This window comes from Cryptomeria japonica, chromosome 10 (genome assembly GCF_030272615.1).
Source record: "Cryptomeria japonica chromosome 10, Sugi_1.0, whole genome shotgun sequence".
NCBI classification, from domain to species: Eukaryota; Viridiplantae; Streptophyta; class Pinopsida; order Cupressales; family Cupressaceae; genus Cryptomeria; species Cryptomeria japonica.
This window is the reverse complement of record NC_081414.1, coordinates 321,942,248-322,014,336: the sequence shown is the minus strand read 5'-3', so window position 1 is coordinate 322,014,336 and position 72,089 is coordinate 321,942,248. Positions and strand designations below refer to the sequence as shown.

Sequence of the window (72,089 nt, the reverse complement as noted above, 5' to 3'; positions counted from 1 at the left end):
TGAAGAAGTGAAGGAACCTGATAATCTGAATAATTAGAAGACTCTGAGGTATGTAAGACTGAATCATTCTGAAAATTAGATTATTGGTGATAAGAATAAAGGTGTAATGACTAGAAGAAGGTTAGTTGTTGAAGAAGTATGCTTGATTTCTAAAGTTGAACCTAAAGATGTTGTTGAAAGATGAAAATTGGATAAGAGCTATGGAAGAAGAACTAGATCAGATTGAAAAGAATAATACTAGGGAACTTGTGCCTAGACCTAAGGATAAGAATGTTACTGGTACTAAATTGGTATTCAAGTACAAATTGAATGAATTCAGTGAAGTTGTCAAAAATAAAGATAGATTGGTTTGCAAAGGATATTCTCAGAAAGAAGGAGTTGATTATGAGGAGAATTTTGCTCCGATGGCCAGACTTGAAGTTGTAAGACTATTGTTTGCTTATGTTGCTTATAAATATTTAAAGGTATATCAGATGGATGTCAAATCTATCTTTTTGAATGGTGATCTTGAAGAATAAGTCTACATTGAGCAACCTAATGGATTCCTAGATGATGGAGACATGGTATGTGGAATGAAGAAAGTTATTTATGGATTGAAGAAAGCCCCTAGAGCTTGGTATGCTAGACTAGATACATATTTATTAGAGTTGGGATTTAGTAAAGGTGTTGCTGACATTAATATGTGCTTTAAGATAGAAAATAATAACATCTTGATTGTTGAAGCCTTTGTTCATGATATTATCTTTGGAGGTGATAATGACTTGAGTATGAAGTTTGTCGGTGATATGCAGAAAGAATTTGAGATGTCTATGATAGGTGAGAGGAAATTCTTCTTAGGTTTGTAGATTCCATAGACTAGAAAAGGTATATTCATATCTCAAACTAAGTATGTCAAGGAACTACTGAAGAAGTTTGGGTTAGATGACTCCAAACCTGTTGGAACTCCTATGGTGCTTTGTTGTAAATTGTCTAAGAATGATGAACCTCTGAAAGCCAATCAGAGTTTGTACAAATCTATGGTTGGTGGACTGCTATATCTTACTCAGACTAGGTCAGACATTATGCATGTTGTGTGCATGGCTTCTAGATATCAAGTTGATCTGAAAGAGAGTCATATCAATGTTGTGAAGATGATATTCAGATACTTGAAAGGAACTATGAATTATGGTTTATGGTATCTGAGGAATGATAATTTCATGTTGTGTCTCTACGCTAATGTAGATTGGGATGGTGATGTTGATGATCAGAAGAGAACTACCGATGGAGCATTCTTTTTAGGTAACAAGTTGGTTTCATGGGATAGTAAGAAACAAGAAATAGTGTCCTTATCTACTGTTGAAGTTGAGTACATTGTTGTTGCTAGTAATTGCACTTAGGTAGTTTGGATGAAGAAAATGTTGAAAGATATCATAGTTATTTATGATGAGCCTATTGTTACATATTGTGATAATTCCAATGCTATTAACATGTCAAAGAATCTGGTGAAACATTCAAAGACTAATCATGTGTCAATCAAATATCATTACTTGAGAGAGCAAGTCAGTGAAGAGAAGGTGAAGCTGGAGTATGTATCTACAAAGGAACAAATAGCTGATATTTTCACTAAGCCTTTGCCAGTAGATATATTTTTCTATTTGAGAGACAAATTAGGGGCATCCACCCCTCTTGATGATAACTAGATGCATTGAATTTCATCAATCTGGTGGACTTCATAGTCTTATCCTCTTATCCAAGTTGGTGAGTTGGTGTTGCTCTGTTGGAGTAGTCTATTTTTTGAAGAGAGAGATTCATGTTTCATATACTAAGGGGGAGAGTAAGTTTGGTTTTCTATTTTGAGATATTTGGTATTTCTATCAAAGGGGGAGAGAGATCATGGAAAAATCACTTTATATTTCCTTATCTTAGGGGGGAGTTTGTTGGTGATATCTTCTTTCTTTGCATTGATAGTTTTTCACATTCACATGTTGCCATCAATGAGAAAGGGGGAGATTGTTGGAGATTGTTGGTCATTGTTGTTGTTAGAGTATGTTGTTGTCATTTATGTCAACATATTCCTATGTATTTCTCTGGTGATTGCAGATTGGGAAGATCTTATGATCCAGTTTGTAGTGTTGTTTTGATTACCACTGTTTTGTAGAATTTGGTATCTTCTCCGACATATTCCAGTGTGATAAGATCTTGTGTTGATATTTTGGGATATTTCTTGGGATGGCCTTATGTATCTTCATTTCAGATGGATCATGATTTGGTGCTCCACAAGTTATCTTTCTTCATGACAGTTGCTAATTGGCTGTGTTCTTGAGATTTCAGTCATTCACAGATGAAGATTTGATAGCTGGTGTTGGTGCAGTTATTCTCGATGATTCTAACATGCTTGCTAGTGTTTCCTAGTTGTGTGATATCTATTTTAATAATCCACATTGATCATTGTGCAAGTTTTTGGTGGTTTCTATCAACTGGTGATGATTTTCATGTTATGCGGTTTTCCTGGTGGTGTAGCGTGTTGCCGTTGATCTTGGCGTGATTTCTGATGGAGTTGATAATTTGGGAATTTGATTTAGGACCATGTTATGCTATGTAAACCATTATATTGGTTTGGTGGTCGATCTTTGTATCATGTGATGTAATTTTATAATTGAGGGTTGAGGGTTTAGCCGACCTTGCTGTCAAGGTTGATGAATTGTATATATAGGTGACATGTTCATGTAATTTAGGTGTCGATGTTATGTCTTCATTATCGAAGAGAGGTTTATGTATGAAAAATTGATTCATCCTTTGATGTTATGATTGAGGAGAGATTAGCATTGCAGAGAAGAGACATATGCTTAACCAGAACTGTAATCAGGCATTAGGAGATGCTATTCTTTCAGTTCATTTCTTCCGGATTGTAGTTTGAATCTTATTGTAAGTCAGTGTGACTTTCCAGAGGGTTTTAGCCTTCCAGGCCATTATATTTTGAGCAATTAGCTCTAGGAAGTGTGCCTGAATGCATGTCCATTCCCCATTGTAATATTTTCACATACTACTGCAAAGTATCATCTTACTATGGGTAGGTTCCCACCATGGTTTTCCCCTTAACCGAGTTTTCCACATCATAATCTTGGTGTTGTGTGTTATGATTTCAATTTTCTTATCTTTGTTATTATTGCAATTCATCAGATCTATGTTTTGTGATTAAGTTTAATATTTTGGTGAAGACTGATTCACCCCTCCCCCCCTCCTCTTAGTCTTCCTTCTAGGTTGTTCCTAACATGTGCTATATTAAACCTTGAGTGTCCCTATGCACTTTGGACTAGACATTGCAAGATGTATGGAGATCATCATATTTCTCTATTCCTAGAGGATCTTAGAGTATATAATCTTAATCCATAAGAATGTGCTAAATTTATGCCCTTTGAAAATGACACTTTAGAGCATATTGAGTATATCAGAGGTTTTGAATGTTTTGATGGATCAAAGGTTTGTCTTCATGTTCATAGTCTTCACATTAAGATCACATCTCAATTATCTTCATCTTCTATTTGTTATGATGACTTTGGTATCATCACATGCATGGCCCCCATTGATTCAATGTAGTAGGACATTATTCTTCCAAATATGTCTACTTGTGGTTCATATCTTATAGACCTATCATCATTATTTGTGGAGTCTCATATTATATATCAAGAAGATTGTATTGAAAAAATTGTCTCCTCTTTCTTGACATGATCATCGGTGTTGTCAACCCATCTTTGTAGCCCATAGAGCTTGATCTTCATCAATTTTTGCAAAGTTTTGATTTGTCACCAACTACATTGATTGGGCATGCACTTGACTAGTTTGTGGCATCCTCATGTATCATGGATATAGTGATATATGAGAAGTTTCTAGAGGCACTCATAATTTAGATTTGGATTTCTACATCTTCTTGATTATTAGAGTGCCCTTTTCATATCTTTTTTATATTTGTTTCTTCCTAAGGGGAGAAATGTTGTTTATAGGTAGTGGATCGTGTTATATATTTAGGCTTTCATCATTGGCATATGAGATACTTCTTTATTGGGGGATTCCTATCCTCATTTTATCTCTCTTATGGGGGAACATTCATTGGAATATTGTGATAGAAGAAATCTTTGGGGGTCTCTTTGAGTCATCCTCCTTTCTTCATTTTTTGACTAGTGAACTTGTTGCATTTTCTCTCTTTTATAGAAGAGTTTTATCCTCTTGGTTTTATCTCATTTTCTCTATTTGTGAGGGTTGCAAGTTGTTTTGTATTGGTTTGTACATAGGTATCTATTTAGGGATTTTTTGTTGGGACTCATCCATGCATGCGTTAATTTTATCTTTTTAGCTACTCCCTAAGTTGATCTTAAGGGTGGGTATTGGATTAATTAGGACACTTTATCTAATTATTTAATTAATTAGTTTATTTAATTACTTTATTCACTTAAACTAAACTTGGCTTCATTTTCTTTTTATTTAATTGGGTGAATAATATCTTGTGTTGTCTCATTCATAATGATTGTGACACCTAGCACTAGCTAATTTAATCTTGCATTAGGTTTTTCCCTCTAGGATTTCATTATCCTTTAATAAGGATTCATTGATTCATTTGTAACATATTCATTTTTTTTATATCAATATAAAAAATTCTTAGGTTGTTGAGCATATTGATCTCTCTTAATATCTCTTGTGTGATAGGATAAGGTGTTTTTCTTATAGATGATTCTTGGCTCCTATTGTTGTATCATCAACTTTGATATGGTATCAAAGCCCAATCTTTTCTCCTACACCTATGAGAATTTAATAACCTATTTTTCATTTTTCATTTATGTAATTTCATATGTATTCATTTTAATAAAATAATCTTCATGTTTCCATGTAAGAAATTTGTGTTTTGCATGTTGTGTGATTTTCCCGTTCATCAGTACTTTTATAATTTTTTAAAGCTTTTGTGTCATTATTTTATATATAGTTTAATTTATAATAAAAATTTTTATCTACATTTAATGTTGTAAATATAGAAATAGGAATTCTCTAAAGTAGAAATATTTATATTTCTTACATTGGAATTCTAGTCCATAAATTTTCTATTTGAATTCTTCTTTATCTCAAATAGTTTATCCTAAAACTATGTGGCTCTTTATTTTCTCATGTCTATTCTATTTCCATTGTCTTATGTTTTTAATGTTATTGAAGGAAATTTAGAGGCTAGAAATTTATCCTTGGGAACCAAATTAGCTTGGAAGATGTACAACAATCCTATAGCTAAATGGTGTAGAATAATGTGAGGTAAGTATCTAGACTCTGACTCCCCCTCCCAAATATTTTTAATAGCTAATCCTCCTGAAGGCTTTTCCATGTGGAACTTCATTATATCCTATAGAGAGGTGTTACTACCATACCTTACTTGGGAAGTGAATGATGGGTCATAGGCACTATTCTAGGAAGAATTATGGAATGAATATACACCTTTAAAAAATATCCCCAAACATCAAAAGGCTAAAGACAATCTATCTTCTAATTTGGGTTTGACGGTTAGAGACTACATAGAATTTCCTAAATCGAACCAATCTATATCCAAATGGAAGGATATTAGTGTTAGGTCCCGGAGACAACTGAGAGGGGGGGGGTGGTGGGGGTGAATCAGTTGTCAAACAAATTCAAACTAAAAACCATTAAACCAACTTAATGCTTAATATCGGTAAACTAGTCTAATATGTCGGTAGACAGTTTTAATAGTTAATTGCAATACTGGTAAGGATTAATGCATGAAACAAAAGGACAAAGTCATCCACAACACATAACACCAATATTTGTACGTGGAAACCCTGTAAGGGAAAAAACCATGGTGGGAAACCTTACCCACAATCAGATGATACTACTACAGATAGTAAGTGTATACAAATGGGGTCTGCACATGTAGAAAGGCCAAGCACCTAGAGCTCACTGCTCAATCAAAAAAATAGGAGTCACACTGACTACAATTAAATGGTTAAATCCAATAAGAATGTACTGCTCAAAATAGCATCTTCATATGCTCAATTCAGTACCAGTGTAGTTCTGATTGTCTTCACAAAAACCCTCCTTCAATCGTTAAATGATGTCTGCATGTATAGCTCTACTTATTCTTGCATATACCTTCACACAATCCTTTTTCGCATTCCACACTTGATCTTACAAATAAGATCTTACATTTATACCATAACCTAGGACCAATTTTAGTAGGTCGGCCCTACAAGATATTATAATAAAATTAATTTACAAATTAATTAATACCTGATGCAATAACTGATTCACCATGTCATCTTGATGCATTTAAAACAATAATAAATCATCTTCATAGCATGCCATGCTGATCTGGAAAAGATAAACCTGTCGATGTAACCTAGACCTATTTGTCGGTAACAACAAAAATGTAAATACGAATATACCAATAAACAAAACTCCAAGACAGGGTGTCCATACAATGTCTTCGACATAACCAAGTGTTTTCCATATCATTCCAAGTGTCGGTGATCATTTTATCCTATCGGTGTACTAGATACCGGTGACTGTGCATAAGTCGCTTGCCCATGAATGTTGCTGATACTCCAAAGTGCTAGAGTTGATAAGTGTTTATTAGGTGTTGACATCAATGACAAAACCATACCAAAATACCAACAATATCCCCCTTTGGCATTGATGGCAACACAAGATGGAAAAACCATCAAAGTACCAAAACAAAAATGCCAAATACCAAAAACCAAAAATCTCCCAAAAAGAGATCATAACTAGAAATCAAAATACAGATAAAGAAAGTAATAATCTCTCTCAAATAACAATCTCTCCCCCTAGGAGAAACATGTGTTTTCCTTGTGTTTTTCCATACCAATCTATCCCCCTTTGACATCAAGTGGCAAAGTTATTACCAAGCCAAGTTCATATACAAAATACCAACCAATTTAGTGTACCAACAACTCCCCTAGAGAAGTAGCTTCCTCATGAAAGTCAGAGTAAAAGATTTCTTTGTTAATTATGTCTGTTGATGACAAACATCAACTTCCTAAGTCTCTACTGATGGGGGTATGACCCCAAGTTGGTCTCTGAGATATTCAAAAGTCTCCTTAGGCAGAGGTTTAGTGAAGATATCTGCAATTTGCTCTTTAGTATTCACATAAACCAGTTTTATTTCCTTTGCTTCAACATTTTCCCTTAGAAAATTTAGTTTGATAGAAACATGTTTGGTTTTAGAATGTAATACCAGATTCTTAGATATATCAATTGTTGTAGTGTTACCACAATAGATAGTAATAGGTTCCTTGCATTTTACCTTTATGTCTTTCAACATTTGCTTAAGCCATAGTACCTATGTACAATTAGTTGTTGCTACAACATATTCTGATTCTGCTATTGATAAAGATGTACAACTTTGTTTCTTACTCAACCAAGAAACTAGTTTGTTTCCAAGAAAGAATGCTCCGTCGGTGGTGCTTTTTCTATCATCCACATCTCCTACCCAATTTCCATCTATGTATGCACATAATTCAAAGTTTTCATCTCTAGGATACCATAATCCAAGATTTATAGTGCCTTGTATGTATCAGAAAATCTTTTTTACTGTTGATTCATGATTTTCTCTAGGATTACTCTGAAATATTGAAACAATACATACTGCATTCATAATATTAGGTCTAGTTTGTGTCAAATACAGTAAACCTCCTATCATAGATTTGTATCTAGTAGGATTTACAGGTGTAGATTCATCCCTTAGGGATAGTTTGTCATTTGTAGTCATAGGTGTGTTTACTGGTTTAGAGTTCTCCATCCCAAATTTCTTTAGTAACTCTTTTAAGTACTTGGATTGACTCAAGAATATACCTTTATCAATCTGTGAAATCTGGAATCCTAAAAAGAATTTTATTTCTCAAATCATAGACATTTAGAATTCTTGTTGCATTTTAATAGAAAATTCTTTACATAATCCATCTTCTCCTCCAAAGATTATATCATCAACAAAAACTTCTATAACCAAGATGTCATCATTAGTCACTTTATAGTATAAGTTGTTGTCAACATTACCTTTAAAAAAACCAATCTTTAAAAGATACTTATCCAATCTTGCATACCAAGCTCTTGGAGCTTGCTTGAATCCATACAAAGCTTTCCTTAATCTGTAGACCATATCTTTGTCATCTGTCAAAGAAAATCCATCAAGTTGTTCAATGTAAACTTCCACTTCAAGATCTCCATTCAAAAATGCACATTTAATATCCATTTGATATACTTTGTAGTTCTTATGTGCTGCAAAAGCCAAAAACAATCTAACTGTCTCAATTCTAGCTACCGGTGCAAAGGTTTCATTGTAATCAATTCCTTATTTCTAAGAATATCCCTTACATACTAGTCTTGCTTTATTTCTGATAACATTACCATCTTCATTAAGTTTTTTTCTGAATATCCATTTGGTTCCAATTACATTTTTATCTTTAGGTCGGGGAACTAATGTCCAAGTGTTATTCTTCTCAATTTGTTCCAATTCTTCTTCCATAGCTTTAATCCAATATTTATCTTCGCGTGCCTCATTAATTGATGATGGTTCAATTTGAGAAATAAGACATACCTCTTCATTTGCCAATCTTCCTCTTGTCATAACTTCTTTATACTTATTTCCAATTATCTAATCTTTAGAATGATTCAGTCTTACATACCGGGGTGTCTTTGTTTGCTATTGTTCCTCAGTTACTATGCAATTTTTAGATGATACAGGTGTAACTGGATCTTCATTCTGTACTAGTGGATTCAGCATAGGTTCATTTGTCAAAATTTCTATTGCTGGTTCAGAGTCTATATACCTTGAAGTTCCTTTGAATTGTTCATGAATCTTTACATTTGTACTTTCAATAATTTTCTGCAATCTTTTGTTAAAACATCTATATGCCTTGCTCTTAGATGACTAACCAAGAAATATTCCTTCATCATTTCTAGGATCAAATTTTCCAATATACTCATCTCTTCTAATATAGCATTTACTTCAAAAAATTTTGAAATATTTATGAGTAGGAGTAATACCAAACCATAGTTCATGAGGGGTCTTACCAGTTTCACCTTTGATGTGAACTTTGTTGAATGTATAGACCGTTGTACTGACTGCCTCTCTCCAATATACATGTGGTAGGTTTCCTTCTGATAACATACTTCTTGCTGCATCCAAGATAGTTTTGTTTTTCCTTTCAACAACTTCATTCTGCTGTGGTGTCTGAGGTGCTGATAGTTGTCTTCTTATTCCATTTACTTCACAAAATGTATTAAATTCCTTAGATATAAATTCTCCTCCTTGATCTGATCTTAAACATTTGATTTTATTACCGGTTTTATTTTCTACCATAGCTTTGAACAGTTTGAACTTTCCAAGTGCTTCTGATTTTTCTTTGAGAAAAGTAACCCAACACATTCTAGAATAGTCATCAATGATTAGCATGAAATATCTATCACCTTGTAAGCTTTTAGTTCTAGCTGGACCACATAAATAAGTATGAATTAAATCAAGAGTATTATTGGATTTTTCTGGAATACTTTTGAAACTAGCTCTAACTTGTTTTCCAAATTGACATTCCTTACACAATGTATTGTGAGGTTTGACAATTTTAGGTAAATCAATAATTGCCTTAGTAGTATTGATTTTCACCATGCAATCAAAGTTTACATGATAGAGTCTCTTATGCCATAGCCAACTTTCATCAATATGTTCAATTAAGCATGTCTTTTCACTGTTATTCAAATGAAAGATATTGCCTCTAGTTTGATTACCGATTGCAATTTCCAAACTAGTTCTATTCATGATTTTGCATTTTCCATTTTTGAATTGTAACTAAAATCTTTCCTCAACTAATTGACCAACACTCAAAAGATTATGCTTTAATCCTTCAACATTGTAAACATTGTCAGTGTTATGCTTACCATTAAGAGATATTGTACCCTTACCTTTGATCAAATAAGCTTTATCATCTCCAAATCTTACTAAGCCTCCATTGTATTCTTGCAAGTTCAAGATTTTACCTTTATCTCATGTCATATGATGTGAGCATCCTGAATCAATGATCCACTCATCCTTTACTTCAACTTTAGCTACCAAGGCCTGTTCTACTAGTTGAGCAGTAGGTGTCGGTTGATCTTTTGTTATAGCAACAAAAACCCATCCATTGTCTTTCGGATCCTCATCAGAATCATCGGTCACTCCTTCATCATAAATGTAACAAGATTTATTTGTATTCTTCTAAAATCTGTATCTTTGATATTCAAGGTTAGGCTTGTATGTTCTTCTAGCTTCTTCTCTTAGTCTAGCATGTCTATTAGGGAATCTTGAAGCCATATGACCAATCTTATTGCAATTAAAACATTTAAAGGGTGCTTTACCTTCATACTTACTTCCAACTAGACCTTTAGGCATTTTCCTTGCAAATAGTGCTTCAAGTTCTTCAAGTTCTTCATTTTCTTTCTTGGTTTCTCCAAGTTCTCTTGTATAAAAGGCTTTCAAATCTGATTTATCAAAGGATGGTGCAGATGATGTTGATTATTTAAAGGCTAAATCTATCTTTTTAGTAGCAACAGGACCAAATTCTTCAATTTCAAAAGCTGAAAGTTTTCCAATCAATGTATCCCTAGTTACTAATGTATTAGGCATTATTCTTAACTCATTTATAGCAGTGACTTTCATTTTATATGTCGGTGGCAATCCTCTTAAAACTTTTGAAACAATTTTATCCCCACTTAAGGTTCCTCCACAACATTTAATACCCAAAACAATCTCATTTACTCTTTCCATAAAAGTAGAAATTCTTTCATCTTCTTCCATTTTCAGATTTTCATACCTGACTTGGAAGCTTTCAAGTTTTGCTATTTTGAGTATGGAATATCCTTCATTAAGTGTTTCCAAATGATCCCAAATAGATATAGTAGTAGACCTATCTGATAATCCCATGGTTTGTTGATCTGATAATGCACTCAAAAGTGCTTCTCTTGCTTTGCAATCATTTTCTTCATCCTTTCTCAAGGTTGACCAGGAGTAGGAGTAGTATAACCATTCTTGATAACATCCCAAATATCCTTTCCAATGCAATTTAAATGTGTATCCATTCTGATCTTCCATATGCCATAGTTGGTTCCATCAAGTTTAGGATTATCCTTCTTGAAATAGCTAGTAGACATTGGATCTCCTCAAGTTGTTAAACTTCTGCAAAAGAGGACTAGGCTCTGATACCAATTGTTAGGTCTCGAAGACAACTGAGAGGGGGGGGGGGGGTGAATCAGTTGTCAAACAAATTCAAACTAAAAACCATTAAACCAGCTTAATGCTTAATACCGGTAAACCAATTTAATAATCCGATAGACAATTTTAACAGTTAATTGCAATATCGGTAAGGATTAATGCATGAAACAAAATGATAAAGTCATCCACAGCACATAACACCAATATTTGTACGTGGAAACCCTATGAGGGAAAAAACCATGGTGGGAAACCTTACCCACAATTAGATGATACTACTATAGATAGTAAGTGTTTACAAATGGGGTCTACACATGCAAAAAGGCCAAGTGCCTAGAGCTCACTGCTCAATCACAAAATAGGATTCACACTGACTACAATTCGATGGTTAAATCCAATAAGAATGTATTGCTCAAAATAGCATCTTTGTATGTTGGATTCAGTACCAGTGTAGTTCTGATTGTCTTCACAAAAACCCCTCCTTCAATCTTCAAATGATGTTTGCATGTATAGCTCTTCTTATTCTCGCATATACCTTCACACAATCCTTTTTGGCATTCCACACTTGATCTTACAAATAAGATCTTACATTTATACCATAACCTAGGACCAATTTTAGTAGGTCAGCTCTACAAGATATTACAATAAAATTAATATAAAAATTAATTAATACCCGATGCAATAAATAATTCACCATGTCGTCTTGATGCATTTACAACAATAATAAATCATCTTCATAACGTGCCATGCTGATCTGGAAAAGATAAACCTGCCGGTGTAACTTGGACCTATTTGCTAGTAACAACAAATATGTAAATACAAATATACCAATAAACAAAACTCCAAGATAGGGTGTCCATACGATGTCTTCGACATAACCAAGTGTTTTCCATATCATTCCAAGTGTCAATGATCATTTTATCCTGCCAATGTACCAGATACCAGTGGCTATGCATAAGTCACTTGCTTGCTAGTGAATGTTGCTGATACTCCAAAGTGCTAGAGTTGATAAGTGTTTATTAGGTGTTGACATCAATCACAAAACCATACTAAAATACCAACAATCTCCCCCTTTGGTATTGATGGCAACACAAGATGGAAAAACCATCAAAGTGCCAAAACAGAAATGCCAAATACCAAAAACCAGAAATCTCCCAAAAAGAGATCATAACTGGAAATCAAAATACAGATACAGAGAGTAATAATCTCTCCTAAATAACAATCTCTCCCCCTAGGAGCAACATGTGTTTTCCTTGTGTTTTTCCATACCAATCTCTCCCCCTTTGACATCAAGTGCCAAAGTTACAACAAAGCCAAGTTCATATACCAAATACCAACCAATTTAGTGTACCAACTACTCCCCCTGAGAAGTAGCTTCCTCATTAAAGCTAGAGTAAAATATTTCTCTATTAATTCTTTCGGTTGATGACAAACATCAGCTTCCTAAGTCCCTATTGGTGGGGGTATGACCCCAAGCTGGTCTCTGAGATATTCAAAAGTCTCCTTAGGCAGAGGTTTAGTGAAGATATCTGCAATTTGCTCTTTAGATTTCACATAAACCAGTTTTATTTCCTTTGCTTCAACATTTTCCCTTAGAAAATTTAGTTTGATAGAAACATGTTTGGTTTTAGAATGTAATACTGAATTCTTAGATATATCAATTGTTGCAGTATTATCACAATAGATAGTAATAGGTTCCTTGCATTTTACCATTATGTCTTTCAACATTTGCTTAAACCATAGTACCTGTGTACAGTTAGTTGCTGCTGCAACATATTCTGATTCTGTTGTTGATAAAGATGTACAACTTTGTTTCTTAGTCAACCAAGAAACTAGTCTATTTCCAAGAAAGAATGCTCCGCTGGTGGTGCTTTTTCTATCATCCACATCTCTTGCCCAATTTGCATCTGTGTATGCACATAATTCAAAGTTTTCATCTCTAGGATACCATAATCCAAGATTTATAGTGCCTTGTAAGTACCAGAAAATCCTTTTTATTGTTGATTCATGATTTTCTCTAGGATTACTTTGAAATCTTGAAACAATACATACTGCATTCATAATATCAGGTCTGGTTTGTGTCAAATACAGTAAACCTCCTATCATAGATTTGTATCTAGTTGGATTTATAGGTGTAGATTCATCCCTCAGTGATAGTTTGTCATTTGTAGTCATAGGTGTGCTTACCGGTTTAGAGTTCTCCATCCCAAATTTCTTTAGTAACTCTTTTAAGTACTTGGATTGACTCAAGAATATACCTTTATCAGTTTGTGAAATTTGCAATCCTAAAAAGAATTTTATTTCTCCAATCATAGACATTTCAAATTCTTGCTACATTTTAATAGAAAATTCTTTACATAATCCATCTTCTCCTCCAAAGATTATATCATCAACAAAAACTTCTATAACCAAGATGTCATCATTAGTCACTTTATAGTATAAGTTGCTATTAGCATTATCTTTAAAAAAACCAATCTTTAAAAGATACTTATCCAATCTTGCATACCAAGCTCTTGGAGCTTGCTTCAATCCATACAAAGCTTTCCTTAACCTGCAGTCCATATCTTTGTCATCTGTCAAAGAAAATCCACCAGGTTGTTCAATGTAAACTTCCTCTTCAAGATCTCCATTCAAAAATGCACATTTAATATCCATTTGATATACTTTGTAGTTCTTATGTGCTGCAAAAGCCAAAAACAATCTAACTCAATTCTAGCTATCGGTGCAAAGGTTTCATTGTAATCAATTCCTTCTTTCTGAGAATATCCCTTACACACTAGTCTTGCTTTATTTCTGATAACCTTACCATCTTCATTAAGTTTGTTTCTGAATACCCATTTGGTTCCAATTACATTTTTATCTTTAGGTTGGGGAACTAATGTCCAAGTGTTATTCTTCTCAATTTGTTCCAATTCTTCTTCCATAGCTTTAATCCAATATTTATCTTCATGTGCCTCATTAACTGATGATGGTTCAATTTCAGAAATAAGACATACCTCTTCATTTTCCAATCTTCCTCTTGTCATAACTCGTTTATACTTGTTTCCAATTATCTGATCTTCAGAATGATTCAGTCTTACATACCGAGGTGTCTTTGTTTGTTGTTGTTCCTCAGTTACTGTGGAATTTTCAGATGATACTGGTGTAATTGGATCTTCATTCTGTACTAGTGGATTCAGCGTAGGTTTATTTGTCAAAATTTTTGTTGCCGGTTCAGAGTCTATATACCTTGAAGTTCCTCTGAATTGTTCATCAATCTTTACATTTGTACTTTCAAAAATTTTCTTTAATCTGTTGTTAAAATTTCTATATGCCTTGCTCTTAGATGAATAACCAAGAAATATTCCTTCATCACTTCTAGGATCAAATTTTCCAATATACTCATCTCTTCTGATATAGCATTTACTTCCAAAAATTCTGAAATATTTAAGAGTAGGAGTAATATTAAACCATAGTTCATGAGGGGTCATACCAGTTTCACCTTTGATGTGAACTTTGTTAAATGTATAGACCAATGTACTAACTGCCTCTTTCTAATATACATGTTGTAGGTTTTCTTCTAATAACATACTTCTTGTTGCATCCAAGATAGTTTTTTTTTCCTTTCAACAACTCCATTCTGTTGTGGTGTCCGAGGTGCTGATAGCTATCTTATGATTCCATTTACTTCATAGAATGTATTAAATTCCTTAGATGTAAATTCTCCTCCTTGATCTGATCTTAAACATTTGATTTTCTTATCGGTTTCATTTTCTACCATAGCTTTGAACAGTTTGAACTTTCCAAGTGCTTTTGATTTTTCTCTGAGAAAAGTAACCCAACACATTCTAGAATAGTCATCAATGATTAGCATGAAATATCTATCATCTTGTAAGCTTTTAGTTCTAGCTAGACCACATAAATTAGTATGAATTAAATCAAGAGCATTATTGGATTTTTCTGGAATACTTTTGAAACTAGCTCTAACTTGTTATCCAAATTGACATTCCTTACATACTGTATTGTGAGGTTTGACAATTTTAGGTAAATCTCTAACTGCCTTAGTAGTACTGATTTTGACCATGCAATCAAAGTTTACATGATAGAGTCTCTTACGCCATAGCCAACTTTCATCAATATGTGCAATTAAGCATGTCTTTTCACTATTATTCAAATGAAAGATATTGCCTCTAGTCTAAATACCGGTTGTGATTTCCAAACTAGTTCTATTCATGATTTTGCATTTTATATTTTCCATTTTTAAATTGTAACTAAAATCCTTTCTCAACTAATTGACCAACACTCAAAAGATTGTGCTTTAATCCTTCAACATAGTAAACATTGTCAGTGTTATGCTTACCATTAAGAGATATTGTACCCTTACCTTTGATCAAACAAGCTTTATCATCTCCAAATCTTACTAAACCTCCATTATATTCTTGAAAGTTCAAGAATTTACATTTATCTCATGTCATATGATGTGAGCATCCTGGATCAATGATCCACTCATCCTTTACTTCAACTTTAGCTACCAAGGCCTGTTCTACTGGTTGAGAAGGAGGTGCCGGTTGATCTTCTGTTATAGCAACAAAAACCCATCCATTGTTTGTTGAATCCTCATTAGAATCATTAGTCACTCCTTCATCAACAATGTAACAAGATTTGTCTTTATTCTTCTTAAATATGTATCTTTGATATTTAGGGTTAGGCTTGTATGTTCTTCTAGCTTCTTCTCTTAGTCTAGCATGTCTATCAGGGCATCTTGAAGCCATATGACCAATCTTATTGCAGATAAAACATTTAAAGGGTGCTTTACCTTCATACTTACTTCCAACTAGACCTTTACGCATTTTCCTTGCAAATAGTGCTTCAAGTTCTTCAAGTTCTTCATTTTTTTTCTTGCTTTCTTCAAGTTCTCTTGCATAAAAGGCTTTCCAATCTCATTTATCAAATGATGGTGCAGATCATGTTGATACTTTAAAGGCTAAATCTATCTTTATAGTAACAACGAGACCAAATTCTTCAATTTCAAAAGCTGAAAGTTTTCCAATCAATGTATCCCTAGTTACTAATGTATTAGGCATTGTTCTTAACTCATTTATAGCAGTGACTTTCATTTTATATGTCAGTGTTAATCCTCTTAAAACTTTTGAAACAATTTTATCCCCACTTAAGGTTCCTCCACAACATTTAATACCCAAAACAATCTCATTTACTCTTTCCATAAAAGCAGAAATCCTTTCATCTTCTTCCATTTTTAGATGTTCATACCTGACCCGAAAGCTTTCAAGTTTTGCAATTTTGACTATGGAATCTCCTTCATTCAGTGTTTCCAAATGATCCCAAATATCTTTAACAGTAGACCTATCTGATAATCCCATGATTTGTTGATCCGATAATGCACTCAAAAGTGCTTCTCTTGCTTTGCAATCATTTTCTTCATCCTTTCCCAAGGTAGGTGGATTAGGTTGACCAGGAGTAGGAGCAGTATAACCATTCTTTGTAACATCCCAGATATCCTTTCCAAAGCAATTTACATGTGTCTCCATTCTAATCTTCCATATGCCATAGTTGGTTCCATCAAGTTTAGGACTATCCTTCCTGAAAGAGTTAGTAGACATCGGATCTCCTCAAGCTGTTAAACATCTGCAAAAGAGCACTAGGCTCTGATACCAATTGTTAGGTCCTAGACACAATTGAGAGGGGGGGGGGTGTCAATCAGTTGTCAAACAAATTCAAACTAAAAACCATTAAACTAACTTAATGCTTAATACCAGTAAACTAGTCTAATATGCTAGTAGACAGTTTTAACAGTTAATTGCAATACCGATAAGGATTAATGCATGAAACAAAAGGACAAAGTTTTCCACAACACATAACACCAATATTTGTACGTGGAAACCCTTTAAGGGGAAAAACCACAGTGGGAAACCTTACCCACAATCAGATGATACTACTGCAGATAGTAAGTGTATACAAATGGGGTCTACACATGTAGAAGGGCCAAGCACCTAGAGCCCACTGCTCAATCACAAAATAGGAGTCACACTAATCCAATAAGAATGTATTGCTCAAAATAGCATCTTCAAATGTTGGATTCAGTATCGATGTAGTTCTGATTGTCTTCCCAAAAACCCTCCTTCAATCTTCAAATGATGTCTGCATGTATAGCTTTGCTTATTCTCACATATACCTTCACACAATCCTTTTTGGCATTCCACACTTGATCTTACAAATAAGATCTTACATTTATACCATAACCTAGGACCAATTTTAGTAGGTCGGCTCTATAAGATATTACAATAAAATTAATTTACAAATTAATTAATACCCGATGCAATAACGGATTCACCATGCTGGCTTGATGCATTTACAACTATAATAAATCATCTTCATAGCGTGCCATGCTGATCTGGAAAAGATAAACCTGCCGGTGTAACCTGGACCTATTTGCCGGTAATAGCAAATATGTAAATACGAATATACCAATAAACAAAACTCTAAGACAAGGTGTCCATACATTATCTTCGACATAACCAAGTGTTTTCCATATCATTCCAGGTGTCGGTGAAAATTTTATCATGCCGGTGTACCAGATACCGATGACTGTGCATAAGTCACTTGCTTGCCAGTGAATGTTGCTGATACTCCAAAGTGCCAGGGTTGATAAGTGTTTAGTAGGTGTTGACATCAATGACAAAACCATACCAAAATACCAACAATTAGCTCATAGGCACTTGAGTCTCATAAAAAATATCTCCTCAACAACTTCTTAGCATCCAAAATAATCACTTTGTTTTCTTAGAAAGACAAAATTTATTAAGCCCCTTAAAAATCTGATAAATATTATGTCAAGCAAGGGTATCAATCTCTGATGTCTTAGGGACAATGGACATGACAACAAAGGTCTTATGAAAATTTTTTTGGAATGAAATTATTCTAGCAAAGATAGGGTGTTTCTCTTGGTTGGTATTAAAAAATAGAGTTCTCACAAGTTCATGGTTATCTAAAATGGGAATTACAGAACCATTCACATGTGTTCTATGTGAAGAAAGTTTGGAAGATGTGGATCATTTATTTGTCAACTGTCACTTTATCTAATTAGGTTATTCTACAATTATGATGAAATTAGGATGGTATTCTCTACTAGCTGACAACATCTAGGACCTATTTACTAGTTAGCCAACCTTGTATTTATCATCATTTTTTCCTTACCTTTAGATATTAGCCCCACCAATGATTTTTTGAGGTATTTGGTGGGCAACTAACAGGATAATCTTCAAAAAAATATTATTTGAGTCATAATCAGTCATCTCCAACACTGTCAAATCAATTACAGAGGGAGCCAACTCATATCAAAAGTGATATAACCATACATTCACCATTTACAAATTGAGACACTTGGATAGTTAAGTGTTGGGAGGACCAAAAGCTTTTTACAAAGATTATCTTAAGGACCTTAGAAATAAAAAAATAGATCAAACGAAAATGTCCTAGATCCCTACTCCTAAATATTTCCTAAAGCTAAACTTTCATGGAGCATCATGTTGTAACCCAGGTCTATTGGGTTGTGTTTGTGTTATTAGTTATTATGAAGGAGACATCAGGAAATAAATAGCCATGAGTATCCCCCTAGAGTGAACAATATTGTAGAGGTGTTTGCATTCCTTAGACATATTACACTAGTTAGAGAGAGGGGCATTAAGAAACTCTTCATTGAAGGGCATTCTTTGCTCATCATCAATGCATGCAAAATGAGAAGATATACCAACTAGAAGATTGCTCACATACTCCAAAGGAACTGAGACAATCTTGACCATCTCGACTCTTACAAGATTGCCCATACCTATAGAGAAGAGAATAGGCTATTTGATTGATTAGGGAATGAAGGTTGCATTGAACCTATGAATTTGGAATTAATTTGAATAAAAATAGATGTTATAAAATTTCCAATGATGGAGGAAATTTTACAAAAAGACAAAGGAAAGTTATGACTCCTCTAAAACAAAAATTCAAATGTAACTTTCAATTAAATGAATACACATGTCGAGGCATGAAGTGTGGATGGGTGCTTATATATTTTAACTAAAATTGCTCAAGAAATATGTCATGTCACAAACAACCTTTTCATCAGGCACCTACAATAAAACCATGGTTTTTATGCATATTAAATCACATGTGACATTCAATGGTTAATGGCAAGACAAAAGTGAGTCTAAAAGATTAAACTAAAAGTCATCCTAGATGGATCCACTAAATCTAGGACTATATCTAGCTTAGGTATCTTATTTTTTACAAGTATAGGTGCAAGAGGGTGCTCTTATGCGATAAAGGTCCACTTTGGGGTCGCATACACTTGGATGCACAAGGAAGGAAATAAATAACACGCCGAAGAGAAGAAAACCTTTGCATATGACATGGTAAGTATTCATAAAGGACAAAATCTCTCTCTTTTCTCAATCTAGCATGACCCCAGTAGTGCCTTTTGGTACAAGCCACAATTAGTGTCAAATTTTAAATCAATGTGTAGAGGTGGCAATATGTAATACACTGATTACATAATCATAATTATTTCTACATTCCTGGAAAATGAGTAGCCTTTCTGGCCATCTTGCATGAATAACAATACAAACATGTATTGTTTCCCTCTTGCAGAGAATTGTCATATGTTTTAAACCTCACTTATTGATAGGGTATTCTCTGGTTTTGATGGTCGTTAATACATCCTCCACCCAATATGTTGCCATGTTAACCCTTGCCTTCAAATTCTTTGACTGCCCATGCATGTGTGGCTGCCATTATTGAGGTGATTAACATCTCGCTTGTAGTCACTATTCTTATAGAGATATATTTTTATTATGAGTTCATTGATGTGGGCATGATTGTGGAATGGGGTTGGCTTAAACAACACACTAAGCTTTGACTGCTTAAGTGTGTTGTGGGCCCCTTAACACTCATTCCAGTGCGTTCTTTTTGGAAAATAATCACTATTTATTTTTTGTGGTTGATGTGGCCCCTCTAACCCCATCTTGTTTGCGGTTACTTGCCCCCATTAATCCTACCTAAAGTTTAAGCTTTCAAACTTTTTCTCTCGTCTGTAAGTTCTCCAATAGGAGAAAATCTCTTTTTCACGCAGCCTATGCCAAAATGGGAGATTTTGAACTGGGTAGGGATGTCTATCATAACTGTAGGAAATGCTCTGAAAGACATGCATATAAAAATGTGGAAGTGTAGACAAGAAAGTTAAAATGTTTAATGGGAAGCCTCAAAGAATGATGTGGTTGCAGCATATGCAGAAAATGCATTTGTTGTAAAGGATATTGCCAAGATTACGCACTCTCTGGTAGCATCCTCCCTAACTATGCCAACATGAGAGCTTGGGGAAAGGGTTTAGATAAAGGAAATAATATTTTATATCTCTATTTCCATGCCAGTTTTAGAGGAGGTATAGGTATGGAAGAAATCATTTCTCTACTAAGTTATTAGCAGTAGCATATTAGGTTTTTATAGAACATCGAATCATGAGGACGATATATACATGTATTTAATCAAATCGTAGCTAAGGAAGGTATGTACATGTATTTATCTTATTTGTGAGATTTCCTTTCTAATGTGAGCCTGGAAGATTTCATGACTACAAACTTCAACTGCTTTGTGTGTTGTTTTGGGTAACAAGAAGATGGACATGATATGGCCACATGGTGGGTTGTCACAAACTATAAAGAGGGCTAAAGAATAATTTGAATCTGTTATTGTTGTGGCTAGAAATTATTGTTGTGGAGGAAAGAGAAAACTATGATTTACAGGTTGAGTAATAAGAATAATGGCAAAATGAAAAAAAGAGGCTAGCAATTTCAATATGATTTTCCTAGTTATGAACTTAATTTCGATGATGGGTCTATAAAGAAGATGGATTTTGCTTAAATCTAGAGAAGCTTGATTCAGTTGGGTCTTTATTATTTACAGTGCCCTAATCAGTTTCAACCATTTTGTGTGTAAATCTACATTGACATGTAAACTTAAGTTAGTATTTTATTTTGTGAAGTACATTGGTTTGACCATTTGATGAATAATAACATTTTGTGATAGTTTAGGCTATCGTTTTATTTACTCTTTTAAAGATTCAAAGAATTGAAATTAGAAAAACTCAAATTCTTATTGTTTGAGTTTTTTAAAACTTTTTTACATACCAAAGGTTTCTATTTCAATTGGCTGAGCATAAGTGGGCAGAGTGATGAAATGTTTTTTAATTACACCATCCATCAATTTTCAACCCTTAAAAGTATGATATAAGACAAGAGGCCAATACCATGTTGAAGGTGACTTTGATGGAAAAGATACCCCTCAATAGATTAACTCTCACTCAATGAGATATCATGATAAAATCATGTTTGTGTATTAGATAGCAAAAAGAACTCTTGGATGATGTAAAATCCAAGTCATAAATAAAAAGAAGTTGCTCACAATTTTTATTTGTTTCTATTATTCAAATTTTGTGCAATAAATGATTGTGATACATTCTTACCTTTATTTTTATTAGGTGTATATATTATAATTACATTTTAGTTGTAATTCATGTAATTATATTTTAGTAAGGGATATATATATGGCTAGGATAGGGTAAAGTCAAATGTAGTTGAGTATGGATAAATACATGTGTTTGCATTTTACCCTCTTTGATATGCTATAATGACTATAAGAAGTCACTTGTATTAAAGCAAGAAAAACATAATGGATACAAAGATATGAGGACTAGTGGCAAGATGCCCTTATCACTAGAAGTATGAGGATGGGTCACATGGAGGGAGTTTGGTACGTCCTCTTGATAGGATACAAAGGATTGAAGAACACATTTGCTCTCAAAATGATGAGAGGGTTAGAGCATGGAAGAATAAAAGGTTAGAAAGAGCTATGGACAATGGAGAGATGGATAAAGAGGAAGGATGGATGATAATAGTCATGTTGTAATGGTGTCAACAACTTGAATTTAATATTGTGCTTAACATTGTGTACCAAGGCATAAGAAACTAGGGTAATCATGTTCCAAGTATGTGATGAAAAGATCAACATCAAACATATGCCTTATGATGCCATGGTGCCCTTGTTGTAATATAGATCAAAGAACATGATAGATGCAAATAATAAAAATATGTACAATCAATAAGAAAGCATGTATAACAAACCAAAAATAAACTAGGATTTTCCCATAACAAAGCTTAGAATTCATTGAGTGATTGATAGATTGATGATGAGGAGGATACAAATGTTAATAATGAGAATAATGCATATCCTATGACTATGTTGTTAAAACTAAGAGGAACATAAGGGTTGGGAATGATTAATTTATGTATCCATACGATGATAATTAGATTGAAGTGGATTAATGGATTATGAGCTAAATTGGGATTAGGTTCATTCGATTCTTTTGGATGATGCACTAGATTGCATAATGGACAAAATATAATAGGATTGAATGGCATGGGATTACATGGAGGATTAGGTATAAGAAATTATATTGGATATGATGGAAAGGATAATGGAATGGATGAAAATTGATAACAAGGAGAACCAAGGCTTGAGACAAGGATGAAACAATCTAGAGTGTTTTCTTAGGTAGGAGATGGGGGATTCAATGGATGGATGGATTGTGATAGGATATAGAAGGATAGTAGATCCAAGGATAGGATGATGGAGCTCCAAGGACTGTGTTACAAAGGAATACAATTGGAGGGTGATGTAAAAGTTGGGTGGATGGCATAGGAAATAAGGTTTGTATTTTCTAAATTATGTGTGGTCCAATTTTACCCCTAGCATTATCAATATCAAAGGTTTAAAAGGAGGGAGATACGACAAAGGATAAGGGATGAAAGATATTGGAGATATGAATAAGATGTGATAGGTAGGATGGTGTAGATGAAGATTTCCCCCAAGTGTAAAGTTCAAGAGGATGAGTGATTATACATGATCCATGTTTGTGAGGATTTATTCATGGTACTCACCTAAGCTGCCCAGAGAATAAGTTTTTTCCATTGGATGAATTACAATTTGTCTTTACTTTTTCATTTTTCTTTTAGATTTTTAAAATGGCATGGATGGAGGATGAGGATGAGGATGTGAGATAGAGGATTGGTGGATAGAGAAGATAGTAGATGGCTAATAGAGAGATGGAGGAGGTACTTGACCATTTAGCTCCTATTGATGGTGGTGTTAGCACAACCAACTCCGAGAAAACAAGTTATCTATTTATATTTCCTTAACATTCTCCCCCTTTATTATTTCATGTACATCTTGTAGAGTTCTACAATACATTAACTCTACCATTAAAATCATTCTTGTATAGTGATATTTACAAGCCATTATAAGCTTTGATGTTTATATTGTTATTTCATTCCAATTTTGAAGTAGGATAAAATACAATGTTAGATAAGATTATTTTATAGAGAGATTATTAGTTTGGGTGCCACTTTATGTTGGCAATTGACACTCATTTGGTTTAGCTGTGTTGTTATTGATGGCAAAACACACCATTTTGGGTCAGTCACTTAACCGGTACTCATCGATATTCACTGTTTGGCAACTAACATTCAACTCATCCAGCACACTAGGAACCAGTATATGAGGCTGACATGGGAGATTGATCCGACAGGTCTACATGGCAGCGATCAACGACATCCGTCACAAAGTTCAATGCATTATTTTTTGTCTAGGCCAACATGTAAATAAATTCTAATATCATTGTAAGTCGACATAAGGCATTTATGTTTGTGTTTGGGAAGGGTATTTAAGTCAGTCTGGTTAGGTTATTTTGGAAATGAAATGAAATATAGTGATGTGATATTGTGCGAGTGATCTTGATCAACAAAATGCGAATGTAATATTTTATAGTTGGTCTTAGATATTGGTGTAGAGTTTTGGGAAGCAAAGCAAGATACTGGTAAGGGAGGACATAGTGAAAACCGATATAGATTGTGCTTTAACCGGAACTCATCTAGCATAGCAGATGCACTTTCAGAGTTCAAAATTTTGTTTGTAACTTCATATTTGGTGTTTGTAGTCGGTGAGGCTCCTTTTGTGATGAGCATTGTGCTATAGGTTGTTGGCCTTCCTGCATGTGTAGGCCCCTATTCTAATATTTATTCATTTGGCCAATGGATAGATATTGTGGGTCACCAATCCCACTGTGATTTTTCCTCTTTGAGGTTTTCCATGTATAAATCTTTGTGATATAGTGTATGCTCTTGTGGTTGCTTCATTTCTATTTGTTGTTATACTCTTTTATGATTACCAGTTAGTGAAATACTTTGTTAATAAGGTTAAAATTGATCTTGTCAGTAGAACAGTGATTCACCCCGCCCCCACCCCCCCCCCCCCACCCCTCTTAGTGTTCTTGGATTCCAACAATTGGCATCAAAGCCTGGTGCCTTGGAGTAAGTCTAACAGCTTAAGGAAGATCCTGAATTTGGAGTCCATGGAGATGAGTATGGAGAAACAACTTGAAGTAGCACTTGAGGAATATGATGTTGAAAGCATGAAGAACTTGAAGTTGCAAGATGAATTGAACTCTACAAAGGAATTTATTCTTACCTTGCAAGAGAGGTTGTCATTTGTTCAAGCTAAAAGGAAGGAACTTTTACAAAATCCAGATGATGAAGAGAAGAATGCCCTTAAGAAATTATGTCAGAAACTAAGTCAAGAGAATGGTGTCATGAAGAATAAAATGCAAGCTGTGACTATGAGGATGTCTAAGGAGATTGAAGACCGAGAGAAGAATGAAGAGAATCTTGGCAGATCTCTGAAAGACAAATCTGAGGAATGCATTAGGTTGGTGCATGACAATGATGTGTTGAGAACTGAGCTGGTGCAATCACAAAACAATGAGAAAGAGTTGGAAAGAATGATGTCAATCCTAAGAAGTGATTTGGATGCTGCAATTGAATACAAAGAAAAGTTTGAGGTCAGTTCTGCAAGGCTTGATAAATTATTGAAGGATCAAATAGACATTAGAGGCACTAGAGATCTTGGATTTGAGCATGGAGAAAGCTCTGGTACTGCAAATAAGGGGAATCCACCAGACAACTAGAATCATAAATCACCGGTAAGGCAACCCAGTGCACATAAATTTAATGGTAGATGCTTTGTTTGTAATAAGTTTGGTCATAGAACAAGTCAATGCAGAAATAGAGAAAATTAGAATAATAATGTTATTCCCAGTCAGTGTTCAAAGTGTAATAAGTATGGTCATAGGACAAAAGATTGTAGAATGAATGTGAGATGTCATGCATGTGGAAAGTTTGGACATATGGCTAATCAATGTAGGTTGAAGAATGGTCAAGGACTCAACAAGGCAATTCAGAAGAACAATGTTAGTTGCTATGCATGCAAAAAAATAGGACATATTGCATATTGTAGAAGAAAGAATACACTAGAAGGGAATGAAACATCAAACGAGAAAGGAAAGAAAAAGGTTGATGAGATCCGGTAGGCTCATGCTAAACAGTAGATTAGGAAGTCTGAAGATCAATCGACAGAGGTAAATTCTCTAGTTACTCAACCGACTGAGCAGAATGTTCCTACACCAGTAGGAAACTTATCCAGTAACTAAGGCCTTAGCCTTAGGGGGAGGCAAATTAATGACAGATCCTGCATTTCCCTCGATAGAGGTCTGAAATCTTGTTTTAGATCTTGGTGAAGATAGTTTGGAGTTTCACCGGCACTGAGATAATGGATTTTGTATCCGGTATCATATGTTGGCATGCATTAATGTCAATAGGAAATTAGGTTTTCGCAGAATAAAGGGGAATTTTGGTTCATTTTCAATCACATAGCATTCAAAGAAAAATAGAGTGAGTTCAAGGCAATTCAAGGTGATTCAAGGTGATCAAGAGCATTCTCAAAGAGAATTACAGTGCATTTAGAGCGGATTTTCAAGAGCTTTCATCGGCAAAGGTTGTGAGGTATTTTATCAGTTTTCAAGCTATCTTTTGTTTGCAATGGCTTCTAGATCAATCTCCACTCCGATAGGTGTGGCTACCCCTATTGTTGTTGACATCAAGGACCATCCACACCCTGTTTTCAAGAAATGCCCTCACATTGCGAAGGTTAATGATTCAGTCGACACATTTTCTAGGGTTCTTGATGGAGTCTTGTATGTTGAGGATGTTCATGCATATATCCACTGCACTCTGAATGATTTGGGTTCTGCTGAGATAAAAACAATGTACATGACAAATTTGATGGACAGAAGGGGATCAATGAAACCAGAATTCCAAATTCTGAAGGATCAGGGTTTCAAAGACATTTTGGAGATGCCAAAATTCAAAGATGATATGATCTGATATGTGTTGAGTCAAGTCCATAGGGAACTCATATGGCTTGACCGGCCTTACAAGATCACTAAGGAGGCTATTTGTGCAATCATCGGTTTGCCCCTAACTGGTCAAATTCCCAGAAAGAAGAAAATAGCTAAAAATGAGGTGGAGAAGTTAACTGGTGCAAATTTTGACAACCAGTCAATGAGGACAAGCACTATTAGAGACAAAGTTGTTCAATTTGCAAGCATGATCATCGGTTACAAGGTAACCCAATCAAATCCCAAATTGAACTCTGTTTCTAGTTCATGCATTTACAATGCTCACAAGATGGTCAAAGAAAATGAGAAGTATGATCTCTATTAATGGATGTGTGATGAGTTAATTATAAACCTAGGGAAGATTAAGGGTGAGATGAAAGGTATTTTTTGGTATGGCAACCTTGTGGTTTGCTTAATGCTTTTCTTTCTGAATGAGTTACTGGGATCTGATAAAACACAATGGGCATTTGATATGCCGGTAGAAAAACAAATTAAAGAAGCTATAAGAGGTTTGGGATAGGAAAAGGAGAGAGACTCCATTCTATGGGGTTATTTCAAATCATTTTAGAAATCAATGAGGCAGAGAGAAACAGTTCCAAAGCATATAGTTGACAAATACTCAACTAAAATCTACTTTATGGTGAAGAAGGATGAAACACTAATGGAGGTAGTGCAACCACGGAATATCTGGATCATAGAGATGGGATATGAGGTAGATGCTGAGATCTTGGACTTATATGCCAAGACTCTTATTGATGACCCAATAGATGAACAAAAGAAAACCTTTGGGGCAACAAAGCAGAAGGAATTTGAAGTTCGGATAGGATTCAGCAAGAAGAAAAGGGAAGGAAAGATCAAGAAGGTTGGGGAAGCTGTACAGAAGAAGTATACTAAAATCAAACAAATTCTTGGACTAGCTGAAGGATCTTCTCTGGCAGCTCATTTCAGGCCTCACCGGCAGTAGAAACCAGCAAGGGTGTAGTAAAGAGAAAGAAACCGAAGACTTATATTGTCCCTATTAAATTCGGTTCTGATATTGATGATGAGCCCCCACATATTCCCAAGACTTATATACGGATATAGAGGAAGAAACTTGCGGAAGGGAAATGATAGAAAGTAAAGTTTACCTCTCCGACAGACCTATCAGAAGAAGAGCTTCATCCATATATTCTTAATGGTTTTGTATCCATTTTGAGCACATTGAAGACAGGTTAGGATACTTACTTAGTATTTTTGAAGGGTGCTTACCCAGATATATTCAAGTACATCTAGATCTGGTAATCACGGTTTTTCTCTCATTCTTTCATTCATTTGCCCCGACTTTGTCATTGATGTCAAAGGAAGAGAGGTTGATGTGAAAAATGTTAAGGGACATTACCAGTAATGTATAGCTCAGGGGGAGTAGTCTTCTGAGATCATTTTTGGTCATCAATTTTGGGAGGAACTGGAACAACACTTCAACGATCCGTTTTTCACATGAGTTTATCCATGAATGCCAAAGGGGAAGATTGTTGGTAATTGATACTCATTCAGTTTAGCTATGTTGTCATTTATGACAACACACACCATTTTGGGTTGGCCACTTAATGGGTACTCACTGGTATTCTTTGTTTGGCAACCGACATTTAAGTCATCTGGCACACTAGGAACTAGTATATGAGGCCAACATGGGAGATTGATCTGACAGGTCTACATGATAGCAATTAGCGGCATCGGTCACAAAGTTCAGTGCATTTATTTTTGTCTAGGCTAACATGTAAATAAAGTGTAATATCATTGTAAGCCAAAATAAGGCATTTATGTTTGTGTTTAGGAAGGGTATTTAAGTCAGTCTAGTTAGGTTATTTTGGAAATGAAATGAAATATAGTGATGTGATATTGTGCGAGTGATCTTGATCGACAAAATGCAAATGTAATATTCTGTATTCGGTCTTGGATATTCATTTAGAGGTTTGGGAAGTGACGCAAGATACTGGTAAGGGAGGACAAAATGAAAATCGGTACAAACTGTGCTTTAACCAGAACTCATCCAGCATAGCAGATGCACTTTCAGAGTTCATAATTTTGTTTGCAACTCCATATTTAGTGTTTGTAGTCAGTGAGGCTCCTTTTGTGATGAGTAGTGTGCTCTAGGTTGTTGGCCTTCCTACATGTGTAGGTCCTTATTATAATATTTATTCATTTGGCTAGTGGATAGATATTCTGGGTAACCAATCCCACTGTGGTTTTTCCTCTTTGAGGTTTTCCACATATAAATCTCTATGTTATGGTGTATGCTCTTGTGGTTGCTTCATTTATATTTGTTGTTATACTCTTTTATGATTGTCGGTTACTAAAATACCTTGTTAATAAGGTTAAAATTGATCTTGTCAGTAGAACACTAATTCAGCCCCCCCTCTCCGTGCTCTTGGATTCCAAGACTTTATAGTTGATGGGCATAAGGAAAGATTTTGATTAGAGAAAAGAACCAAAAAGAAATAAGTATCACAACCCTAAAATTAAAAATTCATTTCACAACATAGGCTAGAGCAAAGATAGGTTTTCAAAGTATCCTCAAAACCTTTACAATAAGAAACACCTTGAACTATAATAAAGACTAGCAAGGAATGGGCCAAAGAACCTACCCCCCAACAAAGGTCACATATATGAGTTACTTGATTAGAAGAGACCAAACATATAGGTATCTAGATCAAGAAAAAGCTTAATTAACTAATTTTGAAGGGAAAGAATAGACAAATTAAATTGTAACTTGATTTATCCTTATTGACATTCTATTTTTAAACCACCTAGAGAGGAATACCATTAATATTAGCTTGATAACCATCAAATATCCCAATATTGTTCAACTTCAATCAATTGAGAACCTAACCACCACAATATTAGGGGACGTAATAGAGGCAAAGAAGCCCAACATAAAAGGGGAGAAAACTCTAACATTGCAATCCTTAAAATTACTAAGGTGAGAGAGCACATGGCCCCTTAGGAAGAGAAAATTAAGCCTTTTCATCTTAAAAAGTTTAAGAGACCTCTTACATATTCCAACAACAAAATGCATATCGACCACTTCCATCCACCACTAAGTCAAGCCACTAGTAGTTCCCATAAAAAAATAGTCCTTCTCAAGAGGGGAAGAAGGGGTAATGATTGAGATAATGACAACAATAGTCCTCTCACAGTAACAACACAATAAACCAATAGTGAAAGTAACTATCATTTTAACCTAAGCAAAACCTTTACATAGGTGGACACTAGATGAAGGTGCAATAATCATATCTAACAAATAAAAAGTAGAAACCCTTCCCACAAGAAAAAGACAAGGAGAAAAAGTCCAGCAAAATCCAACCTTAAAAACATAGTCATTCAAAATAAGAAATCTATAGCCCTTGATTGAAGCTCTAACAACCAATTCATTATATATCTATAAATAAGGTAGGGGACAAGGACAACTAGGATCCTAGAACTAAAATAGAATAGGAAGGAATAGAGGGCTCCATAGAAAATGCCATCAGCACTTTGTGAAGAAAAGACCACTCTGAAAGTAGAACTAAAGAAGCTAAGGGACGGACAAGGGGCACCATAGAAGATAGCCCTATCAATACTAGGAGATTGAACACCATGCCCCCCAAAAGATACAAACCTTAAAACCTGAATAAGAGGAATAAAATGAGAAGTAGTGGATCCCCAATAGAATATCCTTAAACAGTAAGAATGAAGATTCCTAATAGAAACTATTGATAAACTTGTAGACCCAATCATGAGCAGTAAAAAGCCCTTCCAATGTCTAAGTAGGAAGAAAAAAAGAAACAAGGGTGAGGAGAGAAATCCCCTTCCTAGCCTAAGGTCAACATCTCCAAAAATGCCATCCCCCTCACCATTTGAAACCAAATTTCCTTTTGCAATTTCATCCCCCTCACCATTTGAATCCTCATCTTCTTTTGTAGTGTCATTGCTAGAGATATTTGAAACCTTATCTCTCACTCATTGTATTGAAGTTTGTATTCTAGTTATTGGTTGAATGATATCTCTATTAGTTATATATAAGGAAAACTAATGAATTTTGTAGGCTAGAGAAAGTGTGGCTTATGTTTTTGATAATGTCATAATGTGATGGCTAAGTTGTGGTGTCATGATTCTTGCCACTAAGGTTCGAACCCATACTAGGGGTGATATTGTTGAGTATTCGTGTTGGATATATGATGTCCCTCATATTTGGCCTCACCAGTCAAATGCAATAATATGGAAGCTTCAAACAACAACATCATATCACAAAAGAAATCAAGCTTATGGTTAATTTTTAGAAAGGATGAGATCAACTTAGGTAAATAAATATTTATATTTAAATACCTGAGGTAGAATATAGAAAAAAGAATGATTAATTGGATAAGATGCTAGAAATAGAATCAAATAATAAAAAAATATTATTTAATTTATTTTAGAAATAAAATAACATAATTAGGGGACATGACCCAATAGTTGAGCCCGTTCCAATTGTTGTGATAGGATTTATTGATTTAATACCCATACTTCTTGATTTAAAGTCCAATTTTTTGACAATATTGCACCAATAGTTGTGACTTCAATACCCATAATTGAATGAAATTTATCCTAAGTTGTAAAAACCAACCATTCATGTGATGGTACATTAGTTGCACAAGTATGGGGTCCCTTTTTGTATGACTATTGGTCTCATCTTTTTTGGGGGTTGTTTTGGACACCTTGGCAAAAAGCATGCTAATGTGGCATCATATTTGATGATGTGGCCCTAAAACCTTAGTTATAAGCAGGGGACTTGACAAGTAAGCTGCTGTAAAAAATGGGAGTGATTTGAAATTGCCACGTAAGATTTTGAGAAGTGTGAAGTTAAGGTGCTCAACTATTGGGTCCTCTCCCCTAATCAAATACAAATGATTACTTATAAAGTACAAATGATTAGGTATAAAGGAAATGACACATGATGACTTGAAAGATAGTGTGTAATTTTTAGTTGTCTCAATATACTTTTGTAAATTGTAAAGGGAACACTTATTTTCTTAGAACATATTTTTAGGACACAAAATATGGAAACACACTTGCAACATTAGATACCAAATGATAGTGCAAAAAAGAATTCAAACTATTAATTCGATTCAATTATCTCACAAAAAAATTAGTAACACATCCTAATCATAATAAAATGTGATAAAAATATTAAAAAACTAAATAAAAGTCTATTAAAATTATCATATCTTCATTAGTGTTCTTTTTATTCAACCTTTGCTTGTAGCAATTCCATATTGTGTTACATATTCTTCACCATAATTGAAAATTGCACTACAATATTTGAAAGACCAACTCCATATGAGTCACGTAAACAGTTGGCAAAATTATTTTAAACAAATGCATTTTCTGCATATCCGGCAACTATGTCATTCATTGAGACTACATTTCTTTGAGGCGTCTTGTTAAACAGTGATTGTTTGCAGAACGGAAACGCACGGGAAGGAATGGGCCCACACCACACTTAAGCAGTCAAAGCTTAGTGTGTGCTGTTTAAGGCTGGCCGACCAGGGGCAGGGGAATATACGTAGGCTATGATGAGTAAAATCCTCTCCTTGCAATGCCACCTAGTTGAGCACACCATTAGGGTTGTCGTTGGGCTACAGATGCTTGATTCCTCTGCCCATCTGCTTTTCCCTACTCAGGTGGCTGGTATGATTATCTCAGATGCTTTGGACCTCACATAGACTTTTTCGTTAGTTTCTGAGTTGGCTGCAAATTACCTATTAAATTTCCTCCCTCAGTTCACCCTAGCTTCGACCACTAAGAGTTATGACCTCCACTCGGGCAAAACTCTGGTAGGCGGTTTATTTTCTAGGAAAGACCTAGCTAAAGATTCTAGCTTCCTTTTTTCTTTGGGGTTTACATAGCCCTCAAACGGTCCCTCAACTTAAAATATGAAGGGCTTCTTGTAGATGCCATTTCTACCCATAAAAGGGAGTTGGGTGAATATCTCCGCAATCGTATTTTGAAAAATATGATTCTCTCTTTCCCCTCACCACCCACAAATTCCATGCCCCAACTTATCCATATTATGGCTTTTATGAGGAGAATAAAAACGGTACCAATAATATTCAGATGTAGGTCATCCCTGACAACAAACCAATCAATGGACGAGGAGTAAACGACACAAAGGGAGGACATGACAACATTCCTTCTCAGCAAGTGGCTGACGCCCCACAGGGTGGGGACCCGGTGCTAGTGGATGGCTTTGTTCGTGGATAGGGAGAAAATGTGGCTAGAATGGGACTCTCAGAGAACAGTCATACCTTTGCCATTGATGTTGTATTTCGTGTTGAATCTGACGAAGAATCACGGGATTCCAACACCATCGTAGACATGGATGTCGTGGACTAGAAGCCTTGGTGCATGGGAAGTATTTTTCATGATTTTGACTTTACTCATACAAGCGATGACACTTAGGTTTTCTATAGGGTTTTGTTTTCTTCTGGGTTTTCCCTGTTAATGGTGCTATCTACTATCTTGCTTAGAAGTTCATCAAGTTCTCCTTTTGTTAAAACATAGAGACTTGGTCTATTATACATAGGAAAGGGAAGATAAACCGTGTTCTTAGGTTTTGAAGTTGTTCTAAATTTTGTAAAGGGCATATGTATGTTCATTAAAGCAGTTAAAGATGATACGCTAGTATTGTCATATATTATAGGATAGTTGTTCATTAGTTAAGGATATTATTGATGCATCTTTCAAACTCTACAATTATGTTTTATATATTTCAATATTAATATAAGTATAGGCTGTATAGGCTGTATAGGCTTATGGTCTTTTGTCTATATATTATTTGAGGAAATATTTTGACTACTTTTTTTTTATCTATTCTATCTCTTTCAATTAAGGCATTATTATCATAATTAGTAACAATATATCTATAAAAGATTTATTTATGATTTTCATTTTTGTTTTACGATTTTCATGTAATTACATATTATAGATGATATAAAAATGACTCTAAAACTTATTAAGTAATTATAATCATATCAATATGATCTATAAAATCTGTACACAGATTTCTTGCTAACACCAATTTGATCCACTCTCTTATATTCATTTTAAATAGTATGCATTAATAAGAATTCTACCTTTATTAATCTTAATCTCAATTATGATGCAAAAAAGGTATTATAGAGCAACATGGCAAGGGTAAGATGTTATCAAATACCTAATTCTTAGTTACCTTTTTAAGTTAGATGTTTTCAAAACAAGTTAAATTTGACGTAAAGTATAATTTAAATAAGTTAAGAAAGGCATAAATATATTTTTGGTTGATAGGTTCAAAATAAAAGATTTGATTAAGCTCTCATTTAATATCTACTTCTATTTTTACATTTACATTTTGATCATAAAATCATAAGTAAGTCTATATTTATTAATTTATTTTTATATTTCAGTATGCCTAAGTTAGATGAATAAATCTCTCATAACACGAGAGAGAGAGAGAGAGAGAGAGAGAGAGAGAGAGAGAGAGAGAGAGAGAGAGAGAGAGAAAGAGAGAGATGCATATGATACAAAAGATCAATAAATTTAGTGAAAAATATTCAATCATAAATTTTCTTGAACAATTATGAATATCAATCACTTAACAAAATTACTAATATTATATATGAATTCTCATATCAAATAAAATTACATAATTTACAAGAATAAATTTGTTATTGTAGATATGTTTTTGTCAATCCATTTAGAAATATGAAACAATATACTTTAAATAATCAAAAAAATAACATTAAATAAATACATATAACATATTAATGTTCATTCATCTGATAATAAGAATAATATTTATTTCATCTAATCATGGTATATATAATTCAAATGGATGTATGGTGACCATTTCTTATAATCATTCCATTTTGAGACAAGAAGGCGCATTCTCTCTTAACCTCTGAGTTGGAATAGAAAATAGATGTTCTTTTTTGGGAATGGTGGCCCCAAAATATTCTTTCATTTCTAATTCTCCTTCACTCCTCCAATTAAAATAGTGAAAGAGGTATGCTAGTGCAATCTCAATGGTGGGAATGGCCATGGAAAAACCAGGGCAACTCCTCCTTCCTACCCCAAAAGGAATCATCCTTAATTCAGGATCTTTGACTATATCAAAATTTTTACCCACAAATCTTTCAGGCTTGAATCCCAAGGGATCTTCCCAAACTCTTGGATCTCTTCCTATTGCCCAAGCATTAACAATAAGTCTTGCTTTTGTTGGTATCAAGTAATTATGATGAGTTCCCTCTACAATACATGCTTCTGTAGATTCATGGCGTATGAGCAATGGTACTATTGGATGTAATCTTAATGTCTCTTTTAGAACACAATGCAAGTATTCCATCTTTTCAAGATGACTATCTTTAACTTTCTCATCTTCTTGAACTACAAAATTGATTTCTTCTTGTAATTTATTCAGCACGTGTGGGTTTCTAAATACCTTTGACATTGCGCACTCCAATGCAGACGCTAATGTTTCTATTCCACCAAGAAACATATCCTATATACATATTGATATGTTAGTCCATATAAACAAGCAACTACAATCAACATAAGGTAATTAAACCACTACATTAGAATACGTCATTTAAGTTAACCTCGTTGACGAGGAGAAGCCAAATATCTAAAATCAATAATTAGAAAATATTTTTAATAAGATATCACTAATAGCAATTGTTTTAAGTTTTTCTTATATTAGAAAATCCTTGTAAGATATCAAACCCAAGCACCTCAATTCTAATGCATTTAAAAATTCAATTACCACCATGATAACCTTGTCTCCTACTTTTTCTCGTGTTCATATCGACAACCCCTTAAATAAAAAATCTACTTATAGAGTTTATCCTTATACTACTTCAAATTTTGCAACAATATAATTTAAATCCTACAAAATTAAAATTTTGAATCAAACTTGACTCCCAATTTTTTTTAGTACAATTGATAGTTGGCATACCATAATTATAGTCTTCTTGTCTTCTATGATAATTTACATGTTTGTAACAAGAAACACATTAAAAAAAAAGTATACCATAGGGTAAAAGCACAAGTTACCACCCAAGTTCCAATTATCATTCACTCTTTGCTCACCCAACCCTTAAATTACTAACTTTAAAGAAATAAAAAAAATGATAAATAAAAGCCTATTAATGAATTTCACACCAATAGCATTCCACTTTACCGTGGTAATTAGAAAGTTAGAAATTTTAGGTTTCAATTGGAGGAGTTGTGCAACTTCATTGGTACCCATAGCACCTCATTTTTGAGTGGTTGTAGTGCATGGTTATTGAAACATCTTTAGATAAGTATTTATGAACACTTGTATCATTTAATATTTACGGATGTACCAAATTAACTATAACAGTATTAATAAACTTCCCTTAAATATTACCTAAATCATTTCAAATTTCTCAAACAATCAAATCTAATGAAATTAAAATTGTGAATTTAATTTGACTACTTAACTTTGAGTACAATATGATATTGACTTATCATATTTATTTATTTATTTATTTTTAAATAACGCCTCATAAACTTTTTAACGTGACTAACGATGCTGACTTATTATATTGATAACCCTGTTAACTTCTAGTGTACTTCCCATGTCTCTATCCCATGTCTCTATCCCCGCCAATTTCAATCACCCTAAATTGTCTACTCATAGAGATTATCCTTAAACTAATTAAAAAGTGTCAGTAAAATTGACGATTGACTTACCATAATTATAGCCTTCTTGTCTTCTATGGTGATTTCCCCGTCCATATCCACAAGCACATCAACTAAGTCGTCATTGTGCTGCTCCTCCCTGCTACGCCCCGGCTGACGGCCCACATGTTCATCGATTATTTTGTCGAAAATGGCATCCAACTGCTCCTGAACTTTCTTCATGCGTCGCCTCAGCCCCTGCAAATCGAGCCACTCTACACAAGGATTGAGATAGCCAATATTCACAACACCCGCCCACTTAGCAGCCTGTGCAGCCAACTCCTCAAATTCGGAACCGCCAGAGAGGCGGTCGACAGTCCTCTTGCCCATCAATATTCGCCAGGTCAAGTCGGATGTGTAGCAGGAAACAGTGTGGCTCAAATTCACGCCCACTCTACCCTGCTCACTCTTCTCCCAGATAGATCGCACCATCGCCCACGCCTCTTCCTCCCGCACCCCTTTAAACGATTCGATTCTCTTCGGGGTCAGCAGCTGCAACACGCATACTTTTCTCATGTTTCGCCAATAAGAGCCGTACGGAGCGAACACGATGTCCTTGCAATTGTAAAATAGGTATTTTCCAGCGGCGGAAGGAGGCCTGCTGGCAAATATCAAGTCGTGGGTTTTCAGAAACTGCTTCGCCGCCTCAGAGGAAGACGCAACAACGACAGGAACTGAACCCAATCTGATAGACATGAGTGGCCCATATTTCTCAGCCAGTCGCTGCAGACTGCGGTGAGGAAGCGCTCCCAACTGATGGAGGTTTCCTATTATGGGCAGCGGAAATGGTCCTGGTAAAGCCAATCTCCCATTGGCTCTTCTCACACAACCCAATAGAGTGCACAATAACACAGTAAAAACTAAAACTGTGAAACCTATTGCCGAAACACTCGTATTCAAATCCATTACCACAAGAACTCAGAAATGAAGGGTGCTGAATGAAGGGTGCTGATTGACTTTGCTGGGAATGGAAGTCTGTATATAAAGCCAAAAAGATAAGGAGACAAGGCGAAGCTCTAACTGCATCCACTTGTTTTTCCAATTATTATAGTATATTTTTTAACATAATAAATGGTACCTAAAATATCTAGGAATATGGATTTGAATTGAAATTTATTTATTTATATAATATATGGATACAATTTTATTGTTTATTCTTTTTTGATTAAAGATTGAAAACATCTGGCCATAAAAAATCAGAGATATGAGTTTAGATATGAATTTAGATTGGAATTTATTTATACCTCTAGCCTTTTCTTCTTTCTCTATTTATCTCCCCCTCTCCTTCTCTCCCTCTCCTTCTCCATCCTCATCTCCATCTTTGTCTCTATCTCCTTCTCTCTCTCTTGTTCTCCATCCTCATCTCCATCTTTATCTTCATATCTCTCGCACGCTCCCTATTTCTCCATACATATATATATATGTATATATATATATATGTATATATGTATATACATATATATATATCCTCTCCCACACACATCTTCTATCTTTCCAAAGTTATATATATCTTTCTATCTCCTCTTTAAATATCTATCTCCCCCTCTCTCCCTATCATTTCTTTTATATTTCTCTATTTCTCTTCTCTCTTTATTTCTCTCCCCCTCTCTTTCTATATATCATTGTCCATCTCTCTCATACTCATACGTACACACACACTCCTTATTCCCCACTCCCCATCTCTATCTCTATCTACCCACCTTTATCCCTCTCTCTATTACTTATCTATGTTCCCCTCTCTCTCTCTCTCTCTCTCTCCAAATATTTCCCTCTATCATTCTATTTGTATCTCTCTCTCTCTCTCTCTCTCCACATGTTTCCATCTCTATCACTATCTATTTCTCTCACCCTCTTTATATCTCTTTATATCATTGTCTCTATGTCACTTTATCTCACCATCTATATCTCTAGGTCTATATTTCCCTCTCCATCTTCCCCTTTCTCTCTCTATATCTCCCTCTCTATCTATAAATTTATCTCTTCCATCTCTATCTATCCATCTCTCTTTATCTCTCCATCTCCTCTCCCTCTCCCTCCTCCTCTCCCTCTATATCTCTATCTTCCTCTCTCCATGTATCCCCTATATATCCTTACCCTTCTCTCTCATGCTCTTCCCCCCTCTATCTCTCCTCCTTTTTATCCATCTCTCTCTCGCCCTCTCTCCATATTGCATTTGATCATGTTTAGAAGGATACACACTTGATTCGAAGCTATCACTTCTCCATTGAGAAATTTGTTGCACAAATAAAAACATCATTTTCTTAATGGCCTACCAATTGAACTCATGTTTTACACAAATATATGCAACTAATAGACCAATTTTTTTCGTAATTAATCTCCCACATCTTTTCGACATACCCATTGCACACTAAGGTGCAATAGCTTGTAATATTTTATACCAAAGGCGTATCCTTATATGAAAAGGACGATTTATTTTTTTACAATCGATGATAAGCATTGGTTGAAAATGGATGCAAGACAGTTCAATGCATCTTGTCCGTTCATAGTTTTTCATCTATTTTTTTATTTATTTTAGACTGATTTTCTAAATTGTTTTTCGTTCCCAGTTTTACAATCCTGAAAATGTTTTGCGTGCAAAGCTATTTTTCGCATAGTCCTACACGCGCTTCCGAATAGAAGATATTATTATTAAAATATCATTTCCAGAGAACTTGTCCTTTTTCACTGTCAATTTTTTACTCCTCAGCATCAGTGACAGCATCACACGACATGACATGCCTTGGTTGAAGTGATGTTCTCTGTATTGCGTTTGGAAAAATGCTTCAACATTTTTGACATTTCCTAGTGTTTATATGTGCTGACCCACTACATGAAGTCTTGTAGGCACTCACCTCTACCGTGTAAAAAATCAAACTTTGTATACTTCATGGACCTGCATTTACAAAAGAGAGACTTTTTAAATTAAAAGATGAAATGAGGGTGAATCCAAGTTATGAGGCATATATGAGGTGCACTAGAGATTGAGAGTTTATTAAAAAGATTTAATTTGAAAAAAAATTAATTATTCTTTTTTGTGTTGTAATATAATAGATTGTTTCTATTTTGAATATATTTATCGTGAAATAATACAAAATAATAATATTATTTATATTATGATAATTTTATAAATTGTATAATATATTGATTAATAAACTCACTTTCTACAAAGTAGTATATTTTCATCTAGCAGCAAATAGTAATTATGTTTTTTAAATTTTATATTAAAGATGTAATAACATAATATATTTAATGATTGTATGAGAAAACTTGAGTAACATTTAAAAAAAAATCAAATCCATGTTGTTGATAAACTAAAACGCACCCAACATTCTTAATATTTGTAAACATGGACCAATGTTGAATGCAATAAACAATCAATAACGTGCAATTTATGTCAAGTTCTTTAGATTTGTAAATATTGATCACAATCAAAGGTAGCCCATAAATGGTAGATGATAGTTCACTTAACATACTTAAAATCTCTAATTGTGGATCACAATCAAATATTAAAGGTTTCTTGACATGGAACATGGTCAAATATAACTCGCCATCAATAACAAACAACTTTTGTCACACTCACAAATTTTTAAACACATAGTATATATAATTTGGTAACATACACTATGCTCCATGTCTTAAAGTCTGTAAGTGTAGATCATATGATAAAATGTATGCCATAGCTGATACACTACAACTTGATCAACATTACTAAGATTTGTAATCATGTCTTACAATTAAATGTAATTGATAATTGGTATCAAAATTTACCTACGTTCTCAATATTTACACACCTAGATCACATGTGAATTGGTACCATACAATATATGTTCACATTATTCAAACTTACAAACATGGTTTACATTCAAATATAACTACACAATGGGTTCAATAAAAAGGCCTATTAATTTCATAAACTATTTCAAACATATATTTATCTCTTCAATCTTAATCTATCCCTCCCTCTTATCTCTCTTTAATTGTGACTCTCTCTCTCTCTCTCTCTCTCTCTCTCTCTCTCTCTCTCTCTCTCTCTCTCTCTCTCTCTCTCTCTCTCTCTCTCTCTCTCTCTCTCTCTCTCTCTCTCTCTCTCTCTCTCTCTCTCTCTCTCTCTCTCTCTCTCTCAACTTGATCATATTTGGTAATGGAACCTAGTTATCTTCTTGAATCAAGAGTTTTATTTTAATAATCTTTTGATCCTTATAAGTGGATGTATAATTGATTTGAAGTTATCACTTCTCCATTTAGAACTTTGTTTCATAAACTACATCGTTTGCTAAACATGCTACCAATTGATATCTTTTATAGCACAAATATATGCAATAAAATAAAATCATTCCTAATTAATATTCCACACCTCTTAAGCGTACCCATTGCACACCAAGGTGCAATTGCTAGTTATTATATATATTGTTTTCTACACATCTCTATGCTATTATCAACGCTATAAATAATTTAGATTTTTATTCTGAACATTACATGAAGCTAACATTAATTTTTGTTGAGGTCGTCACTGTAATAGCTGGCCATCATACTTGTATTCATTCACATCCATATAATTTCATACAAGTATTCAATGATTAGTCAATATGTGCTAGATTTGATCATTGAACATTCTCTATCATATCATGTTAGATGAAAATGTGCCATTTTTTGTATTTGTATGCATGAGCATTAATATATGAATGCCTTCATGATTAAGAAACATGTTGGGTTAGATGCCTTCATGATATTCTGCTATAGACTGCAAGATCCTTCTTCAAGGATTGGGATTCTATAGTTGGAAGAATGCCTAGCAAACACTAGCTTCAAGGATGGGTAGAAAAGAATCACAATGATTCTCTCTCTCTCTTTCACACTCTTACAACTCAAATTATGCACGTCATTCCTCTCCAACACTTCAAGATTTGAGCACTATAATCTCTTGTAACTGAAATATAAGTATTTCCTATTGTAGGATGTTAACGGTTCCAAATGTATGTGTAATTAATATTTTTTGCACTTTCCATAGCAAATACATTGATATGTTATAAATTTTATCTAATTATCATGTTGTTTATTGATTTGATAATTCGTTGAAATGTTAATTGATTTAATCATATAGGATCTATTAAAATGATCAGTTATGGCGATTGAACTATCTATGAAATTTGGCATAAAAATATTATCTTTTCATTTTTTAAAGAAATATAAAATTGAATCATATATAAATTGTTCTATTGATTCATATAAGTTTCTTAATCAAAATATCAACTATTAGATTAACAGATAATGAATGACTTACAATTTCCTCATTATATAGAGACTTTGGATACATCCAAACAGTTCTAGAATCAAGAAAAACTTGCATTATTAGAAATAAAACAAAAACCTAAAAGCTATAACAAAATCTAAAATTGCAGTTTACAATGTTTACGAACTAGGGGAGAGGGGCCAGTAGTTGTATAGGTCCAATCGTCATTATAACAATTGTGCTTATAATATCCATTCTTGCCACATATTTATACTATATTTTGTAAATAAGTAATCCACATGTAAACAAAAAAATTGTCAAATGTTGGTCAAAATGGACCAATACTTGAACACAAGAGAGCCTATGATTGTTATATAAAAAAGGCATAAATACATTCATTAAGAAGTGAAATAAATCATTTTTTGTTTCAAATAAAATATCATAGCTATCCACTATAAGTGTGTCATTTATAAAATGAGATACACACTTAAATAGGTATTGTTATCATAGTGAAAAAATATTATTCTTATGTGTACAACTATCAGGGTGGCAATGTATATGCATTGGAGTATTTCATATTAATAATTTATCTTGTCACAAATATAAAAGATGAACACAATAAATAACTTGTTTTTCTCTATGAAATTTGAGGGATTTTCCAAAGGTATTTTGTATTCAGCAATCAGTCACTTTGTGTTCAATATAAGTTGTATTTTATATAATATGTTTTGATTAAAGTAAGCAGGGAGAGGGCCTGAACCCAAATACAGAGTATTTTATATAATATGTTGTTTTTATAACTACAATTTTTTTTTGTGTGTGTTCAACTATTGCTCCTTTGGTATTGGATATTAAACTTAGAGATAACACACATTTATGATAACTAATAGACATTTGGTCTATTTAAGTTGCATATAAGTTATATTTTACATAAAAGTACGATATTGTACTAATTACAAATGATATTTTTTTATTCAACCACTAGAGATTTTTGGATTAAGTTTTGGTCGAATCTTTAAAAAGTCATTTTTTGGAAACTTTACACTATACACGTTATTTTGATGAGTTACATGATGAGTTATGTCTTCAAACCTTAGTTGTTGTAATGCCCCGCCAGGAACCCTAAAGGATTGCAACACTACAAGGCAACTAAAGGGTGAAATAATTTTTTTTTTTTAAAGATTAAGTGTATTAATTATAACTTGCACAAATAATAACACAAGCGGAAGTCTATCATTGATATCCTAAAGGGTTACCAACGAAGATTACTTCTAATTAAAACTACATCACAATGTTAATCCAATGATCCATCTAAATTAGGGAAAATCAATTACGATAAATTAACTCAAATTCATAAACCATTTTCAAATAGATAGGTTCAAAGAGTTACAACATATATGCTTCCAATGATCCATTTATACATAAGATGAAAGGTAACTGAAATACATACAATCCATTGAACTTTAAATTACAACATTCCATAAATTACATGGCTTCCATAGAACAATAAAGTACAAAGGTTACAAAGTTGTTGATACAATGACCACACAGGCCTCAAAGGTACAATATCAAGAACATGAGTTGATACACGAAGCATGAACCAAAATACATTGGCGAAGCCAATCCTCGCATGAAGGTAACAACAAGATATCCGATGGGAAGTGGCACTACCACCCGACCATGTGATCCCATAATGGAACCACCCCACCATGCTAGAATATAGTAGAAGACCCTAAAGCAAGAATAAAATAAGTACAACAGTACACGACTCCGCAGTACTCAAGTGACTCAACTCACAAAACACTAGTGACCCTAAAGAGAGAGTGTCATCACATGGCTTAAGATGGTTACCCTAGGTAGGTCTCCATAGGTCCCGGCCCCCATCTTGGGTTATCCTGGTAACCTCTCCTAAACCCTCGACTCCATCTAAGCATCATGTGGACCCTACCAACCTTTTGTGAGGACAAGGCGGTAGGTTTGCCATTCCAGGCCTTCCCAAACACCTTGAGCCTATACAATCACTCAACCATGTGCGGGGTACATTATCTTAATTAATTTAATAACTACCCACCCCCTAATCAAGTTATTAGGTTATCACTTAATTGCTGACTTTCGAGGGGTTATCCTGCCATCCACTTTGGGTGTGGCCCCTGCTCGAAAGCCACTCTCTCTACTAGGACACTAATAGGATAGGACTCTCTATGAGAACTCTATGGCAAAACTGATAGCCATATCTAATCCTGACATTACACAGGTGAAGGACTCACAATCATAAACCCAGGATTGACCATTAGGAACATAACACATAATGGCTCACATCCTTAGGGTTTAAACATCGACACCTGACTAAGGGGTAAACATCAACGACATAATGACAACTTTAACAATATTGCAATGACATTTAAACAACTAGATTGCAAATATTATTAACACAAGATCCTACACAAGCAATCTTTCTTTTAAGCAGTCAACAGCATAAAATACTTGCAAAAAAGATTTCTGGAAATAAAGAAATCACATCTATTTAACATAAAGAAATGATGAAGTCACATTTCTAATAAGGTTGAATTGGAACCACATTTAAAATTTTAAAACTCCAATCAATTGATTATGATTAAATTATAATTTACCAAATCAACCATAACCAAGTCAACATTTAAATCAAATTTAAACAGATATATAAAATAATTTAAAATAATCCCAATATAATATATATTCATTGAATATAATATCATATGATTATATTAGATTACTTATATAAAGAAAATTAATATTTAATTTAACCATTTTCACTTTTATTCCAAAAGTTAATAATAACTTCCATTTATTTTTATATATTTTCCAAAGTACAAAGAAAAAATAGAACTAATCACTAAATAGAAGTAATATTAATTAACATTAATATCATTATTAATAACAAATAACTTAAATAATATTAATATTATTATTATTTTTTTAAATAACAATAATATTATTATTTATTTTTAAAAATAACATTAATTATTATATTTTAACATTAATATATTATTTTTTTTAACTTAAAAAAAATATTTAAAAATAAATAAAAACCAAGTTTCATGTGGGGCCCAAGGCCTCCATGGCAGCAAGTGCTACTGCCCCAAGCATGAGGTAGCAACGCTTGCTGCAACCCCAAGCTTGGGGACGCAACAAGCTACAGGGGAAGGGGTGCGTGGGCTAGGTTGAGCCCAGCTCCTCGCCATTGCCCCAAACCCCATTTTAATTTTTTTTTAATTTCAATGTTTTTCTATTAAATTTTTTTTTAAAAATAAAACTCAGATAATCACAGAGCATACAAAATTGAAATACAGAGGTAAATCTCTGTTATAAAAAATAATAGAACAATCACCAATTAATCTTTTAAACAAATTTTAGAACAAATAGAATGTTAAATTTAATCACTGGCAATAATTTTTGTTTACCAAGCAATAAAACCTCTGAGACAAAAAACAGAGATAGGAAGAAGTCTCCCAAATCAACCCAATTCATTCCTAAAATCAAATTGAATGGGAACAAGCTTGATCTCCATTCTCCAATTGAATTTTTTTTTTTGCTCAAACAAGAATGGACAAGAAGAAATCTAATTCATAATTATTTTTCCAATCTGGAAATTACCAGGAAGAAATTATTTGGGGGAAAAACTTGGCAAAATTTTGCCAGCATATCTCTACTCAAAAACACAAAAATAACCCAACTACAAACACTAGGAACAATGAATTTCTTGCATAAACAAAATGAAAAACATAATTTAAATTATGAAATTGCTTGGAGAGTTTGAGATTGAAATTTGATAACCAAATTGATGGGATTTTTTTTTCAACAATCTCATGGCAAACAAAAATTCATAACCCAATACTCATAAAACCAAACTTTTAACAACAATCAGAAATTGGAAAGAAGCATGGATTATTTTAAAATAAACAAGAAGAATTCAACCAACCTCTGGAGTTCCCAAGAAGAATTGTGAGCTTCAACAGAATTCCAAGCCAAATCAAAACCCAAAATCCTCCTTCCAAGAAATTTTTCTAGAATTTGTTTTCTCCTCCAGAAAAGCATATCCTTCCAAAAATATTTACAAGGATAAATAGGAAAAATACTTTAACCTAATCTTTTAGGTTGAAATATTTTTCTATTAAAAAACATTTAAATAACAACAATTGACTTTTTTCCATATTCCTCCAAAAATAAAGGGGAATTTCTATTTTTTTGAAAAAAAAAATACATTTCTCACATTTAGAAATTTAATCAACTTTTCAACTAAAATAGAAATCAATAATTTAACTTTATTTTGTTTTTCTTAAAAGCAATTAACTTTATTTATTTTACTTCTTCCGTTTGATTTAAACATGATTACTTTTCCAAAATAAACAACTATAGATTTAGATCTAATAAATTAACCAAATAAGCTAGGTTCAAGACATAAAGGCATAATATTGAATAAATTGCTTTTACCAACAATGAATGACAACTTAAACTTAAATAAATAACCGAACCACTATGGCACGCAAATTGAGGAAATACAAGAAGACTCGAAGGTCAAACAAAAGGAATGAACGACCGACTGATGACACTCACAAGAGTAGACTGAGGGTAAGAACTAGGGTCAATAGCTATCTCCTCCACTCCCATCGGACATATAAGGCATGCTCAGACCTGTGAAGCTAGGTGGAGACGATACCTCGTACCTACCCGATACTTGTACCTACAATATCCTGCATCATCGAACCACACTTGCATGTATATGAATATAGAATACACGGCACACACACCGATGAAGGAGATTTGTGACGTTCCCTATCTCATCGGAGTGAGTGAAGAAAAATCGTCCCCTTGCATCCAATACAATTTCAGACACGCAACATATAAATGACACATCGCATAGGTAAAGTAAGATGTCAGTTCAATGCAATAATCCATAACTGCTACAATCACAAGCACTGAAATACTGAAATAACTTATACATCTTATATCCAGATAACATGAAATAATATCCAAAATGTCTGAATAATGTCTAGCAATAAAGTATCAACTGAAAAATAAACTGCAACATAATATCAATCTAATAAGTCCGATCGAGAAGGGGTACTATAGTTGTAGATTGTTAAATCTCCATTTCACATTTCTAACAAAACTGAAGTCTAATGATATTCCATGTGATGACTACATGTTGATGAAGTTAGCCCTCACAACTACTGATCCATCTCTCCTACTATTTTATCAAAACAGAAAAGTTAAAAAAAATTAAAGCAAAAAACTATGCAAGGAGAAGGAATTATTAAATATTCCAGCAATTTTATTATGTTGTTATATTTGTTATATTATTTCGAAAGGGTCCTAAAAACGAAGAAGATGCTTTTGAGAAATTGGACGGACTTCTAAAAGATTTCCTGTCATTACCAAAAGAGCTCAGAAGATGAAAAAGGAAGATGCAAATTTGCTGCTGAATCTAATTTTTTTAATATACATTGCCTCAGTGCTGAATCAAACCATGCAGCACAGGGTGGTTTCAAAAATTTCAAATTGATTGCTATATAGTAGCAGGACTGAAGCAGCATATACAAGGAGCAATCCGTCAGAAGACATCCAGGGATACGGTTTTCTATATAAACTAATCTAGTGCTAAAAAGAAAAAGCTGAGATTATAATTGTTTTTCAGTTTCTGGTGATATATGCACTATCAATGTTTGATAATGACATCCTCCATGGATACTGAATACTCATATGTATCATAGGTATTATCAACAGTATTTATTACAAACATGTTACCTTTATTTTTGTTCGCTTCATATTTTATATAAAATTGTCCAGTATATCGAGACGCCCATATTCATTCTCCTGATACGTTAAAGTGATTCATTATTATGCAGAATATATAATGAATATAAGCATATCCTCAGAGATTTTGTGGTCCTCTCATGGGCTCCCCTAAAGCATGATTTTAAAAAAGCAAATGTAATGTGCATGCTGTCCGAGCATATTACCAATTTCATACTCGATGACCTTACATTTTCCATGACAGGAAACGCGTGACAAACTAAAGTGAGGAAGAATCAGTCGACCATGCTATATAAAATAATGGCCTGAGTTGAAGTCGGTGAGCCCGTAGTATAAAGGGCTACAGGGCCCACTGACCGGTGGAGGAAGTAGATGCCCTACCTGCACACTAAATAGTCAATGAAGGTCGATTTATGACATCTGGTGCCAACCTTTGGAATAAATTTTACTAGTTTTCAATATCATTATAGTGACAGCCACTCAGGACATGGAAATCCATTCGACGCGTATAATAAAGTGGAAGGCTACAAAGTCAAGGGTACGATTACCCATGAAAGGCACAATTGGAAGGCATATCTTTTCGATCTTTACTTTTTTAGCAGTGAGAGTGTGCGCCTACTGTCCAATTTGAGACATGTAATCTATATTCTACTTAGTATACAAGGCCTAAGGGCGTTTGTTCCTAGTAATCCAGCTTGGATTGTCCCCACCACATAAATTTCTGGCCATTGGGAATATGATCTCAACTACGTATTATTTTTATTATTTTGTTTATGTTATTTTTTAATCATCAAGATTTTCACAACACATAAATTATTAAGGCTCGTTGTTTTACTTAGTCAAGCTTCCTTATGTTATTAGTATGATATAAAAGAGGGCTTATGAACATACTACACGGGAGGAGACTAGTTAACACTAGTAATATTGCTTAGAGTTGTTGTCTTGACATTGCCTTCAGAGTTGTTGTCTTGACATTGCCTTCAGAGTTGTTGTCTTGACATTGCCTTCAGTTCTTATGTGGGGACGAAAGATGAAGTGATGAAGTGGAGGTGCACATGCAATTATTCATGGTACATTGTTTAAATGATCTAAAAGAGTCTAGTAATTGATCAATTGTAAAGTCAACTTGTTGGAAAAAACCTAATTTCATAGAAAAATATCAGAGATAATCATAACTTAGGTAGAAAGAAAAAATTGCCAATAAAATGAATTATTTGAAAATGTACAACTTTAATAGATTTCAAAATATAAAAATGATCTCCACTTAAAAACTATATCAAATTTCTCTAAACTTTACGTGAACAATGGATCCATCCACCAAGAGAACATTGTTTCAAGTAAAAGTCATAATTGGATGACTAAGACAATTGAGTCATAATGTAGGAATAAATAAACATGTAAAAAAAAAGTTTGAAGACTCCCTTTTCTGGAATAAGCACTACGAAAATAGATTTGATAGTCTAAGGAATCTATTTATTTACCAAAGAATTATAAACAATCTCAGGTAAATAACTTTTCCATATTTCCCCAAAATACTGTAAAAATTCAATGGGAGAATCATCAATCCCAAGAGCCTTCCCTTTGTTCATCTAAAATGCACATGACTCTACCTCCTTTAAAGAGATAAGTTTAATGAGGTAGTTATGCATTTGTTCAAAGATCATTGAAGGGATATAATCAAGGATGATGCTCTCACTTACTAGGTTACATAGATCCAAATTAGAAAAAAGAAAAGAGAAGTTTCTAATATCTTATTGGAAATGATTTGTCGGAAAATAAGATCCTACCTTATAGATGTAAACTAAGATCTCAATTTTCACACAAAATCATTGGGGGCAATGAATAAAATTTAACTACAGTCCTAAAAGTATAGTTGAACTCTTTGATTGATTGTTCCCTTTTTGATAATATTGTGATTGGAATTTTTATTCAAGATCTACACTAAAAGATAACTTTCAGTGATAAAGATGAAATAATTTATAAAAAATAAACCCAATAGCTTAGATTTGGAAAGAAGATATAGAAAGGAACCTGTAGCTATGAAGAGGGCCGAAAAATGCTAAGTTAGTTTGCTAGACCATAGTATGGGGGTGTTTTTGTAAACTGAAGGATGCAACTTCATAGCCAAGAGGTCTTCTAGGTTTTTCTCTCTAAAATTTATCCAAAAAGTGGTGAACATGTGTGTTGGGTGCCCTTGTCTACGAGTTTTCACCTATTTGAAATCTAGGAATGTCTATTATTGTTTGTTATGTGCACATTTAACATTCTCTTTTGTTGGATATAAACCTATGCACACAAAAATGAGGAAAATAATTGTTGTATTCAAGAGGGGCTTTCCTGATCAAACACTTCTGGGCTACAAAAGGTACTTCCTTCATAGACCTGAGACACACATGACCAAACTTCACATAAATTTGGTCCAAGGTAAGGATAATGATGAAAGGAACATCTAAGATTTTATATCCAACATAAACTTAAAGAGTAATGTAAATAATGGTGGGATAAATGAAACCATCATGCAACTTAACTAGGACTTAAAATTTATCATAATTTTCTTGATGTAACTCACATGTGTAAATGAATTCTTCTGTAACCACATTATCTATACATATTGGATCAATAAGCACCCCATATGTGGTTTCATTATTAATTCTAGTACTAATGTATAGTGGTCTATAAGGTGCATGCATTGGATTATCACTTTGGGTAAAGATGATATTATATTCAAGTTTATGTTAGATTTCTCTTGTTTCGAACAAGGTTCTGCCATATTCACTAGATGTTCGACTTGGTTGCTTTGACAATCCATGTTTACATAATCAAAAGTAGACTCAACAATATTTATGAAAAAATAATGGTAAAGATTTGCAAGTTTTGATTAGGAAGTTCTACAAATTTATTCTTGATATCATTTTCACCATCCACTTATATGATATTAAATTCAATGAGGTCTTAAACTTCACATCTAAGACATATAGATTGAAATCAGTATCATGTTGCACAATACACGATGATATTTACAAAATGTCTAGGAGGTAAAGGTTTGAAAATATCTACATGATGAATGGGGGAAGTTTAACTAGTTCTCTGTTTAATAATTGAAGGATAATAAAATATAAGGATTTAAAAGATGTGTAATATTGTCATTCTCTAGTCTAGAAGAGTTGTGAACTATAATTAGAGATGTTCTATCTGCAACTCAAGTTTCAATGTTATTAAAAGATTGGGTTTATCATAATGAAGTTATTATTTTTTAAATCCCTAATTATAATTTTGAGGAACCACTTCAAGGTTTTCAACTAGATTCGTAGATGAAGAACCTTCATGTTGACTTTATAAAAGTTGATACTTGTGAAGTGTTGTGCATAATTGTGTGAATGATGGAAATTCAATGAACAAAATATTATATCTACTATGAAGTTATGAATTACTCATAAAAAATCATTGAATATTAGTAACAAGAAGAGAATAAGAAATTTGCAAATACAAAGCTTGATGTCTATCAATAAAATTAACCACTTTCTCTTCCACACCTTGTTTACAATGCACTAAATCAGTTAGTGTAACTTGTGGCCCAATATTGTTTTGAATATATTACAAAAATTGATTAAATAGATGTGAAGAATTATAAATTGAATTATTAGGAAAAGAGAAAAACCAATCCAAAATAGTTTCTTTCAAGGATCGAGGGAATATTTTTGCAAGAAGAGCATCCTAAAGAATGAAATTGCTTCATAAAGAATGAAATGCTGATACATGATTGTTAGGGTCACTTTTCCCATTGCATTTCTCAAAACAAAGTACACCCATGTGTTATGGAATGATATTATTAAGAATGAAAAAAGAAAGTGGACTACTTCTGCAATATGATTTTAAGATTTGAGTGGGGCTGGTTTTGCCTTATGTTGGCCAATTTTTACTATAATGATGACATATCTTTGAATAATTAGCTTATGACAGTATTGATAGGTGAATTGTTTTGTGAAAAGCTCAATTATGATGATGGGTTGGAAGGAATGGTACGGTAAGTATGTGGACTATTATGGCAAGTGAGAGGATGAGATGGTTGATGAGTGTTTTGGGAATCAAAAGGGATAGTGATGGATAGTAGCACATAGGTATATTGATTAATAGGATTAGATAAATTACTAACATGGATGACATTACCATTTTGTATAGTGGTACACATAATAGAGGTTGTATATGTAGGAATAGATGGTATTGTTGTAGGTTGGCACTTAGATCTCAACTTGGTTTTGAGCAATAGCATATGCAATAACTTCTACATAAATAGATATATAGTCATTGTGTTTACATATGCTATTTGATATATGCTACATAGAACATCCACAACACATGAATCACCTTGCATCAATCTCCTTTGACTTTCAATCAAGGGGATTGGATTTCTAGACAAATTTCCTCCACTCACAAATTATGGAATGCCTTCCCATTCCTTGTCAAGATTCATTAATTGTTCATTAGAAACTATAGTTGAAAGGTCATCCTCATCAAGGGAGGCATGAGGTAATTATTTTTACATACATTAGGAAAGATGTATGTTGGATTGAGGGAAGATTTCTCTCCTATGTTTCTTTGTGAGAATAATTGAACGTGCAATTCGAGCTTAACACCATTACTAGTTAAAACATGGGAAGCCATAAGTGATTAAATTATTCTCACATGAATCTCATATTAAGAACAATGGGCTATGAAACTCATAAAAATATAACCTCCACAAACACACACTTGTTCATAAAAAACAATATAGAAAAAACTAGAAGGAAATGGAGGGAAATTGCTAAATTTTTTTAATTCATTGGTTTATCTCACAAAATTAATTGCAAACGTAAATTGACATAGCACTGATCCAATCAATTAACCAATTTATTAAGTGATATTCAATTATAGCAATAATGTAGTTGATCAACCAATTTATTAAATTATGTGAAATAAAAATGTTGTGATTAATTAACTAGCTAAATAAACAATATGAGATATCAATATTATTACTAATTAACCAATGTACTTGAAGATAAGTAGTAAATTTTAAAAATAATTGCACCTAAATCTAAAAAAATTATGTAAATAGAGCAGATCTAAATATCTAAGTCAAAGATTATGCAAAGATAAGACATGTCAAGTTCACCAAAAAGATTGGTTGGAAAATGAGATCCTAGCCTTTGGATGCAAACTAAGATTAGGTAACAATGAAAAGGCCTTAACTATAGTCCTGAAAGGAGCTAAATAGATTCATTGATTGGTTCCTTTTTTTATAATGATGCAATTAGAAATTGATATTGGAATGTATATTTAAGCTCTAGATGAAATGATAAGAAAATGGCAACTTTCAATGATGACAATGAAATACAAAATAGAAAAGAAACAATATAGCTCATATCTAGAGAGAGGACACATAAAGGAACTTGTAGTTGGAAACAAGACCTAATAATAGCATACTAGTTTGTTGGGTGCCCCATTTGAGGTTGTTTATGCACAATGAAGGATGTAGTTTCATAATCAAGAGGTCCTATAGGTTTGTCTCTCCACAATTTAGCCAGAAAGTGTTGGAGATATGTGGTGGGTGCTCTAGTCAAGAGGTTTCCAAGTCTTCAAAATTTAGAAATTTTTATCTTGTCTACTTTGTGCATAATTAAAATATCTAATTAAAATTTTAAAATTTGCAGCAATGGCAAATGACCTAAACAATATTACAAAAGCCATTATAACTCTTTTAGAGAATGAAAAAATACATAAATAATAAAATAGCATCACTAGTACATATAAAAGATATTGGGAAATCTACATCTTGCTCATAATGTTCAAGAGGTATATCCCATTCATAGTGATATTAAGGATAGCAATAGATTTACTCATAAGATAAAAAAATTTGTAACCATTCCATGTAATTATGGTATATGGATTGATCTAAAGATAATTAAACTTGGAATGACAATTGGGCATTGCTTCTTTTTCTTTCCATTTGAGTACTAAATCCTCAACTTTGAAATTGGGCTCAAATGATCACTAAACAAACCATCACGTGAATATTTGTTGATATCAAGTTATAAAATATTTTATGGATTGCTTTCTATTTTACTTCCAATAGATCCACATCCTCACTTACATTGCTCCATATTCTTCTACTACTAGTCTCTTTATCAATTATAGAGCCAAGACTTACATAGATATTGATCAAATGCATATTTTACCATATACCAGTACATATAAGAATGTCCCAATTATTTTAGTTGGATTAACTTGATCGTTCCATAAGAAATATTTTATTTTTCAATGTCATTACCTCTATTATTTTACTGCAATCTTATTATTATTTCAATAATAATTTTGCTCATTCAATCTACAAAATTATTGTCTTATGAATAGTAAATTAACAATTCCTTTACGTAAATTCCATACTCCATAGAACATTCAAAGATTCTAGTACCAAAAATGATTTTGCATTACAAGATATTATAGTCTCTTGATCTCCAAATCTAGTAAAAAGATTTAAAATTTAAAAATAACTTCTTGTGTACTCTACTTTCGTAAAACAACTTTAATTCATATTTTGTAAGGGACCTCCAAGGCATTGAATCATTTATTTTTTCCAATGTATAATTAATAATTTGGGAATCTTCTATCTGACTCATGGCATTCTACAAATATGGATTTGTAATAAAATCCAAGAAGTGAGGAAATATCCTCCTATTATATCTTGATGAAATTTATGCAATAACTTCTTAGACACACTCCGTAAGATAGATCTTAATTATTCTTTGTTAAAGATTCTTTTGAAAAGAAAACCATAATTTAAAATTAAAAACCCTCGCAGCCTATTGTTATATATTCTCTAGTTTTGAACCAAATTGTTTCCTGAATACACATCTTTGTTGTCGTAATACCTTTGATAGTGTAACTGACACTACAGTTTCTGCGCAATTGTTGTTCAGTTGTTTTCAACTGTGAGTTCTCTTGTAAAAAATGATGTCCTCACCATTTAATGGACAATCATGTTTTTCACCATTTCTCTCTCATATTGGTATCAGAGCGTAGGGTGATGTAGGCTGTGTGAAGGCGTGATGATAAGATATTGTATGAAACCTTTGGAGATGTCAATTGCTTTCTGTGTGCAGCGTGAGAAGATGACTGAGCTCGTTAAGATTTTATCAATTGTATTTCTTCTTAGGATTGAGGATTTAATAGAGTTAATTTGAATTTGATTTGATGGTATAATCACAACTATATGTTAGTAAATTTTTGACAAAACTGTATCCAAGACAATATTGATTGTTAAAGCTAGTTTAGGCTACCTATCTATAACTTTTTCGAAGGAGAAAGAAGAGGCAAATGTTTGGGCATAATTTTATAGTCTTATGAACTAAATAAAGTAAATGTTAAAGTTTTAATTTCTTTAATAAATATTATGTGTCATTGGCTAAGGTGCTAAATTGATATATAAGGAGCTGTGTCTTGCTTTTGGAGTGATAAGGAAAGTAAGGATGCATTTTATTTTTGTAGGTATATAAATTCAGTATTGGTTGAGGTTGACAAAATATTTTAATCATGATTACACATATGTCAAATATTTTCTTGTGCTTATGGAATCATCCATTCTACAATTGACAAAACCTTTGAAGGTGTGAATGCATCTTCAAACAATTATTAACCTTGAATGGATCTTCCAATAGTTATGCTTAGACTTTTAGGTCCATTTTTACTACACCTAATGAGGCCCCCAAAGACTCACGTGCTTGTGTTATCGGAGAGATTAAAGTAACATCAAATGGATATAGTGTAATAGGGTAAATTTGGAGGTTGGTGGCATCGAAGGATGGAGGATTTCCTTCATCTCAAGTTAGCCTCTCACTTTGAGATGAAGCTTTGAATGAGAAGTGTTTTTGAATTTAGTCTTTTTCTTTCCTTATTTATTTCTTTGTTGATCCTAACTAATTTAAAGAATGCATGTATTGTGAAGGTTATGTTTTAGAGATAGATTTGAGGTTTAGTGAAGAGCTAAAGTATGGATGGTTTCTCAAAGACATCACAATATTGTGATTGAGAATTATCACCCTTATGAGGATCAAGAGACAACTTGGAGGATTGTTGTCAAGAATATTTTAGTTTTTGTGATTTGAGAGTTTAAGACTGAGAGCTTAAGGATTTAGCTTGGAGCTACACCTTTATAAGGTTCAAGAAGCAACTTCGGGTAGTTCCACTTGATTCAAGATTTAGTTCTTTAGGGAAATATCTTCTCAAACACGTGTATTTATTTAATGTAATCAACAAGTTTTGTTGTCTAAGCCTTAATGGGGGGTCCCTAGGGTAGATGAATTTGATTCATGCAGGATCAATGTATTAAGGTGAGAAATGTTGGTGTAATACCTTTGATAGTCTAGCTATCACTACAGTTTCTAGTTGTTTTCAACTATTAATTCTTTTGTATAAAACAATGCCCTCACCATATAATGACAATCAATTTTTTCACCATTTCTCTCTCAATCTAATAATATTGTTCTTAAAAAATTGTGACTCTTATAGTTTTTGCGACCTCTACTTTATTTGGCTTCTTTTCATTAGTAATGTGTATGCAACACTATTCCTTTTACCAATTATGTGACATTGATGCCAATATCATATTCCATTGCTTTTGCTAAAAGTTTTCTTTTTGTCTCACAAAGTTCCACTTCTACAATATACTCCTTAATAGAAGGGTGTAAAATAGATTCTCTTACTTTATTCTTTGGTAAAAGTTTTTTTAAATTTTGCAACCCTTCTAGTATAGAGTATGTTTATTTTTACAAAAAAAATAATGCTTTACCTTTTATTCATTAAGAGTTATTGAATTAAAAGAAATAGCATGATTGTCTTTTGGTGGATTATAATTTATTATCAATTTTATTAAGTGTTTCAACAAACAAAGGAAACTAAAAAGTAGTTATAAATATTTTTTTATTCATTAAACGGAAAACATGAATGTATTATAATGTGCTCATGTTATGGATTGATGATACCTGAGCCAAAACACACATTATAACATGAGTGCATTGCAATGTGCTCATGTATTTCCTATGTTAAGCATAACATCGATAGAGGCCAATCTTGTCTAATATTGAATTTATTGAACTCGTAATGCAGTGAAATCAAGCTTGAACAATACCACCTGTATGTACCAAAGTTCAAAGACGTGTGTTTTTTACATTTTTAGTGTTTTAAATGAAAAATTAGTTTTCATTTATTTTGATTCATTTTCTTTGAATTTTATGAATAAGAAATACTTCATCACCCCGAACACTAATTCACCAAACTATGCTTTGTGAATTCCAACTAAAGAGATAACCTAAGTCTTTTAGAACTCCTCCATCTATTAATAGACCTCGCCATGAAAAACAAGTAAATTTGTTAAGTTAAATTGAAACTTTAAAAAAACTCCAAACATTTATTGGTATATTAAAGAGTATAAATTCAACTACTTCACATTAGGGAGCCCTTGCAATATACTTAGAATCTATTATTTCTCATAAAAACTCCATTAGTGGTCAAATATTTATGTGTGGTCCAACCATATGGAGAACACATGATAACTTTATTCTACCATATTATCATAAAAATGAGTGTGTGTGTGTGTGTGTGTGTGTGTGTGTTAGAGAGAGAGAGAGAGAGAGAGAGAGAGAGAGAGAGAGAGAGAGAGAGAGAGAGAGAGAGAGAGAGAGAGAGAGAGAGAGAGAGAGAGAGAGAGAGAGAGAGAGAGTTATTTGTGTGCACTATAGATTGATCAAACAACCAATGCACCCATGCATGTAAGTTTTAAGAGGTTCATTTCCATTGTGTAAAAACAAAAGAATAACGGGGGAAATTTTAAGATAGGTGGTGGATAGTTCTTGACCATCTCCCATAAAACAATAATGAGGGCCCATAATATTTTTGCTAAAACTCTATCTTGAGTTTGTCATCAATGAGATTCCAATTTTTTTTGACATTAAAGGTAGAGATAGAAACTATAGATTGGATAAGGAGGGCAGACATTATGACTAAGATGACATGCCAAGATCCCTAGGTAGGCCAAAGATTCAAAATTTCACAATCCCTTCTATTATGAAGGAGAGCATTGAGGTGGAGGCTTTCTAGTCAATTGGTTCCCTTATACATAACTTAATATAACACACTACACCATTTTCGTAGGATCTTGAGGGCAAGGCTTCTAAGCTAAGATTCTTAGCTTGTCATAATCATAATTATAGATTTTTATGTGATTGTGGGTCCAAGGGTGCTAAGGACATACACATTGCATACAATACTCTTAGAGTTTTAGTAATATGGTAGACAAGGCCACAAGGAAGAAGCATTTATACTAGAGTAACATTTTGATTCATGAGTTGATCGATAACAATTGCAATATTAATTAAAATTTAATTTCCAATAAGGAACTTATACAATTTTTTGTATTATCCTATAAAATCATTAATGAGCAAAAGATAATTTAAATAATTATATGTAATAAAATTATAGTAATAGATCATTCATCCTACAACTTTTAGCGACATAGCTCTAAATTATGCAACTATTTCGATTTTGCATGTTAATAATTTATTTCAAAGTAATATATATATATATATATATATATATATATATATGCATGTACAATATTTTTTATATCTAAATGTTAATATTAATATTGACATTTGACGATGAACATACAAATGTTGGATGTTCATCATCAACACATGTTGATTGTAGTTTAGTTTTCATACGTCAACTTTCATTGAAGTAAGCCTTTATTTTTTTAATCATTATGTTAGTAAATATTGTTAGATAGATTATGGCCAAAAAAATGTTCTTGTATTTTTTTGATGAAATTAATTTAGACTTCTCTTAATATTCATGGGACAAGGTAGGTGGGAATTGCTACAATAGTTTTGTTTTTGAGTATCGTCAATAGGGGTATGATTTAGTAATTTAGATTTTTTTGTATTTCTTCTTTTTATCGAAAATCTTTTAGTGCTCATTTAAATGATATTCCTCTATAGTTTTTTTTTTCTTCATTATTGTCATTGGTGGTCACACCTATATTGATGAAGAGAGGGATAGAATAAATGACACGGATTATCAACTTCTATTACTAGCATACCATTTATTATTTCATTGAACATTAACTTCTCTATACTTTTCTCAACTGAAAATTATAAATATAGTTGTCTAAATTTAAACAAATCAATGTGTGTGTACGAATGTTACATGCATGTCTATTCTAAACTTACCATAAGTAATCTATTTATTATTTTAATTAGTTGTGCTTCTTACTTTCTAGTGACTTGTAAATTTCTTCCTTTCATTTTCAGTTAGTTTATTCAGAATGTGTCCAAATTAAAAAAATTAATTCATACACATCAAATAAAAGTAATAAAGATAAATTAATTTTTCTCTTTGAACACATTCTCAACAATAAATTAATTGAAAATAAAAAAAGTACGTACAAATGTCACTAGAAGTAAAAATGTATAATTAAAATTAATGAATTGACCAGTTATACCTAGTATATTCGAAATAGACGCGCATGTAACACCAAACCACCTAGCTGACATTCAAACCAAACGTTCCTTAAAAATAACTTGCCAAACAAGTAAGCCAGAGTACGATATACAATAAAGCTGCTCTGATTCTGCTTGCCTGCCCCACCACTAAAAGTTTTTCAAAGAAAAATTCCAATCCGACGCTTGCGAGTAATGAATGTACACACAACTCTTCATTTTCAATCAGCCACGTATTTTCTGATCGTACAGACTATAGATTCATTCCTATTTGCTCTATTTTTCCACATCTTTTCCTTGGAATTTCTAGAAGCAACTCCACGAGACTTCGACATTCTATATAAGACAGATATGGAGACTCAATATGCAGAGATGCTTGGAAGGATATAGACAAAATGGCGAAATCTCTTGTGGTGGTTTGTCTATTTATTTTAACTGATGCAATCCATGTGTTTTCTATGAAACACAGTAATGATTTGTCGGCAGTGGCTGATGGTCTGTCGTGGACATTTTACGAAGAGAGTTGTCCCAATATGGAGGATACAGTTAAAACAACAGTTGAGTCAATTCTGAATGAAGATATCACTCAGGCTCCCGGTTTGTTAAGACTCCTTTTTCACGACTGCTTTGTCCAGGTATCCATTCGCTACTAATTTCTTTTTAGCATTCTGAAATGTTATCAGCACTATGTTTGGTTATGTAATATTTTTCCTCTAAATCAATTGACAATCTCGTTAATTTGCTTCGACAGGGTTGCGACGCCTCTATTTTGCTAAATGGAACGGGCAGTGAGCTGGAAGACGCTCCAAACTTGACAATAAGAGAGGAGGCATTGGAGATAATTCAGCTAATAAAGGATGCAGTTGAAGAGGAATGCCCTGAAGTTGTGTCCTGTGCGGACATCTTGGCATTAGCAGGCTCCTACGCAGTATACATGGTAGGCAATAACTGTTTATGATGTATGAAACAGTCTAAATTACCGTTTAGTCTTGTCATAGCTCGTTTTTTTAAGGTCTTTCTGTATATTTTCAATCCCCAATTAATTTCAAAGAAATTTTAAAGTTATTACTCCTATCAACAGGCGGGAGGGCCGGAGATTGCAGTACCGCTGGGCAGGAGAGACAGCTTGACCTTCGCTAATGAGAGTGTGACATTAGACAGTCTGCCCAGTCCAGCGTCAAATGTGTCTACATTAATGAATGCTTTTGCAGAAAAAGGATTCACTGAGTACTCTGAACTTGTGACACTCTCAGGTAGGTTTGCTTGTGGAATGGTTTTGGAGGCATTCATCGCCTACTGTGTTCACAACAAAGAGCATTTAACTATACTAAAATATTAGAGAAGTAATTTAATATCCTATGAAAAATAGTAAGAGAAAAATTTATATAGTAAATTCTCCATTGTTTTTGTATGAAGTGATGCATATTTGTAACGATTTGAAGCTCTGTGACAGGTGGTCACACATTTGGACTTGCCCATTGCTTGTCCTTCGTGGATAGACTTTACCCAACACAAGATTCCAGTCTGAATGAGAGTTTTGCTGAGGAACTTTACCTCACATGCCCCTCTTCTACCACCGTCAACACCACTGATCTGGACATTCGCACTCCGAATGTGTTTGACAATAAGTATTACGTGGACCTAGTGAATGGAGAAGTGCTGTTTACGTCTGACGAGTCCCTCTATACTGACTCCAGCACTAGTGAAATAGTTACAAGCTTTGCAGCGAATGAGAGTCTCTTCTTCGAAACATTTGTGGTTGCCATGCTAAAAATGGTTCAGCTTGATGTGTTGACGGGAAGTGAGGGGGAGATCCGCAAAGTTTGTTCAGTTTCTTCTTCTTCTAATTCTACATACTCCATCATCGATGCAGACAGCCACTCTTCCTCATCCTCTTGATTAATATGAATGGCTACGATTACTCATCTTTTACTGAAGCCATATTACAATGTATTTTGACAATCAAAATATCTCCGGCATCTATTACGAATCATGCCAATGTACCTCCTCCTTTCGTTACTCTCATGCCAAGCGGTGATATGATTAGTTTGATTAATATATATATAGCAGTGGAAAATAAACTTTTCTTAAGAGAACTTTAGGTTATTTAGAATGTACACTTTTAGTATAATTATTAACAGGAGAATTTTGTATAGTGCTGTTGATCATGTATATAGAAATATTTTATATAATTATTTTGTACAGTATTTTCTTCGTAGGATTATAAATTATATTATATGATATTATTTTTAGGTTTTCTTCGTAGGATTATAAATTATATTATATGATATTATGATTATTTTAGAAGATATCAAATATTAATATAAGCGAATAATTTCCTACTTTTTTAAAAGTCTTTCTCTTAGAATTATAATTGTTTCACAACAATATATACATTACATACAAAATCAATATTTAAATGCATTAGCTTAAAAAATTAAAGGACAATATTGAATTGGTCTATTTCTGCATATCAATATTGATTCATTGGGTCATGAATTATTATGTATAGTTTTACTTTAAGATGTTCTTTCTTGTTTTTAAGAATTTGATCCATTTGATAATTTGAAGGCAATTATGATAATCATATACAAATGATCAGACAAGTTCAAGATATTATAATTCATCAATGTTGGTGATTATTTTCAAAGATATGCAACATTAACTCAAGACACTAGTTTCATACTTTTGTTTTAACATCTTTCCACTAGAATTATAATTGTTTCACAATAATATATACATTACATACAAAACCATCTTAAAATGCATTAATTTTAAAGTTAAAGAAGATTATATAGATTTTGCCTAGTTCTACATGTCGATATTGATTGATAGGATTATAAACTATTCTATATAGAATTACTTTTAGATCATCTTTTTAAATATTAGGAATTTGATTGATGTGCTAGTTTTAAGTGATTTATGGTGATCTTGTGCAATGAAGTGACTTTGAATGTATTATAATTCATCAATATTGATGATATAATTTAAAAGATTTCCAACATTAATAAAAGTAAATAATTTCATAACTATCTTGTAATGTCTTTCCATTAGAACCATAATTGTTTAACAATAATATATAAATTGAATATGAAACTAGCTTAAAATACATTAATTTTAAAATTAAAAACGATTATAGAGTTTGTTTGTTTACTATTCGAACACAATGTTATTATGGGTCATACTGTTAGAAATTTTTTATATTGTTTAGATATAAGATTATTATATTTTATATAATATATGCTTTTTTGGTAGAAAAGGATAAAAAATATTAATCAAAGCTACTAAAAATAATACAACAAGACTACCAAATAGTCATATCTATAACAAAAGAAAAAAACAAAAGGATCCAAGATGGTCTCCCAACAAACAAATAAATAAAAAACTGCATGATGCTTGCAAAGATCAAAAGAGAATAATAATAAATAACCCATATCCTTCTAAATAAGATCTAAAAAACCAAGCTATATGCTCATGAGAAAGAGAATGACACTACCAAATCTTTGTCCATTGGGAGCACATCAACAACAACATTCCATACTTGCGGAATATGAAAAAGAGAAATGGAATCAAATTGTCAAGATAAATCATGAATTTAGGCCACAAACAATGTGAGAAGCCAAGAAAAGCTCCTAGAATAATTACTATATTGAGATTTGAAAATAAATCATAGAATTTATGTTATAAACAATATGCTTCCAACCTAACTCACAAGATTTTTGAAATGTAGCAAGAAGGGCATGGGCTTCCATTCGGGTATTAGTCCAAACTCCAATAGCCACCAAAAAGATGAAATTCTTAGAGCTAGATCTATCACAACTAACACCACCAATACCAACTAGTCCAAAATTACCCCAAGAAGAACCATTAATATTAATTTGAGAAAAAACCCTTTAGCATGAGGTATCCAATGGTCATCTCTATTAACCTTACGAGAGAAAGACTATTGAGAATGAGGATTATGAGATGAACCAATAAAATTACCAAAATCCAAAGGTTGAACAACCATGAGATCCACATAAGAAAGAGCCAAGAAAAAGAGAATTTAGTAGCCAATCTCTTGGACTAAAGTGAACACATTATGCCAAACATACACAATGACATGCTAATAACCTTAGAAAATATGGTGACTTTTCTCCATCTAAACTTGCCACAAGAGTAAAATAGGACCAATATCCAAAGGAAACCCTAAAAATGAATCTTTAGTAGGAGGCCAACCCAAATGAGCTAAAAAATGGTACAAAGAAGTAACAAAGATAATAGTACAATTCCAACATCTATACCATTGATTATAGAGACTCAAACAAAAAAGATATTGAAAGAAAAGGTTGGAAGAATGCTCCTCATGAAACACACAAAGAAAAAAATTAGAAGGCTCTTGAAAACATCATTTCTAAATATTATCCCGAGTAGGACATTAATTTTGACTAAGAAGCCAAATAGAGAAATTAAAATTGGGCTAACAAAAATTATTGTATATCACTTTCTACCAAGGTAAAATATCCAAGCCATTTGTGTCAACATCTAACTTCTAATAGTAACTAGGAAAAAAATAAGCTCCTTTAGGATAAAAACTTGAAGCCAATGTATTTGTCGCACATAAGGAAGAAAAATGTTGGTCAGCCAAAATAGAAGAAGGAATAGCACAAGATTCACAATCCCCACTTGGAGGCCAACTATTGAAATCCTTCAATACAATAAGGAAGCATGCCCGAATTGACATCATTCCTTAAAATTAGCAACCTGGCAACATCCAACCTCCATAAAAATTATTACTCAATAGATGAAGCCTAGGAGAGGAGGAGAGGATAGGATATTGAAGATCCCAAGATTCTATCCAATAAAGAGTTGCATCATTAGAATTGACAATCCAGAAAAGGCCTTTCTAAGCACCTTTTAATAGAGTATCCCATATAAATAAACCTTTACCTATTATATCAAATTTATAAACCTCTTGAGAATCAACTCCATAGAGGTATTTATGATTATTTATCTTATCACATGGTTAACTTTGTTGAATAAACCATCATTAATAAAGTTGAGTCTAAATCTTGACTATTCATCTCAACTTTCCAATGACCAAGACTACCATATTACTTACGATGATGGACATGATCCCAAGTAACAAGATTTTATTTTTGTAAATCCAAATTCTTGGCCCATAAGAAAATCCTCAAGAGAGAATCAAAATTATTTAAAATACTTTTGGGAGTGGAGAGAACCATAAACTTATAAATATGAATGGCTTGGAAAACAAATTACAAAAGCATCACATGAATATAAAAAAATAACCATAGGTAAGTTTAATGGTAAAAATTGACCTTAAAATGATCAAGTATCTTCTTCTAATAGACATGATTAAGAAAATCAGCTAACAAGAGGATCCCCAAATACTCCAACATAAGTTGACTAGTATTAAAATGAAGGATGGAAGAAACCATAAGTTGAATAGAAATAAGTGTATTAAAGAAAAAATATTGGAGTTATCTTCATTAATTTGTTGACCTGAAGCTTAAAAATAAATATCTAAAATTTGGGGAAATTGAGAGGCTTCTTATATAGTACTTGTAGACACATAAATATTAATTAAATTAATGTTTAATTAATTATCTGATGTCACACATGATTAATTAATTTAATTATGTTAGCCCTTTTCTATGCCTAAATTAATTAAATCATATTTAATTAATTTATGAATTAATTAAATCATATTTAATTAATTTATGAATTAATTATATTAATCTCATTTCTTCTAAAGTTTGGTTTATTTCAATAAATAAAACTCAACCTTGAGGAATATTCCAATCCTCCTCCTAATCCCAATTAGCCAAATTAAATCACAATTAATTAGGCTAATTTTGTGATTCCTACAAGCCTACCTTTTAATTCCCTCATTAAACTAATTAACTTAAGCCTAAACCCTGTTAGTATTTATTCAATTTTTAAATACTATACACCTAGCCAAGTCCACATGTGACTCAGAAGTCAACCTACCCCTTACACATGCCACTTTCACTAACCCTCTACCTTTTAACATGCGACTCACATGTCACCTCATAGCCACCCTATCTCTTACATGTCATAGACATGTCCCTTTCATGAGCTTCCGCATGTGTGCTAAGATATGTGTGAGCACACTTACCCTTGCACCCCACTTCTCCTTGTGACACTTATCACAAGGATAAGCCTTCAAATCTTGGACCACAATTCCTTTCAATCCTAACCCCCCATTTTGACATTGAATCTTGGCCATTGATTTTACTTATGAAAAATCTATAAATTGAGCCCTTTTCTCTCATTTTAATCATCTCTTCATATGCTATCCTTATAATGTCCATTTCATCACTAAATCATCCTTATTATGCCATCATGTTGTTGGATCAATGAGCAACCACATCCAACCCATCATGAACATATCAATATATTTATTATTTTGAGGTTTGCATGTTCTTGTTTGAATAGGCTAAGTTATATGCATATGTCGTTTAATACATTTGCATGCATTCATTTTGGTGAAGCTGATGTGAATCGATACTTCTAAGGTGTGTGCTTTTGAGTTTTTGGGAGTCTTGAGCTTGGAGGTTAAAAGTCTTCTTTAAAAGGATCTTGAAAGTCGACTTTTACAGACAGCCTCGAATAAAAAAAATAATCTCATGGTTACATCCAGAAGGATCAAGAGAAAATACGACCTATTTTGAACTCTTGACATGCAGATTTTTGACTAATTTCTCAAGTATAATCATGATGAATCGTGACCTTAAGGGTATATGCTCAGTCGTCACAGGTACGTACTGTAATGCGTATCTAACATAAAGGTTTCATTGGGTATAAGAACTGTGTACATGGCAAAATCTTTTTCCAGTGCTTATATGTATATAACATCATATTCTGTGTATAATCACTGAATATATCATTAGAATTTACTGGTGTACATATAATGGAATATATAGGAGTAGCTGTATATACCATGGGTGTATGTAGACGCACAGTAATACTCGTACATTCTCTTGCCATCCTTTCTAATCGCATGAAACAACTAAAATACGTGAAACCTTATGCTACTTTAATATGAACTTAGAATATTTTGCATTCTCTTTTCAAATCGTGGCTGTACTTTTTCTAATATTTATGGAATTCACTTTTTAAAATTAGTAGACTTTGTATTAGTTGTTATTAAAATAAAATAAAAATTAATATTATTTAATTCTCTTTTTTCATTTTTGTTGCAGGTCAGCCCCTAGTCATATTGTAGACGAGGGGCCCAATAAAAAGTCCAAGAAAACTTTCTAGCCAGCTGGTGGTTATATGGAAGCAAAATTTTAGCATTTAAGGGCTTTAATTTAACCCCCTTTTTTTTGCAAATACATAAAATAGCACTTTTACTAAATCAGGTATAACTTTTCGCTCACAACTTGGATTTTTAATTTTCAAAAAGCATTGGAAAGACGACTTGGAGCTCTACGCTGTAGTATAAATTAAATTTTCAGATGCTTTTAAAAATATTAGGTGCACACGTCCAAAGTCAGCCTTTCCTTTGAAACTTCAAATGCTCATAACTTTGTCATCCAAAATCATTTTTGAGCAATTTATTTTTTAAAATTTATCAAAAAATCATAAGGAATATTTTTGCAATAAATTTTGGTATTAAACAAACTGTTTTGTGTGTTTTACTCAAATTTTCAAAATGGGATTAAAATGAACTCTTCACATTTGGATTTGGATATAAAATAAACAAGTGTTTTTTGAATCCCAAGACCCACTTACATATGCTCTCCTCTCACATCCTAGTGGAAAACTTGAGTGCACTAGAAATAAGTGGTGTTATTTTATTTCTTAGAAGGCCTTCTTGAGGATTTCATCACCTCAAGGGATGACCTCAACTCTTGTGTTTCGATGAAGTATAAGAGTGGAGGGTGAATCTAAATACACTCCTCTTGGAATTAGAATCTTGTCAATCTTGGCTAATCCCCAAAGAACTTTATACCTTTGGGAAGTAAAGGTGGAGATTGGGTTACCATCTCCTCTCGAGTGTTTGACATTATTCTCTTTCATCTACGGATTTGGGCCTCGTGTACCTTGTGTATATAGAGGAAGTCCCCTAGTTGAGCCTATGGAGCCTAGTTGAAACTCTTTTAGCCATATTTTCTTGTGGTGCCTTCTGCATACAAATATTGATAATCCTACATGAGTAGGCTTGGTGGTGTGTCTTAAGTGTTTGAATGTTTAAATTACTTTCCCCACCTGAAACCAAAAGGGGACACAAATCCAAATTGAGTCATAGGATTTTCTATTTTGTATCATTTCATTGCGTTTTTCATATTAAATCAAATAAATCTAAAAAATTATAAAAACCCAAAATAAAAAATAATCATAAAACTCAAAAAGTCCATAAAAATAAAAAACTTGTAAAAATTAAAACATTTCAAAATCCAAAAATGTTCTTTGTTTATAACTAGGTGTCCTCCAAGTCAACCTTTGCACATCATCTCCAAGTCCAATCTTCCATCTATCAACCTCCTCATAATTATTCCTCCCCATCTTAATCACTTCATTCCTAATCATCACAATTATCATCTCCTAATCAATCCTAATAATTCTTCCAATCATAATCATTCCTAATGCACCCCTAATCCATCCATAATCTTCCATTTAGAAACTTAATCCTTATAAATTTTCTTCATTCAATCAAGGTTGTCATGCTCATTTTCCAACCATCTTCTTCCAAATCCAACCTTTTATTGCTTCAAGTGGACTTAGTGCAATCATTCAAAAATTGGCCTTATGATCAAAACCTATCAAATCGCATCTAATCATCATCATCCCTAAATCAAGATTGAAACTTTTCAAAAGTTAATCTAAATCTTTTCATCCTTTAAAAATCCCTAGTTAGTATAGTGCTTGAGAAATTATCTATCTCAACTATTATTCCTAATTATCTTTAATCCTTTGGGGTTGATCAAAACCCTTATCTACATATGACTTTGCTTAGGAACATAAGTCTTTCTCAAGTTAGCAAAGATCCAATCAAATCTAATCTTAATCAAAGGATCTAGATTCAACCTATATAGGTTTTTACCTTTCTTTATAGACAAATCATTGATGCCTACACCCTATCCAATCTTGCTTGGAAACCTTGTCTGTCCCAAGTGGGAGAAGATCCAATCCAACCTAGTCCTAATCAAAGGATCAAGGTCCAATCCAAACCAGCCTTGTCCTAATGAAAGGATCAAGGTCCAATCCAATCCAGCCTTATCCTCATCAAAGGATCAATGTTCAATCCAAAACCAACAATCAAATCCTACCCCAAGGTTTGATTTTTTCCAATCAAAACACTAATTCCAATTCTTGTATCCCTTCATCTAGCATTCTCATCCACTCTTGCCATTTTGAGGTTGCCCTTGCATAGTATTGGTGCAAGCCAAAAAGAAAAAGATGGTTGCCAAAAGAGATGAACTTCTCGACCTCAATCCTCATCAAAGACCTTCTCCAACTCAAATCCAAAATCAAAACATCAGAGCTTGATATGAGAAAATGCGTATGGAAATTCCAAGATCACTCTATCAATCATACCCATCAAACACATACATACCTCAAAGTTATCCAAATCCACCTCAACCAATTAAATGGGTAAGAGTACAAAGTTGTGTCACACTTTTATAAAGGAAATGATAAATGTTGATTCAATTTTTTATATTAAATCAATAGATTCAATTGTAATATATGTTTTGAATTTTTAAATGATGTAAACTAATAAAATTTATATTCTTTTGTCTATTTTATGTTTGTAAAATTTTAACAAAAATATAAAAAATTATTTGAATGTAGATTTTTATAAAGTAAATATTATAATTTAGTTGCTGATAAAATGTTGAAATTGAAGTCAAACAAGCCACCAAATTTTATGTAGTAAATATTGATGAATAATGATGAATAGTTATTACCACACCGGTACTGAGAGTGGGGGGTGGGGGGTGACAGTACAGACAAAAAAACTTTCCTTGAACCAGTTTGACCACAAAGACTGCACTTAACTGGTAAACAGTATCACTGGTCTAAATCAGGGCACTACCGATAAAACACAGTGAGAATGTGAAAGACATAAACCGGCAACGCTTAGATCTCCACACAATCTAATATCTCATTTCCACTTCACCCGTATGCATAAACAAGTAATATATCATTAGAAATATAATGACTATTGTTTCAACATGCTTTACAACTTGACAGAAAATATTAAAGAATCACACCTGACACACTAATTTTTCACGTGGAAACCCAACTGGGAAAAACCACTATGGGGATGAATACCCACAAGCTATTCTTTGAACTCTTATGAAGTCCTCTTTGTTAGGAGCCTAGTCCAGTCAAAGACTTTTACAATAGGTTCTGCTAGGAACCGATCCTGCTAGAGATCACCCGGTTAAGGGATGGCTAAATACCCAGTTAAAGGTTAGAACCCTGTTAAAGGTTACCTCGCAAGAGGATTTGAAGAACTCATTCAAATGAGTCACCCTGTTAAAGGATTTACATAAAATCTTGTTAAAGCTACCCGGTTAAGGGATTTTCCAACTGTTGAAATGGTTAGAAGTCAACAGGTAATACACTGATTTGATAACAACACAGAATTCCAAGGCAGATCCTCTTTAGCTCCTTCCCTTCTACAATCACACTCTGTAGGTATCAACATACTTCTTCGATCTGGCAAGAATCAAGTATCTCTTCACTTGGATACACATGAAACATTTGCCAACAACTTCAAAATGAAAAACATCATCGACCTTATAGGAAACAGATAGGTCGGTAGCATAAACCCTACACCCTAAACATTTAGGTTTAACAACTCAATCAGTTCAATCCTGATCGTTAATCACATTGTATTGAATACAAAAGTCTTGAACAGATCTCAAGACGTTCTCCAATGTTCATTCTTTGCTGCTTCTGGAAGCTGATAACCCATCATGCACTCTCCACTGTTTACATAGAATTCTCACATTCCTGAGGTAGATAGGATCAATCTTATTCATGCAAGATCCTCAAGGAAATCCTTCATGGGCACAAGGCTGATGTGGCAACACGATCTAATATTCATTACAATGCTAGCTCATCACAATATGTCATTAGTTGAATCACACAGGCTTGGAATGCATCAACCGGAAACCCTGAAGCTGAGACTACCAACTGGTAGTCATACCAAATGAAACCCCGATACAAAACTTCCCATATACCGGTTCTCATTCCAATATACCGCTTCACTTTTTCACATATACCGGTTCACAATATCATACTGGTTCTCTTGCCCGTTTGCTTACTTCAATATACCGGTTCATACTTCAACATATTGACATCAATGACAACATAAAATATCATCATGTCATCAAGCTCTGCACATATGCCAACAAATATTACCTTTTTCTTTTCAAAACTTTTGTGTATATTGATAACTTGAAACTTTAGTGCATGGATATATTTTTTACTATTTTTCCCAAATATATACTTTTTAGTAAATTTGAAAAGTTGTGTGCTGAAATAGAACTCTTTCCAATTGTCAGAACCTTTTTTATTAATTATTTATCCAAATTAAAAAATAATTATATCATCTTGACATAGATTCTTTTCTCTATTGCATCATATTTTTTCAAAAAAAATATTTGAAAAAAAATTAGTATTTTTCCTTGACAAGATAATCAACCTTATATTTTAGTGTTGATGACCTACTTTTAATAAAAATAGTATATAAAATATAAAAAACTAATTAAAATATTAAAAAATATATATTTTGGAAAATTCACTTATAGATCTATGAAAGGGTATTTTTATATTTCAAAAAAAATATTATTTATAAGAGTAGGAGTTTCTTGAAACAACTAGTTTAATTTATTTTTTTTGGTAATTATACCCAAAGTGGTACAAAATATATATTTAGTAGAGATTTCCAATTGGAAAAGTTGTGGCCCATATATAACTTAGCTATAATTAATCTATATAGACCATATGTTTTACTTAAATTCACTTGTGCTGATAAGTTGGCCTGAAACGTGACATAGTTTTGTGCGTTTACCCATATCCAATCTCAATCCCCATTATTTTACAACACCTCCATCATATCCACTTATCATCCAAATCATTTACACCATAGTTCTCCAAGCCTTAATCCTAATGCCCCCATCCATAATCCTAATATTTCATCTAATGCTAAACTCCATATAATCCTAATCCTTCAACATTTACAATATCCCCATTCCTCCAAAAAAATTTCCAATGAACAATCGAAGACATACAAGCAAAGAAGAAAAAATCCCCATCTCGAAACAAAGTTCTCCAATCTCCTCAAGTCATAGATCCACCTCCATACCCTCCAAATAAAGAAGAACCTCAATCCCCTAGGCTTCATGAATCCACCATCCCTTCACCCACCCAAGTTGAAGAATCCATATATTCCTCTATCCCACCATCTTTGCAACCCAAACCAAAGCAAGAGTCAGTTCAGAGCATGATCACATAGATTCCTCTCCCTTCAATATCAAAACATCCCTCCATTGCATGATACCCCTTCATCTCAAAATCCAAGTCTACCCTCCACTCCATGCCATGATCCCCTCCCATCTCAAGATCAAGACATCTCTCCTATTCCCCCTCATGCTCTGATCCCAATTCCAGATCAAATTAATCGGTCTCATAGTCCCATCAGATTTCAAGAGGCAAGTATCCCTCCCACTCCACCATATGTTCCCATGCCAAGTCAAGGTCAAATTATTCCTCCATCTCCATTTCATGAAACCGATCCATCTCACAATCCTACTGTTCCTCCTAATCCCACACATGATCCTACTCCTCCACAAGATCCCATCGCCCCTATCCAAGTCATCCACAAGTCCCATATCTATCAACTTGGCTCTTCCACCTTTATCCATTACAATTTCCTCCAAGATCTTACAACTAATTCTACCTCGCATCCCCCTTAAAATGGACTCACATCTTGTTTCCAAAATAATACGTATCCTATGTTGGCAATTTGGAGAAATTGATTATGTGTTGCATTGATGTTTGTCATTGATGTCAATACTAGTTGTTTTTCTATCTACTGGCTTCTGGTAGAGTGGTTGGTCTTTGATCTTGATCTGGAGATTTGTCTCTGATTTTGTTTCAGCTATTGGAATTGGTTTGGATTGGTCATTCATGTGTTCTTGATTTGTATCAAATTCAGTTGGTTCGAGATTTGTTGATCCGGATGCTATCATTTGTTCTAGT

The 72,089-nt window shown here is 33.3% G+C and overlaps 2 protein-coding genes across 2 annotated transcripts; one reads left to right on the top strand and one right to left on the bottom strand.

Annotated features, from left to right (window-relative positions):
* Positions 1-34,369: 34,369 nt before the first annotated feature.
* LOC131076107 (cytochrome P450 750A1) lies at positions 34,370-37,229 on the bottom strand. Its single transcript, XM_058013155.2, has 2 exons — positions 36,303-37,229; positions 34,370-35,088 (listed from the first exon to the last, which is right to left on the bottom strand). The coding sequence occupies exons 1-2, from the start codon at positions 37,194-37,196 to the stop codon at positions 34,447-34,449; spliced, it is 1,536 nt and encodes a 511-aa protein (XP_057869138.2). The 5' UTR covers positions 37,197-37,229; the 3' UTR covers positions 34,370-34,446.
* Positions 37,230-59,198: 21,969 nt separating this feature from the next.
* LOC131076106 (peroxidase 12) lies at positions 59,199-60,910 on the top strand. The gene is made up of 4 exons (XM_058013154.2): positions 59,199-59,476; positions 59,593-59,778; positions 59,923-60,094; positions 60,295-60,910. The coding sequence occupies exons 1-4, from the start codon at positions 59,237-59,239 to the stop codon at positions 60,738-60,740; spliced, it is 1,044 nt and encodes a 347-aa protein (XP_057869137.2). The 5' UTR covers positions 59,199-59,236; the 3' UTR covers positions 60,741-60,910.
* The last annotated feature ends 11,179 nt before the right edge of the window (positions 60,911-72,089 follow it).

Coding starts and splice junctions, on each gene's coding strand:
- LOC131076106 (XM_058013154.2), top strand. CDS start 59,237: ATGGCGAAATCTCTTGTGGTGGTTTGTCTATTTATTTTAACTGATGCA. Junction 59,779..59,922: donor GCTCCTACGCAGTATACATG/GTAGGCAATAAC, acceptor TCCTATCAACAG/GCGGGAGGGCCGGAGATTGC. Junction 60,095..60,294: donor TGAACTTGTGACACTCTCAG/GTAGGTTTGCTT, acceptor GCTCTGTGACAG/GTGGTCACACATTTGGACTT.
- LOC131076107 (XM_058013155.2), bottom strand. CDS start 37,196: ATGGATTTGAATACGAGTGTTTCGGCAATAGGTTTCACAGTTTTAGTT. Junction 35,089..36,302: donor ACAAGAAGGCTATAATTATG/GTAAGTCAATCG, acceptor ATATGTATATAG/GATATGTTTCTTGGTGGAAT.